This window comes from Rosa chinensis, chromosome 5 (genome assembly GCF_002994745.2).
Source record: "Rosa chinensis cultivar Old Blush chromosome 5, RchiOBHm-V2, whole genome shotgun sequence".
Classification (NCBI taxonomy): Eukaryota; Viridiplantae; Streptophyta; class Magnoliopsida; order Rosales; family Rosaceae; genus Rosa; species Rosa chinensis.
The window spans coordinates 36,922,895-36,980,648 of NC_037092.1; the positions used below are offsets into that span (position 1 = coordinate 36,922,895).

The 57,754-nt window shown below is 38.3% G+C and overlaps 7 protein-coding genes, 1 long non-coding RNA gene and 1 pseudogene across 27 annotated transcripts in view; 2 read left to right on the forward strand and 7 right to left on the reverse strand.

Annotated features, from left to right (window-relative positions):
* LOC112202048 overlaps window positions 1-2,128 on the forward strand; it is a 5,317-nt gene extending 3,189 nt beyond the window's left edge. For 5 of the 13 annotated variants that reach the window (XR_005810666.1, XR_005810669.1, XR_005810675.1 and 2 more), the window contains 6 exons: window positions 68-165; window positions 285-330; window positions 672-847; window positions 1,074-1,271; window positions 1,501-1,591; window positions 1,775-2,128. This is a non-coding gene — a long non-coding RNA (uncharacterized LOC112202048). Of the gene's footprint in view, window positions 1-67; window positions 166-284; window positions 331-671; window positions 848-1,070; window positions 1,389-1,500; window positions 1,592-1,774 lie in introns of all 13 variants that reach the window. The other 8 variants (XR_005810677.1, XR_005810670.1, XR_005810673.1 and 5 more) reach the window with 8 other exon arrangements.
* A 1,616-nt stretch (window positions 2,129-3,744) lies between these two features.
* Window positions 3,745-9,518, reverse strand: LOC112164741 (transcription initiation factor TFIID subunit 6b). Of its 8 annotated transcripts, none has more exons than XR_005810663.1 (9): window positions 9,327-9,518; window positions 9,055-9,216; window positions 8,383-8,515; window positions 8,060-8,186; window positions 7,861-7,972; window positions 6,989-7,062; window positions 5,415-6,713; window positions 4,740-5,337; window positions 3,746-4,655 (listed from the first exon to the last, which is right to left on the reverse strand). XR_005810663.1 is itself a non-coding variant. In XM_040519452.1 (5 exons), the coding sequence occupies exons 2-5, from the start codon at window positions 9,108-9,110 to the stop codon at window positions 7,864-7,866; spliced, it is 378 nt and encodes a 125-aa protein (XP_040375386.1). In that variant the 5' UTR covers window positions 9,111-9,216; window positions 9,327-9,518; the 3' UTR covers window positions 7,632-7,863. The 8 variants fall into 8 exon arrangements, 3 of the variants coding, with proteins under 3 accessions (XP_040375385.1, XP_040375386.1, XP_040375387.1); XR_002922482.2 differs by having other exon boundaries at window positions 3,755-4,655; window positions 4,740-5,531; window positions 6,568-6,713; XR_005810664.1 differs by having other exon boundaries at window positions 3,745-4,655; window positions 4,740-6,713; window positions 7,861-7,925.
* Window positions 9,519-12,330: 2,812 nt separating this feature from the next.
* On the reverse strand, window positions 12,331-13,514 carry LOC112203748. The gene is made up of 5 exons (XM_024344670.2): window positions 13,362-13,514; window positions 13,148-13,273; window positions 12,935-13,050; window positions 12,734-12,849; window positions 12,331-12,568 (listed from the first exon to the last, which is right to left on the reverse strand). Exons 1-5 carry the CDS (start codon window positions 13,509-13,511, stop codon window positions 12,360-12,362), a joined length of 717 nt encoding a protein of 238 aa, XP_024200438.2. The 5' UTR covers window positions 13,512-13,514; the 3' UTR covers window positions 12,331-12,359.
* Window positions 13,515-25,909: 12,395 nt separating this feature from the next.
* Window positions 25,910-28,572, forward strand: LOC112164740 (probable cytokinin riboside 5'-monophosphate phosphoribohydrolase LOGL10). The gene is made up of 4 exons (XM_024301033.2): window positions 25,910-26,369; window positions 27,093-27,221; window positions 27,398-27,582; window positions 27,665-28,572. Exons 1-4 carry the CDS (start codon window positions 26,130-26,132, stop codon window positions 28,029-28,031), a joined length of 921 nt encoding a protein of 306 aa, XP_024156801.1. The 5' UTR covers window positions 25,910-26,129; the 3' UTR covers window positions 28,032-28,572.
* Window positions 28,573-28,865: 293 nt separating this feature from the next.
* On the reverse strand, window positions 28,866-43,415 carry LOC112203750 (annotated as a pseudogene).
* On the reverse strand, window positions 29,104-38,399 carry LOC112203749 (receptor kinase-like protein Xa21). The gene is made up of 5 exons (XM_024344671.1): window positions 38,306-38,399; window positions 37,871-38,014; window positions 29,850-30,007; window positions 29,409-29,649; window positions 29,104-29,324 (listed from the first exon to the last, which is right to left on the reverse strand). Exons 1-5 carry the CDS (start codon window positions 38,397-38,399, stop codon window positions 29,104-29,106), a joined length of 858 nt encoding a protein of 285 aa, XP_024200439.1.
* Window positions 43,416-44,788: 1,373 nt separating the features above from the next.
* Window positions 44,789-45,902, reverse strand: LOC121049200. The gene is made up of 5 exons (XM_040505847.1): window positions 45,613-45,902; window positions 45,403-45,512; window positions 45,188-45,313; window positions 44,975-45,090; window positions 44,789-44,858 (listed from the first exon to the last, which is right to left on the reverse strand). The coding sequence occupies exons 1-5, from the start codon at window positions 45,695-45,697 to the stop codon at window positions 44,789-44,791; spliced, it is 507 nt and encodes a 168-aa protein (XP_040361781.1). The 5' UTR covers window positions 45,698-45,902.
* A 1,131-nt stretch (window positions 45,903-47,033) lies between these two features.
* On the reverse strand, window positions 47,034-47,758 carry LOC121049080. The gene is made up of 3 exons (XM_040505561.1): window positions 47,643-47,758; window positions 47,442-47,557; window positions 47,034-47,263 (listed from the first exon to the last, which is right to left on the reverse strand). Exons 1-3 carry the CDS (start codon window positions 47,654-47,656, stop codon window positions 47,058-47,060), a joined length of 336 nt encoding a protein of 111 aa, XP_040361495.1. The 5' UTR covers window positions 47,657-47,758; the 3' UTR covers window positions 47,034-47,057.
* Window positions 47,759-52,392: 4,634 nt separating this feature from the next.
* Window positions 52,393-56,618, reverse strand: LOC121049201 (abscisic acid receptor PYL4-like). Its single transcript, XM_040505848.1, has 3 exons — window positions 56,543-56,618; window positions 56,136-56,379; window positions 52,393-52,453 (listed from the first exon to the last, which is right to left on the reverse strand). The coding sequence occupies exons 1-3, from the start codon at window positions 56,616-56,618 to the stop codon at window positions 52,393-52,395; spliced, it is 381 nt and encodes a 126-aa protein (XP_040361782.1).
* Between the last annotated feature and the right edge of the window lie 1,136 nt (window positions 56,619-57,754).

Here is a 57,754-nt window from a genome sequence, read left to right on the forward strand (position 1 = left end):
TTGATAAAGGTTGGATTTCTTTTTTATTAGACCTAATAAAACGTATTTTCTTATTCGCCCAACACAGAGAAAGGGATGAGACGAAACAAAAAGAGAGAGAGACAAGAGAACAGGCAAGAACGAAAAGAAGGAGAAGAGAGAGACGGGAAGCTTTTGCTTAGATCGGTAAGATTTTGGTTTAGTAGAGTCAATACCAACATACTTTAAACTGATTTCCTTGAATTAGTTATTTGTATGCAGTTTTCTAGCTATCCTAATCGGTCTTTCTTTTGCTTTGTATCCAGTACTTTTTACGTTTTGAACAGCTCCAGTTTTTAACAAGAAGATCGGGTCAGTTTACTTTATTACTGCTAGGCATATCCATGTTTTATTAGTCACTATCTATCTGATTTACATAACAATTTGCTGTCTTTGTATTTGGATCAAATAAAGCCTACAAAAATCGAAAAGGCAAATTACTTTGTTGGCTTGGGACAATAATAGGGAATGAATCATATTAGTTATCATTTTTTTTTTCTTGATATTATTAGGATAGACACGGTAGGCCATTTATCCCGAGTATTGCTTCCTGCTTTTCTGATTTATCACTTTTTTTCGCAGCTGCCATGTAACTTTTGGTCTCTGGTTTTTCTTCTTTTTACTGAGACCTGTCTTCATTTATTTGTGTGCAGCTACTTCGTCTATGTAATTTTGCTGATGGAGATCTTCAACATCAGTGGTAACTCATTTCATATAAGAACATGTTGTAGACAATGTCTATTGGAAGCATGTTGTGCACCGCATTGTAGCATGTAAGGTTGTACTGCATGGACATGCTGAGTTTGAGGCAAGTGATGTTATCGTAAAGGTTAGTTTAAATATTTGATGCAGAGAGGAAAACAGAAATTCTTCAAAATTTTTGAATTTCAGGCTCTTTTTTTTCCCCGTCAAAATTTTGAATTTCAGGTGCTTTACTACATATTTCACTTTACCAATGTGTAGTGGTTTTCAAGAGGAAACATAGCTAAATGCTTTTTAAATTCATTTTCAGCTTCTCCTGTAATTCCGATTTTTTCTTTCTTTCATGTTAGTAGGTTATTTGTTTGGAACAAATAAACACTACAAACTGAAAGCACACTGGAAGATCACATGATGATCGTTACTGATGTTGGACTCCTGAACAGAATAAGGACAAGTCAATGAGTAAAATAGAGGCAATGTTTGAAGCCGAACTTGAGAGGTTAGGGCTAAACAGCAGTACTTCTACTTTGGAGCGAAGATTAACTTGAGAGGTACAAAGCCTATGCTGATCATTGCAATGTTAAGTTTAAGCAGCACAAGTAATTGGTATGTTTTACTTGAAACGTAAAGTAGTGAAAAAAACCCTCATTTTTGTTCTGGTTTACTTGGTATGTTTATCTTCCTTTTTCCTCAATTCCAATAGCTCTGTTCTGTAACATTTCATATGATTATAGGCATCAAATAATTGTGTTCATCATGAGCTGATTGAATTTGTTGCAGCTTCCAAACAGTGTTCATCAAGTTTCTGAAGATTACATTTGGGAAAACTCTAATACTTTACAGGCCAGTGTTTACATCAGAGGAAGTCAAGGTAAGAAAAAATATTGGAAAAGAGATGAAATTTCATTTGTGGTTTGATCCCTCCCAAATATATGTGATGCTTTATTTCAGTATAACCACATGTTCATAATGCATGCTATTGTACACATACAACTTCGATTTATGGTGTCCTACCGTCCTCACTATATACCATCAAAGCTTTGATTTCTCTCAGTTTTGGCAGCCATAACATCAACAACTAGAACTTGCCTGGTGGCTCCAAATGATGACAGAACACTAAGCCTAGACGCTTTACAGAAGAATGCACCAATTGTGAAGAACAGATTGCTGCTGTTAGATTTGTAGCACCATCAAGGTGGAAGCAGCTTCTCAGGATTATGCTCATGTCAAAGCGTCCTAAAATCCCACCTTCTGGCCCAAGCCACAGGACCAACAAGACACCTAATTCCTCAAGAGATTACTAAACACTTCTGTTATTTGTATACAGAGAACAGCATTTCCAACTGAATTCTGGTTGAAATTTTTTGGCTCGCGGGTACGCTTTCTAGTATATTTCTATATAAATCTACACCATGTTTTCTTCTGGTCAGTAGACCAGGCCTGCCTAGATATATTATTCAAAATCGAAACAACCTGTCCAATAACATAGCGTTGGGTATTGTTCTATAAAACTGCGTAGTCCGGAGACGTCATCTCATTGAGTAGGGCAAAACAAGGTGAACATTACTTTGCAGAATATATGATAATAATAACACCGCTCTAAATTAACAGTGAACAAAAAAACCATAAAGTGTTCAAGCATAATTAAAACAATAATTAAGGACATCATAAAGCTTTGGGGTCTCATGTCAGAACCTGCTCTCTCCAGCCAGAAGCAACATGCTAAAATGTACTCTTACAGGTAGCTGCGCCCTTGGTTCTAGTGCAAGCCGCTTGGTAGCTGCGCATCAGTTCCAAGTCGAGGAAGCTCAGAAGCTTTACCCTCAGAATCTAATTCTGGTCCAGGATGCTTACTATTATCAGACTGCAACATATTAGCATTTGGACACTGAGAAGTCCAGTGCTCACCAGACTTATGACATGTCCTACAGATCTTAAGTGGAGGTGGAGGACTCCTACTAACAACATTTGGACACTCATCACCCCAGTGCTCGCCGTACTTACGGCATCTATTACAAACCTTGAGGGAAGGATGCCCGTCATAGATTTCAAAGTGGCTACATTGGCCATCATTGAGAAGATGACAAAACGGACAATGCACTCTTGCTGTCATCAGTGCCAATTTAGCAGCTTCAAATCTTGGACACTCATGTTTGTAGTTGCCACAAATGTGCGGCTCAATATGTTCCTTTTCAGAATCATCCTTTAAATCATAACTCCAGAGCTCGCCAAACAAACCATCTGATGATTCCTTCAGACCTTTTTGCCTCCTGACCTCGGTTTTGCTCAAGTCGTGCTCCCCATCGTATTTCAATGGTTCCAAGTGCGTTTCAGTATCCCCCATCAGCATATCCCGAGAATTAAGCATGAGTTGAGGTACTTCATCACCAGAAACAGAGTTCATACCAGAGTTCATGTCGATTCCAGCTATCCCCTATATGCTTCTGCGCTTATGTTTTAGGGCTTAGATATATCGTGTGTGGTGTGTGTGTATATATATATACGAAAATGTTCTGAAGAGGACGTCCGCAACCCAGAAAAAGTGCGGATGTCGCTCCTCCGGCCTCTATCGAGCGGCGATGGCGCGGCGCGGCTTGCATGAGGGACGCCGGGGGTCGTGTGGAGGGGTATGCGGTGCGGTGGAGTCACCGGCGACGGTTCTGCTGTGCTGCATAGAACCTGCAACTGCAGGTGAGGTGGCTGCCCAGAAACCGGCAAGCCCGACCTCCTCCGACCTCGAACGCCGCCCAGAAGAGGTCTGGGACGCCTCCGGCCTCCCTCCGGCCAGCCCCGCGCCGCCGTCGTAGCCTGGAACCCTCCTGCTGCGTCGACGTCCGCACTTTAGCGAAGTGCAGACGTCCGCTTCAGAACCCGCCTATATATATATATATATATATATATATATATATATATATATATATATATAAAGTCCAAATTCAAATCCAAATTCGAATGGGACTGGAACAGCTAGTTTTGTAAGCTGAAATGTAAGCCTAATAGGAATAGGAAAAAGGATAAAAAAAAGAAGAAAAGTATAGGTTGCAGACTATTCTTCAAAATTTTTCATTCGGCCAAGCACCAACCTGACGTGGCGAAGTGATTATGTCTAACCTTTTGTGGAACGATTATCCGACCGTCGTGACAACCCAACACAGCCAGCGAATCTCGATCCGATCTTTCTGGAGACTCACGGTATGCTTTTCATCTTTGTTTTTAGGGTTCGTGCGGGAAACTATCTAAATTGTTTTGAGGAGATTTTCTGGGGGATTTAGTTTTATGCCTATGTTTTTGAGAAATCTATATAACGGATAAAGTATTTGTTCCATTTTCATAAATATCAATAGGGTATTTGGTATTCATTCAACAAGTATCATTAGCACTACAACTTTGCATCCATCTCATTAGCACGACAACTTTGCATCCATCCTGCTAATCAGTTAAAAACTGTAAACTTAGGTAAAGCTGATATGGAGACAATCTAGACCTTTAGATCACTTCGAGCATCATGATTTTATGAATTTTAAATAACTTTACAACCCTACGATTTTAGAGGATTCGGATCCTTGAAGACTCGACACCTCCTCTAACGTCCTTCAAAAACTTGATCTTGATTTTCTTAAGCGTGGCGAGAGCCACTTGCATATTTACTCTCTCTTCTGGTGAGTCTGCTGAACAAGCAACAGCTAGTCTCATAACAGATGATAAACATTCCCTCTTGCTCACAAAATCATGATCCTCCTCTATTCCAAGTAAAGTAGCATCCACAACTTTAACTACCGCCCCTGCATCTAATGAATTTGCAACCCATAGCTTTAAACTCATTTCCCCAGCGAAGATCTCATCAATTGGCTTCCTTCTTGTGAATGTCTACATCACTACAATACCAAAACTATACACATCCCCTCTTCTGGTTACCATTCCTTCCATTCCATACTCTACACATAAGTGAAAACAAAATACATTAATTAGGGACGAAATATATATATTGAAAGATTAGCTAGTAAAATTACTGTAATTACCTGGAGCCATATAACCGATTGTGGCAAGGGTCATGGTTCGAGTCATAGAATCTCCTCCACCCAAGCGTTTTGCGATGCCAAAATCAGCAACATGTGCACCCATATCATCATCTAGTAATATATTGCTGGGCTTCAAATCACAATGGACAATAGGTGTTTCATAACCATGATGAAGGTACTCCAATGCCAACGCAACATCAATCAATATATTCAACCTCTGAAGGATGTTCAAGGAAAAGTTCTGAAAATACGACCATTTGTCAAGACTACCGTTAGGCATGTAGTTCAATACGAGAGCTTTGAAATCAATCTGGCTGCAACAGCTGATGACTTTGATAAGATTCCGGTGACGAATATTGCTTAGTATTTCACATTCAGTATCAAAACTTGCGAATGCCCCTTCTAACTGTAAATTGAAAACCTTTATGGCAACCTCCATACCGTCTGACATTTGTATACTGAGCCAAAACCCCGTCTCCAAGTAAGCTGTTTTCGGTGAATCCATTTGTCGCCCTTAGAAGGACTTGGTATAAACTCTTCTCCATAGAAGTTGAGGCAAGAAGGTAGTCTCTGTTGCAGCTTTCACCTTTTTCTTTCTCTATAAGATCAATATGGAGGTCACTAGAAGCAGTGATGACAAGATCCCCGGAATAACATACTTGAAGATAGATATACCAGTTTTCCTTCTACATGCTGAAACTTGAAATAGGGATGCACCACAAATGGTTAGAAAGAAATGATTCACCAGAGAAGTTTTTGAAAGGCCCGCCTGTTGGAATTTCTCCCTAGAGTCTGTTAAAAGAAAAATTTAGATATTGGAGAGATGAGAGTGCTTCAAGAGACTTTGGAATAACTCAAGACAATTGGTTTTCAGATATATCTATGGACTCCAGGCTTAGCGAGTTGCCAAGTGAACTTGGAATTGGGCGTTCAAGACTATTATTTGCCAAGTAGAAATTGATCAAACTCTTTAGCCCCCCAGTGCTGCTTGGAATACTACCAGATAAATGGTTGTTTGATATATATATATATATATATGTGGCAACTTTCATATTACCAATACCTTCTGAGAGTGGTCCAATTAGAGAATTGGATGACAAGTCTAATTGCATGATATCTGTCAATCTCCACAAGGTAGATGGTATTATAGAAGTTAACAAATTGGGGCCTAAATAGAGACTTCTTAGTGCTTGACCTAGATTACCCAAGCATGAAGGTATTGAACCAGAGAGTTGATTAAAACCCAAGATCAATGAAACCAGGTTTTTTAGCTGACAAAGTTCGTCTGGGATGTATCCTTGCAATTTGTTTTTATGTACATACAGACCTTGGAGATTATGTAATCTTCCTACTGAGGTTGGAATGGTTCCACTCAATAGATTGTAATTCAAAGCTATGAGTGTCGAGCTGCTCAAATTGCCAATATCATTTGCAATGTAACCTCTCAAGCTGCAATTGCTTAGCTTAATGGTCTCAAGTGATGTAGAGAGATTCCTAAAGGAAATGGGAAGTGGAGCCTTTAATGGATTGCTCGGGTAAGGCTAGTATCCTCAATTTTCTAAAATTAGCCAAACAAGAGAGAAAATTCTTTCTGGAGCCGAAGTATCAATAGCTAAATTATTGTGGCCTAAGTTAAGTCGCTCAAGGTTTGTTAAGGCACAAAGCGAGCTAGGAATAAAACCAGAAAATGAGTTGCTGACCAGGTCTAAGTTTGTGATTTTAGAAGCATTAGAGATGTATTCGGGGACTCTTCCAATGAGTTTATTTGCTCCTACGAGGAGCGCTTGTAGGTTTGGAAGATCAAGGCCTATATTTGCTGGGAAGTTACCTGAGAACTGGTTGCTGTCAAGTGATATTATTGATATTGCGGACATATGGAAGATTGAGGTTGGGATGAGGCCACTGAGATTATTACCACCCAGGACAAATTCCTCTAAACATGGAAGATGACCAATCTCATTCGGTATGGTGTACCTGCATGAACAAATAATTATATGATCAGCACCCAAGTTTAGTTTTTTCACTTTCTTGGCCCTTGGCATTCTTAAATTAATATTTTATGGATTAATATTGATATTTCAAATCACTTCTGCTATATGAATCGATGGAATCTAACCGCAGTATACTAGTTGATTGGTTTCTTCATACATATTACAATGTGTTTGTAACAAAAATTAACCGGTTTTAGAGTCGGTTCAAAAATTGATTACTACAGATAGAAAATTACTCTATGTACGCTGATTATATACCTGTCAAATAGTTGGAGCCAAGGTAAATCGTCTTTATCTGAGTTAAGTTCCAAATATCTTTGGGTGTGCTCCCGCTGAAATTGTTATACCCCATCGATAATACAAGAAGATGTTTGCACCGCGACCATTTGGATGGAAGTGTAGATGTTAATATATCAAGTTAAATGAGGTAACAATCTTGGCAACCTTCATAGCTAGATGCTAAGCAAGTAAAAGATAAACCTATGTATATATGTTACATCTCTAAGCTGATTGGTCTCATGAAGTATATCTAACGGAATATCAACACACACAGAATGAGAAGCTCTCAAGAACTTAATAAAAGTTACAGTACCATTTAACCTTTAACCTGTCCCTGAAACAACAAAGACTAATCTGAACATTGGTTCCAATTAACAGATCACTATAATTATTATTGATTTGAAGCTGCTGAAATCACACCTCATTTCTCGTCAATTTTACACACACACAAAACCTACATGCACATAACTACTGGTGACGAAGCATACACAAAACGCATCTACCATGCTTTTCTGCTCTTACTATATGATGGCCTCATCTTCTGGGTGGTTTACATACAGTGTACCATAGCACATACACACATTACCCCCCCCCCCCCCCCCCCCCCCCACCCTAAATCATCCTCCAAAGACACATTATTACAAGACAAAGATCCTTTATTGCCCCATTAGAAGTCAACCTTCAGGTTCTCTTAAATACATCCTCAAATAAGATCCTTATCATCCAAAGTGCATAGATATAACACTAAATAGTGGAGACATGTCAAAATCATAACACAAAGAGTGTTATATTGGATGAACTCATAAACAGGCACGTATCTTAGCAGTTAATCAAGTTAAAGGAAGGCATACTTGTCATTGTTGTTGCAATCCTTCCATTGCACTTCCAAACAGGATGAGCTGGAGGAGACAGCAAACTGTGGAACATTTTGAGCCGGTCATGCATGCATTGGCCAGCCGCACACTATACACAGTTTAGTTAATTCCGTGTTTGATTTGATAGAAAAACCAGTAACACAACAATAAAGTTCAGATTGAATTATGAACTAACCAGCAAAGGCCCCATAGACACGCCAAGCTTCATGCCTCTTTATCTCATTCTTTTGCTTCTCAAGTATCATTTCTGGCTCAAGAAGTTGCATATACGAATCGAGATTTGGTAGTATAAGTAAGCAAACCTGTTCAAAGTCAAAAAGTGTAGCAATTGCTTAAAACAACACAAAAAGGAAAAGGTGTTTCTGCTAGGAATAGCAGAAGCCCAATCAGACAATGCAAGCAGCTACAACTAAGACTACACAAGAATGTGCTAATACATCAATAGTACAGCCTTGGTAGAAAATTCATATAATGAAAAAGCATTTTAGGAGAGAATACCACATTGGGACCAAGAGCTGCTAGCCCTTGAATTGCGCCATAATGTTGGGGTAATGCTTTGGTTGGGTCCAAGAAAGCGTGAAGCAAAGTCCTTGTCAAACGTGGCTGAAGATTATGACAAAAATGTCTAAATCTGCAAAAATACATTGCTCATGGTTAGAAACTATTCAAACGAAAACAAATTTGAAATACTTAGAATTCCAAAGGCAGGTCTCTACAATCTCCAACAAGCCCCCTCCGATGGGGGCACGTCCAACCAACTTTTACATTGGAATTCATAGGGCCCAGCACACAAAATGGTTGGAGCTCCTATACCATGTTAGAGTTAGAGCATCCAAGCTCAAACCAATTGGGAATGGGTGGAGAGGCCTCAATCTGGGAATCTATACTCTCCAATAGTAATACATATATAGTCTACTTTTATTGAATCGTGTAACGATGCATTCCTCACAATTAATACTTAATCAACACTACCTTAATAGCATTTTAGGCACATAAGCGTTTGCACTGTTAAACATTTGGATATGTCTAATTCCTATATCCAAACCTAATGCTAAACTAAAGCTAGTTCTTTCCGGTTTTTGAGACAACAACAATGTTGAACCACAACACAACACTACACAAAATTAAGAAACAAAAACTTATCATATAACCACAACAACATGGGCATACCTGCATGATCTCGCGAATCCGGTACTCGATATCTGGGGTGAGAGCAAGTGCAACATCAGGAGACAAATTGGTAATGCCAATCCGGTACTCGACCTCAATTGCTTTTTTAGGCACGTTGCTCATCCTAGGTTTTGTGGGTAATCTTTCTTTCACTCAATTAATCTTCATAGCAAGAACCCACTTAGTTAGAAGCTGAGTATGTTATTTCTAGCAATATGAATGAAAGAAAATTCCAAGAACTCATCTGGGTCAGCTTCATATGATGATATTACCTAAAGTAAGTCCGAGTTATGGATTGAGTGGTAGTGATGGAGGACTGCCGGTGACGGAGTTGCAGGCCCAGAGAAGAGACATGGTTCGGAATTTTGGGCCTACGAGGAAGGAACGAATGAACTAAATTTCCCCGTGTTTCTTTCTATTTTTACATTTCAGGAGTTGTGGGGGATCAATCTCGTATTTTTACATTAAAACAAGAAAAATGCTAGAGATCCCAAAAATTTATACCAAAATAAGATCCCAAATGACATGGCACTTGCCATATCATCACCCTATAATTTCCACATGGTATATGTTTTTTTAAAATTATATTTTCTTAAGAGAAAAAAAAAGTGTTTAGTTATTAAACAGTAGTTGCAACCAAAACTTCCTCCATTGCATCCCATTTTTAGCTAGAGAGCGAAAACTTTAGGGTTATTTTCTCCAATTTGGACAAAACCTCTGCAATCAAACTAGTATTTTCAATCCACGTACGTCCTTCCTTGGTGTGTTAAGACCCTCAAGAACCTCAACCACACCAATTATGATCATATGGTTTTAACTCAGGTCCCATCTTCTTGAAACCCGAATAATTAGATTATCATTGGAATTATTTAAAAGAAATGGAATTATATTAATATCTATGTATAAGTTTGCTTTCAAAACTCTAACGACCACGAAGCTTCTTGCCAAATCCCCCAACGTGCTAGCAACCGACCAACTCCAATAACTGTTTCTTAAGATTATACAAACAGTGTTTTGATCAAGAATCTTCACTTGAAATGGAGCTGTCTCCTTTACAATTGTGCATGTTGCCATTCAAAATATTAAAAAGCGTAGATGATTCCTTGAATTAGATCAAGTGAAATTTTTGGTGCTATCACTTTCTATAAAATGGAATTATTTAAGTATGAGGAGCTGCATTAAAAAATTGATGACAATAACTAGTGATTTTAAGAATCTGTGTTATCAGTAGTGGGATTGTTGGAATTTGATTGTTTGTGTGTAGAGTCTATTTCCTCTTCTGTTTTGCTAATATTAGGATTTTAATTCAAAAAGTATATTAGTTCCTCAAATAAATTAATTTTTATTTACACATTGGAAGTTACTAAGTTAAAAGAAATTAGGTGGCAGCTGCCACGTCATTTGGGATTCATATTTGGTATAATTTTTTGGGGTCTCTAGCGCTACTCTTAAAAGAAGGGAAAAAAATACACTTTTAATCACTCAATTTTTGCTTGATCGATAATTTGGTCACTCACATTTATAAAATTTCACTTTAGTAACTTATTTTTAACTCCGACTATCACTTTAGTCCGCCGGTGTATTTTTCTAATAAAAAAAGTCACATGACACCACACATGCCATTTTTTTAGAATTATTCTTGTCCCTTCACTTTTTACTCCTCATTTTCATCTAACCCTTCACAATTCCCTAGAAAATCTATGGCTTCCCTCTAATTTTCATCCCTTCTCTTTTCCCTTCGACCTACCATGTTAATTAGTACATATAGTATATTCATTTATGTAAGTTATCTGATGATGAGATTAAACAAGACTCTTCACCTTAGCTAGAAACAACCAGTGAAACTAATTAGCATGCAACACCATAATCACACACCAACCAGTAAAGGCATGCAACCTTTATCTCAAAGACAACCCAGCTGAGTTAGTAGAATGAAATTGTACAGTATGCTGACAAACTCAAGTAAACAACAAAAAATTCAGAGGGAGAAATTAAAAAACTGATGTGTGAGTGTGATTTTGAAAGAGCACATACAATTGCTTTAACATCTTAAGAGCATAAAACCTCCCAGTCCCGCATGCGTGGTAATTCTCCACTAATTTAAATTCACTGGGAAGAAATGGATGAGCGTGCCACAGATCAAAGCGTTCCTACAACCAATAGATTAAGAATAAAACATATGAGGATAGGTAAAGGAATGAAAACTTTTCAAAGTTTACATGATTAATTTTATAACTAGAAACCTACCAACGTTTCATCCCATCCAGTGATGAGGCACTCAGTTTCGTCATCCAAACGAACTAATTTTCTGAACACATCAAATGAAACATTGAGAACAGAAAAGGGTTTCTCTTTGTCTAGTCTCTTCTTGACATGTGTTATACACACACAAAAACAATTATTATAATCTCTTTTCTTGCATGTTAAACTTAAAACGGTGGTAATATATAGGTGCTCTTACCTCTTCCTGTACATGTTTCTGCATTGCATTAAGCGCATCAACTACTCCTGCTTTTATCTAGACTTTGTTAGGAGTTATCTTGAACGACATCTTATCAGGAGTCTCATCATTTCCTGGTACATGAAACAAGCAGAATAATAAGTACAAACTCATGGAGAACTATATTTACGTGTAAGAAAAGAAAACATAAACAAAAAGAATTGGAGACTTTACCTATAAATTCAATACTTGTGGTCCTAGAATCCCAAGCAGCAGCAACACATTCCTCACAAAAAAGGGCCAAAGTAGTTGTTCCCATAGCCAGCTCCTTTATCTCTCGCTGTCGAGAATTCTATTCTCTGTTATCCAACTTCAGTGATAAACAAACAGATGCATCAGAAAACGAAGAAGCTATATATTCATGGTGATCGAGAAAATACGGATGCATGCAATCTTTCTCATTATTGTTGTTTTCAACATATGATTAAAATCAAAATCAATGTGTTTAAGGTCGCATATATGTTTCCAGGCTTTTGAGATTTCAACTAAGAAAAACTAAAGAAGTAAAAGATATATATGATGAAAGTTTTGAAACGGTTTGTGCAAAACTACCATAAAAAAGTACGGGTGTTAATCTCCTGTCTAGAATTTCAAATTTAGATGAGGAATTACCTATATATTTTGAGAATTCTAGAAAATAGTTTACAGTTATAGCAAAACAAAAGAACTGCAACCAAGCAAAAAAAATAAAAATAAAAATAAAAATAATTGTTGTTAGGGCTCGTGCTGATAACGTGTTTAAGAATAAAGGATTCGAGAGAGATTGATGAGAGAATTGTGTATATCATTATTGAGAATAGGAGCTCTATATATAGGGATTACAAAGTATATGTTCTAATAGTATAAGGAAAAGTATTCCGAATAGGACTAGGAATTCTAGAACATTCTCTCCGATTACAATCATGGAACTAATCTTAGTTTGATTAGGCACACATAAGTCGATTTCCTTCAACACTGTTAAAGCATCGATGGAGTTATATAAAGGTACGCATCCATCCTTTAGCACGCAACAAACTGCAAGACAACACAAAAAAACACTAGTGTAAATAAGACCTTTAAAAATATGGTATTTCCGACAAACATATCGTTTAAAAAAATTGATATTATAGTTACTGATTTATATTAGATAGTTATGTTGAGTGATTAATTAGAGAGAAAGAGAATAGAGAGATGTATTACCCTTTAGGGCTCCACCAGTACATGGTTCATAAAACCCAGCGTCAAGTAAACATCGTATAGCAACATCTTCAGCTTCTCCAACACACATGTTGAGTAGAATGAAATTGCAGCGTATGCTGACAATATCAAGTAGACAACAAAAAATTCAGAGGAAGAAATTGAAAAACTGATGTGTGAGTGTGATTTTGAAAAAGCACATACAATTGCTTTAATATCTTAAGAGCATAAAACCTCCCAGTCCCGCATGCTTGGTAATTCTCCACTGATTTCAATTCAGTGGGAGGAAATGGATGAGCGTGCCACATATCAAAGCGTTCCTATAGCCAATAGATTAAGAATAAAAGATATGAGGATAGGTAAAGGAATGAAAACTTTTCAAAGTTTACATGATTAATTTTATAACTAGAAACCTACCAATGTTTCAACCCATCCAGTGATGAGGCACTCAGTTTCGTCATCCAAACGAACTAATTTTCTGAACACAACAAATGAAACATTGAGAACAGAAAAGGGTTTCTCTTTGTCTAGTCTCTTCTTGACCTGTGTTATACACACACAAAAACAATTATTATAATCTATTTTTTTGCATGTTATACTTAAAACTGTGGTAATATATAGGTGCTCTTACCTTTTCCTGTACATGTTTCTGCATTGCATTAAGCGCATCAACTACTCCTGCTTTTATCCAGACTTTGTTAGGAGTTATCTTGAACATCTTATCAGGAGTCTCATCATTTCCTGGTACATGAAACAAGCAGAATAATAAGTACAAACTCATGGAGAACTATATTTACGTGTAAGAAAAAAAAACAGAAACAAAAAGTATTGGAGACTTTACCTATAAATTCAATACTTGTGGTCCTAGAATCTCAAGCAACAACAACACATTCCTCACAAAAAAGGGCCAAAGTAGTTGTTCCCATAGCCAACTCCTTTATCTCTCGCTGTCGAGAATTCTATTCTCTGTTATCCAACTTCAGTGATAAACAAACAGATGCATCAGAAAAACGAAGAAGCTATATATTCGTGGTGATCGAGAAAATACAGATGCATGCAATCTTTCTCATTATTGTTGTTTTCAACATATGATTAAAATCAAAATCAATGTGTTTAAGGTCGCTTATATGTTTCCAGGCTTTTGAGATTTCAACTAAGAAAAACTAAAGAAGTAAAAGATATAATTATTATTAAAGAACGTCTTATAAGGATATTGTTGTTTGTAATGGACCTCTTATAAGGATAATCTTGTCACGCCCCGAATTTTGAATAAATAAATTCAAATCCGAAACGCAAAAACTCAACAATCACAAGAAGACACTTAAAATTTTTTTCAATCAAATCAAGCAACTAAACAAACTGAGCTAACAATGTCAATACCGACTCGTTCTTTAGAGTCACATATTGCATTCCGAGAGTTTACAAATTAAACTGAATAACAATTCAATAAGTAAATGCACCCACCACACTCACTACACAGCGGAAGACTAAAACCAAAGCACCATACTACGTCCAAGCTACAGCAGCAACATCACCTTAGCTTCCACGACTGTTACGCCCACCTGCACAATAAACCCTACACCATGGAATAGTACACAGGGATTGTAAACAACAAACCCAATAAGCTTTTTAAGCCCGTATGAGTAAACTCAAATAAAGTGACTCACGTCACGCATGCTTATAATTTCTCAACTCGTGAGAAGAATTAAAGCAACAATATTTAATTCCACAAAATACATGCTTTCACTATCTTAGCCTAACAAAAACAATATGCAATTATCACAACAAAAACGTCAAGTTCAAATTAAATAATAACATGCTCAATAATTTCAACCCAACTAAAAACCCACATGCTCTGTCTCTCAATTCATTTTATCTTATTTCCCACAATCTCCAATTATACAAATAACTCCCAATATTTTAAACATTTTACGTACCCACAATCTACCAGATCACCATTCCTTTGCCTCAACGGCACAACCAGGAAATCATACTCATTTCCCTCAACATAACGCGGTTGCCAAAATTATGCCATCCCAACTTATTTTCCAATTACTACAGATCACAACCCACAACTGTACCCACAATAAGAATTAAGCAAAATCAGTAATCCCTGCATAGAAACTTAGTTTAGGAGATCACATGAAAACAAACAAAAGAATTCATAGTAATCCCTGCATATAACTTAGTTCAGGAGATCACATGAAAACAAACAAAAGAATTCATAGTAATCCCTGCATATAGTTTAGTTCAGGAGATTACTTAAAAATCAAACAATACAAAATGCAGTAATCCCTGCATAGAAATTTAGTTCAGGAGATTACTTAAAAATCAATCATAGAAGAGAAAAAGAAACCAAACAATAGAAATGAAAAAGGAAATTAATTAAAGAAATCAACAACTCATGCTAAAACCAAGACTTCACCCTTCAACTCCGAATACACCATCTCACAAAATAACTCGTTTCAAAACTCGACATCGTTACCTCAATCGTAGCCCGTCACCGCCTAGGGTTATGGCATCCGATACACTCACCTTAATCGTAGCCCGTCACCCTCCCAGGGTTATGGCATCTGATACACTCAACCAATCGTAGGCCGTCATCTGCCTAAGATTAGAGCATCCGATTCCCTCAACCAATCGATTAGAGCATCCGATTCCCTCAACCAATCGTAGCCCATCATCCACCTAAGGTTAGAGCATCTGATTCCCTCAACTAATCCTAACCCATCATCCGCCTAAGATTAGAGCATCTGATTCCCTCAACTAATTGTAGCCCATCATCCGCCTAAGATTAGAGCATCCGATTCCCTCAACCAATCGATTAGAGCATCCGATTCCCTCAACCAATCGTAGCCCATCATCCACCTAAGGTTAGAGCATCCGATTCCCTCAACTAATCATAACCCATCATCCGCCTAAGATTAGAGCATCTGATTCCCTCAACTAATTGTAGCCCATCATCCGCCTAAGATTAGAGCATCAAATTCCCTCATACCGGTCACTACATCGACCCTAAATCCAAAATTCGTAACATACAGGATAGCTTTCTCACCACATGTTCAACAATTCATTATTCAATAGCTTACATGCGGAAATAAAAGCTTGAATAATAATCAATCCATTCCAATCATCTCATCACTCGATAACACGCCAATCAATACATATATTCCACGTAAATATATATATATATATATACACGTAGTCATTCATGCAGGAATGACCATTAATACCAACTATAGTTTTATAAATTATACTTCTCGAAATCATTTTATATCAAAACATTGTTTTAACTTATCCATGAACCGTTGTCGATCAAGTTCATATATTTTAAAACAAATAATTTATTTTGATAAATATGATTTTGCATGCTAACAATTAAATCTACTAAATTAAACATAACTAATTTATCGACCGAAACACCGTGAGATTTACTAACCTCCAAATCCTGCTGCATCTTCACACAAACCAAGACAAGCACAAATCGTCCAAACTCCGCTCACACAATTTTGTCAATCACCTAATCATATCAAGGTCACACTCAGTACAACACAAATCACACAATTCACAAAACACAATTACACGACGATCCAACAGTCGGATCCTCATCCGAGACAATCCAACGTCTTCGGAACACTTCTAAGATCAATAAATCAAAACTACAAGTCGATCGGACGGCCAAATCCTCACGGATCGAACATCAATCGAACCGAAAACCCTAAACTTTGAAAATTCATAACTTGCTCATACGATTTCCAAAAATTACAAACTATATGTCAAAATGCTCGTATCGACGAGTAGATCAAAATCAGGAATAGAAACTGTCCCTAGGATGGCCGGAAGCAGCCGGAAAACACCACCACAGTGGCGGCCCTGCCGCCCACCCAAAGTCAAAATTTGACAAAACATCCAACACAAAAGATCTTCATCTCAACTCCAATTATAACTTTCATAACTAGCACAAGGTTTGAATAGAAGCCATATGGCCGGAATTTACCTCGCAATCTCTGAAACTCGATGAACCCTAGAATCACAATCTTCAAAATTTGACCTCCACACTTTGAATCGTTGCAAGCTGTCTTGGGTATAGAATCTACATCTTCTGGGCTAGAAAAGCCCTCAAGGATCAAGAGCTACGGTGGCCGGAGGAGGGAGAACCCATGGGGGCGATTTTAACGTCGGCAGCTCCACTTCTCGGCCTTGTACCGCCGTGTACGGTGCTTCCCACGACGAATCACCACTACAGACGTGTAGAGGGGATTGAGGCGAGCAGGATTCCTTTTGGAAACCTCTGATTGGTGGCCGGACGGTGAAGGAATCGACCGGCGAAGGGAGAGGGCGAAACTGGCTCGGGACCGAAGAGAGAGAAAAAGTTTCCCTTTTCGGAAACTTCTGATTTTTTTCCTATTTAACCAAAATGGAAACTTTTCCAAACGTCATAACTTCTTCATATGAACTCCGATTTTCGAGTTCCGCATATCCACGAACTCGTATCGACGCGCTCTACAACTTTAATGAAGGAAGTTCTCACAGAATCTAAATGTATAAAAAGTCAAACTTCGTAACCCCCTAAAACGGGCACTTCGAATAATTATTCGTCCGAAAATAATTCCACTCCACCCTCGAACCACAAAATCGTACAAACGAACACTTTATTAATCCCAGGAAACATTTAGGAATTAATAACAAATTTTCAAGGTCTTACATTCTACCCTCCTTAAAGAAATTTCGTCCCGAAATTTAAGCACACTACCCAACAATCAGGTAAGGCTAACTCGTTCTCAAATCTAGTCCACGCTCCCCTGCAAGTAATGCTCTCCCCATGAAGCCTCCATAAGATATTGAGCAAGTCGCTTTCCCTCCATCCAAGTTGCTTTGTAATCTCGCTGGAATACAATCCGATACCAACAATGGTCGCATCAACATCCCTTCTAACTGTACCACGATCAAACACACTGATACCAGTACAATACCGAGCATCACCACACTACGACACTTTACCACCCCACTTGATGGTAAATCAATCATTTCATGAATCAAAACTCTGCAATTGCAGCACATCACACAGACAAAACAACAGTCCAAAATCCTATCCTCACAACAGTATCTACATCACTTCGCCAATCAAACAACCCCAGCATTACAAGAATTGAAAACAACAACATCATTTCAAATCATTGAATTAACAGATATATTTATCACAGTGAAACAATTCCGAATCACAAGGAAGTTGTTTCACCAAATCACGACTACACCATGGTCTCAATCACCATCGATATAAGGCATGCACAATCACTCATCAATTCCTACCATCTCATAACCAAAATCACAGTAAGGTCTACCTCAGCTAACCTACACATAAGTCATCACAAGGAATTCCACACACATAATCAGCAATACCGAAATGTCTACCTCATCAAAAATCAGAGAAGCAGCATTCCACAATCATTCCCAATACCATACCAAGAATTCAAACCACACACAAGGTCAGCATAGATACCTCGGAGTCACCTTAAACACATAATAGTATGTTGAAAAAGCTCCATTAAGACAGCACGCAATTAAACAAGATAATTATCCCCTGATAAGCACCTTCCACCCAATACCTCTGCCAATCCAACTTAGGAAGGCACAACTACACTCGATCAATACTTGTACCGACTTTACATACAAGCATAGGTCAAACGCCATGACCCCAACAGCCAAACGACTACTCTGCACAAAAGGATACGATTTTCCATGAAAACCATCCTCGACCACTCCACCAGAGTTTAATCCAGAGGTTCCAATTCCTCAAAAGACTACAACTCAAAGAAGTTACACCAAGCTCCTACACTTCACTTATAGAGCTGACCTATGCTCTGACGAATTAACGCTCTAGACGACACCTAACACTCCACAAACCCAATGACTATGTCAATATCGAAGAGTATATGAGGGGGATCCGCTGCAGATGGGCCATCACTCGAGTAGTACTGACTGTCACCAAATATGTACCTTACGCTCTGATACCAAACTGTCACGCCCCGAATTTTGAATAAATAAATTCAAATCCGAAATTCGAAAACTCAACAATCTCAAGAAGACAGTTAGAACAGAATTATGGTACTTCATTCTCATTCTCGAAGTCTGCCTCTCCAAGGTCCCTATCCAACATAACCCTTCTGCAGAAGCATTTGTCACAAAAACAATATCAGGTTAAGTTCTAATCAATTCATCATTCATTCGATTCCAAAATATATAGGATAGGTCATTGGATATAAGTTGTATACCAACAAATGCAGCAAGTCCAACTCTAATAGCCAATCTAACGAATTATTTGAAAACCATGATTTCGCAAGAGAAACTCCCAAACAGATCTTGCTTTGACAAATTCATCCAAAGATAGAAATCACACCCCTTTTTATGCTTTAAATGCTTTAGCTGATGTTGAAAATTATAGTTTGTTGCTTTTGTTTAATAAAATCCAAATGAGAGATGTATGTTTGTGTAATGGAAGTGGATATTTTGTGGCTAATAAGAATGGTGTGGTTGCTTATATTACGGGCACAATGACCCTTAAGTTTGGCTTGTAATGGGCATGATGACCCAATTTCCCCAGGGAAGCCCATTGTGAGGGCAGTTTGTTAAGATTATGAGATGCAACTGAATGGCCAGGTATGCCAAAATCCTTTCCAGTAATGTTGATTTTCATGTGATGATTGATGCTTTGATCTGGAAAATTAAATAGTTGTTTCTAAATCAATGAATTTTAGTTCGATTCTCTGCTATATAACCAAAGAAATGTACTCTCCTTCTTTCTGATGTTTCAGCTATATGATGGATTATTTGTGGTTTGAGAACTTGTTGAGCTTTTCTTTGAGTTCAGACTAAATTTCTATCCTGAACTTCTTTCAAAGTTGTTTCAAGAATAGCACATACAGATTTTTGATATAACTACAGTTATACATTTTAAACTTTACAAGAAAAATCTACTGGGCATTTATGCTCACATTTTTTCCTCTAACTTTTCAGGTGGTGGTCAGTAGATAAGTGGAGCTTTGGATGATGTAACATCTCTAGATTTTTAGCAGCTTATCTCTTGGTTGAGTTAAGCTATTAGTTTGGGCTAGTTCAGTTAAGGGACTAGATTGTGGTAAATTGTAGATTTTGTTGATAGTTTGGTATGTGTACAAAAGGGAAACTTTAAGATGTATTTACCTAGGTATGAACAACCATGTATTTCCCCTTTTCGTTTGTGTTGTAATGTATGTTATGTTGTTGTGGAGCAAGTCTAATGATCGTTTCAGCTTGTTTGCTTGTGTAATGAATTTAACTTTCTTATGAGTCTGTTACTAGATTCTTGGTTTCTTCTTGATTGAGTTATTCGTATCATTGTCTATCATCTGACCAAGAAGTAAAAAAGTGTTGCAAAGAGACGCCATATTGGCTTTTCAAATATATAGTTATATTTCTGCATAAATTTTGATTATTATTTCGAATCATCTTTCAATTTTGATTTCAACTGAGCTAGCTTTGTTTTCTTTAAAAATTTGACATTCCAAGACTTGCTCCAAACAAGTTTCATCCAAAACAAAACAAGTTTGAACCCTTAGCTCATTCCTAAAGAAAAGTTAATTAGCTAGAATTTTGTAGACACTGCCCTACAGCATAGCCCTTTTTGGTTTTTTTTTTCCCAACTTATTGGCCTCTAAATGATCTGAAATTTTGATATGTTTCTTTTCTGTTAGTTAAAAAAAGGATATGGAAAGTTTCATCTTATTCTGAAGCAAAGTGAATCTTTGGTGATTTTTCCAATTTTGGTCTGCATTTGGAAAAGTTCCAGCATTTTGAATGTATCCTCTGAATTTCTGTTAAGATTTGAACTCCCATTTGAATTATTTAACCTCTAAATTTTGTGTATATTGAACTAGACATTCAATGCTTGTTTCAAAACTGAATTCTTGTCAATTGGACTCAAAATGGATTTTTGGTGAATTTTCAAAGTTGACAATGCTGTTGGGATTGTTTTATAAAACCTGACAGTACAGCACGTTTGTGCTTATCTTTTTCCTTGCTTCCCGAACCATGAACTGCAAAAAAATTTAGTATGTTCTACCTTAAAATTTCTACTCTGACTCTACAAAATTTCAAGTTCATATCTATACAAATGGATTTTTAAAAAATTTCCAAAGCCAAGCTGTTCCTGCATTAATATTCCTGTTTAATTTGTATCTCTCTTTCATCATAATTCTGTTGAATAAATTTTCAGTTCTTTCACCTACAGTTTTCAAGTTCAGATAATATCTTTTGTTGCTTGATTAACATATAGTATTCATTTGGTTTAATGTTACTTACGTTTCTTTCTTTAAATCAAAGTCCATCCTGAACTACTTCATACTTTTAGGCTAAGATTTTATCTATATTGGTCTTATTAACATTTTAAGAAAGTGTCCATTTACCCAAATTTGAGCTACACTGACCCCACTTATCCAAACTTTTTATAAGATTTCCTAAAAAATTACATATTTTTTTGCCCTAATACCCAATTAAGTATTTTATTTTATTTTATCTTTATTTTTGAGACAATTTTGCCCTCCCTCACTTTGTCACTTAGAGAGAGAAGTCATCAGAGACTTCACCAAACTCTGGTCACCGGTCGCCGGAAACCTCATCGAGTCTCTAAAAAGGTCGTCGGGGATCTCATAGGTCACCGGAGAATATTATTGTTCCCTAAACAAAAGGTTTATTGCCCTCCAATAGAAACATTATTGCCCCCCAATAAGATGTTTATTGCGCCCCAATAGAAGCATTATTGCCCCCCAATAAAATGTTTATTGTCCCTCAATAAAGTATTTATTTTCCCAACAAAACAATTACATCAGTTAATCATTAGTAAAGTTAGTCACGAATCTACAAAATCTATCAAACATATGCTATTCTAGTGCATAACTGGAATTAAAACATCATTTTCTGCATATTTTCTCATACCAGACAGCCTGTGGTAGTGTGGCCTATTGTCTGACAAAAAAAAAAAAAAATACAGGCTATGGTCATCACCCAACATGTTGAAGCTGATGACGTGGCTCTCCTCATCCAGCACGTCCGGCGTCTCCATGCTGTTGTTGGCCGAAAGCCCTGAGATGACCTGGACCTCACGGAGGGTGCTGACGTCGCCGTCCCCAACAATGATGCAGCAGCTCTTGACGAAGTACTTGTAGGCTTGGGGGTTGTTAAAGCGTAGGATCGGACCACCGACCACTCGGTGGAGATTGGAGCAGCGATCTCCTATGTCACGGCGAAGCAACACTTGTCAGGGTCTACCCCGTGCATGTGGTAACGCGCCACCGCGTCGGGGATAGGGGCGCTCTGCTTCTTGATCGTGATGCCCTTCTGGTTCTGGTGTGAGACATCGAAATCTCCATCCCCAACACCTCGTATGTCAATTGCCGTCCATTCCTCGTCCGGTGGAGATGGTGGTAAACTCGGCATCTTCGAGGCTGACGGTGGTTGGAGAACTCGACATCTTCGAGGCTGATGGCGGTCGCTAAGTCAACTAGGCTGGGAAGGAAGGAAGGAAGAGAGAGAGAGAGAGAGAGAGAGAGAGAGAGAGAGAGAGAGAGAGAGAGAGAGAGAGAGAGAGAGAGAGAGAGAGAGAGAGAGAGAGAGAGAGAGAGAGAGAGAGAGAGAGAGAGAGAGGAGTGTAGTTTGTTAATTAAAATAGGGGTAAAACTGTCATTGATGTTTAAATTGGGTAAATGGGATTAAAAACTTTTTGGTGGAGTAAGTGGACAATTTTTAGGCTCAAATTGTGCAAATAGTCAATATCCCTTTATTCTCTTACTTGAAAACCCCTTAAGTTATTACTTGAGTTTGGGGTCTGACAGGTAGTCACTCAACTTCTTTTGGTAACTCTAAAATAAACAGGATCAAGTAAGAAAGAAGAGATATCGGTGGAGCGAGGCTCACTTAAGTACCACTAATCTCAACTTCTTAACTTAACATCACATCTACCTTGGATGAGCCTATTTGAATAAAACCTACAGACCGAAGGCAACAATAAGACTATGACAAGTGTTATTATAATCATTCTTGGAAATAAAAGAATCGAATCAAAACCGGCGACTTCTATGCCGTTTGACATTGGTAGAATCAAAAATCTACAACCTAGAGCTCGCCATTTTGATTATTCATGTTTTGTGTGATAAGCTATTCTTGCTTCCTTTCAAGCTTTGTGCAGCTATTAAATCATATGCATGGCACATTTTTGCCCAATGATCAATTGCTTCACATTGGAAACACACTTCATCATTACGGTTTACAGTTGATCTTATCGTGATTGAGGTGCAGAATGTGCACATATATTGTGGGCCCTATAATCGGGGCGGCGCCACCAATGTCAGTGGCGGGGCAATCCCTCTCTTTCCACCACATCCTCCAGGGCCACGTGTCCGCTTGATTGTTTTAGCAATTTCTTTCCTAAGTAAAGAGACTAGATGGACCAAAACGTCTGAATTGATTACCCCTAGACTTAGGGTTTCGATCGTAGCGACCTCGCTTAGGTGTGCCATTATAATCTTTTTTCACAATAAGTTGTAAAGAATCTTCTCAATCAATTTCTCATCTGTAACATTCTGATAACAGGATGACATCATAGATCTAATGTTAAGGATTTCCGAATAATACTCAAGTATTGACTTATAGTCTGTGAGGCGGAGATTTTGTCATCTCTTACGCAATTCGGAAGTTGGGAGTCTTGAATATTCCCAAAGTGCTCTTCATTCACAATCCATTGATTTCTTAATTTTCAACCATATGCTCGAGTGGTGTTCATAGTGAAGCAGAATCAAGTTTGTTCAAATTTGACATCCTGAAAAGGGAAAACAAGAACAAATTAGTTTTGGAGTGTAAAACAATTTCACGATAACAAAGTTAATTTCTTAGCATAAATCGCTACCAGGAGATTAATTTCCAGAGTTTTGGATTAGAACGAAACAATGATGTTTAATGGTCGATCGTTTTTGATACCTCCACGAACAACTTGTTTGGAGTCATAAAGGCAGGAATTTTAAGTCAAAGCAACAAGTTTATAAAAACTTACTTGTTAGGATTGCAGATGTGTTTTCGATTATGAGATAGGATTGTTTTTAAGCTTCAATCCTATTTGCATGCAGACAACCCGGAGGTGCAGGCGTGCAGTGAGCAAGTGAGGCTAGAGGTGTGTAAAGCTAGTGCAACGAGTTGGTAGGGCTAGCTGGCGTGCAGCGTTGGTCGAAGGTAGGTGAGGCTAGTATGGCAGAATGAGATTTTAGGATTTTTCTAGGGTTTTGGCCTTTTGTTTCAGGATTAGGCACTCGTGCTAATAACGTGTTGTAAAACAAAAGAATTTGGAAGAATACTTGAATACTTTCATTGATAATAAAAATCTCTTTATATAGAGGATTACATATACAATGTTTTGGAGTACAAAGAATTCTAATTAAATACAGTAGGAGATCTAAAATATTCTACCATATTACAACTAAAACAAATAATCATGTTGGAGGCAGGCACACATAACTTGAGTTTCCTTTTTTTTTTTAGAATACATAATTTGGGTTCCCTTCCACATTAATAAGATTGTGTTCAAAATTACTCTTGATTAAATTCGCAAAAGGGTGGTTCTATTCAGATTTTCATATAAAACTTTACTTGAGACACAATAAACCAAAACCCTAGCCACTTAAGACCAGAAGTCGTCTTTTTACAAGCTGCTCACGTCCGGCAGAGGCCCGATGTCTGGGCTGGCCACTGGCCTCTCCGATATTGTGCGGCTTGTTGCCGGACGGGAGTTATGATACTGGTGCTCGGCAGAACTCGGAAGGGGGTGCGATCGAATTGATGGAGTCGCTTGACATCGGTTTCCTGTGCGTTCTTTGATACTGGGTTGTTGTCACCTCTTCTAGATGCATCGGTCTTCATTGCCCCTATGGCGTCGCAAGCTCTACAACTGTCATGGCATTGGATGCTCGGGTGTTTTCAACCCGATTTGGGACGGATCTTCTGATGTTTTCCTATGTTGGTGACTTCTGGATTGTTGACGGCGTCTGGGCTTTGGTGGTGGAGGTGCGAGTACTGGTTGGCGCCTAAGGCAGCGTCCTAGAGGGGTTGTGCTGTTAATGTGCTATGACCCAATCGGAGGAGACATGACTGGGCCTGGGGTTTGGGCCACTTCTGTTCAAGTTTGGGCGTGGGCTCTCTTTGTGGGTTCCCATTGCTGGGCCGCTATTTTAATTTAGTCCTTTAGATTACAATAATTCCCTGCTTTGTTAGGGAGCTATGCTTTTAGTTTTTTTAGTGAGCGTCATCGAGTTTAGTACCACAAACTCTCAGCCTATTTACTATATAGTAGTTAATAGTCTATAGGCTCCCTTTATGAGCATGGAACCGTCAAATGATTTGATCTAATCTATGTATCATTGTGCTACTACCACAAACTCTTTATCTACCATCTACTATGTAATGGCCTTTTCTGGCCTTAGATGAATGATAGTCGCCTTATTTAGGTTTGTTCAAAAAAAAAAAAGAAAAAAAAAAAAAGAAATCAGATTTCCATATTTGTTATTTGAATCTCCTTTTATATTTTTATACATCAAATTTCCAATTTTGCCCATATTCGTTTTTCACTTCCCACCTCCCCCACCTATCTCTGAGACCTAACATGTGTGATGACTGATGATGCTATGGCCACCCCAGACTGTGGCACCTCTCTCTCTCTCTGCGATGTCATCACCAAGCTCGACATAATTGATGGAGCAAGATATTGATGGATGGGAAGATGAACTTTGATCAAATTCTCCAGGGGAAACAAAATTAGTTAGTTCGTCTTAATTATAAATTTTTGGTTAGCAACCTCCACTATAAAATCAAATTGAAATAACTGCAAAAGCCAAATGAAAGGCTGACTACTACAAGAGATTCTGATCAACTTGGCAATATTTTATGAGTAGCACGATACATATAAAGATGAGGAGAGAAAGAAAGAGAATCAGAATATGCAACGGGAAAGCAATGAGGCAGGAAAATTGATTTTTTTTTTCAATTTTACTTAGGGGTACTACCGTACTACTAACATTAAATTTTTTCAAAAAAAAAAAATGACAAATTTAAATAATTAATTTGGAGGTATGACTAAAACTACCATTCGAAAAAAAAAAAAAGTAGACCGAACTCACCGGAGGCCGAAGACAGCAGCACACTTGTAATATTTGGTCGGAGTGGTCCATGTCACAAGATTCCCCTTTTATCTGTCACAAGATTCCAAATGATTGCATCAGACTGAGTTTCACAGTTGCTCAATTTGAGAGAGTATACAGTATTCGTGTTTTCGTTCTCTTTTTCGTTTCCTGAACGAAATGCTGTTAGTTTGAGTTGAGCAGACATGCCCACTCCGCCAGTAGCTCAGTTCTCAACGCGTTTAGAAGATTTGAGGATGGCGTTTTCGGTGTTGGGACCATTGGGTTCTCGTGTTTTTGTAAGAACTTCTCATCAGAGACCTTTAACGATTCAATCGGTCAGAGAAAGAGGGAGGCGCAACATTAGTTTCAAGCTCTCAAGGTCAAGGGTTATGTCAATCAAGTCTGAATTAGTTGATTTTGATGAGAGAACAAGCCCGATTGAGGTATGTTCTTAGTTTTCATCTGTATGTGCTATTTGGTTTTGGGTTGCTGAAGATTATTAGTTTTTACATTGGTTTGTGTTAAGATTTCGATTTTCTACTGAGGACAATAGAAATTAGTCCACTTTGTTATCATGTTCAACTATTGATGGAGTCCCACATTGAAAATTTGAAGTAGACAGGACAAATGTAGTGAGTTTCCAATAAATGCAGCAGGAAGAACTGTTTTTGCTAGATATATTGATATTCGATACCGTTTAAGTTGAGATTTTCTTCAGTTTAATATACAACATACATCAATTCACTTGTATGATCAAATTAAAATGCAAAAGCAATTAGAGATAGAATGATTGAATTAATTTCAGTTTTCAGTCTATGAGTTTTAATTAGCAGAGAATATGGTGTTTGAGCCATTCCTGGCTTCCTGCTGTTGCTGACTTCTGGACTTTTACCTCTCTTTCTCTCTCTCTGTGTTCTGGGTAATGGTGCAAGACTATTGTAGGCTTAACTGTTCTTTAAATATATGTGTATGCTTAGCTAAGGACGATTTGATCTTTTATATAGTTTTATTTCAGCATATCATGTACCCATTTGTTACTAATTTCACGATAGGAATATTGCCGACTGGCGACTGCTATGATTGCTCTGTTTCAACAGAATAACTACTAGTTATTGGAATACAATTTTGAAGGGCTTGTTTGCTTAGGTTTTGTTTATTGTTGAAAGGTCAGGAAAGAGATAGAACGATGCTATGAACTGATACACAGACTTGGGAGAGGGATCGTGTATTTGGGATCTTCAAGGATGGGACCTGATCATTCACATTATTTGCAAGTACTTGAGTTGGGTAGAGAGGTGAGTCAGAGTTGTTTTGTGCTGCCTTGCTTGCACACGATCATACAAAAAGTATTTCTGTATAGGCGCTACCGCAGGGCACACATAGTAACTTTAAAACATGAAATGGGTTCTGGAATTAAGTTCTGAATAGCCAATTAATGAGATTTACTTAATCCAAACATCATACTGAGCAGATTGCAAACCTTTTGGAATGTACTTCATGGACGGGGGCTGGTCCAGGGCTAATGGATGCTGCTACTAAAGGTGCTTTGCAAGCAGGAAAATCAATTGGTGGATTTAAGATTGGCAAAGAAGCTGGCGAATGGACAGCGTCGAATTACCATCCTTACCTACCTTCAGAAGTTTATTTAACATGCAGGTAAGATATACTTATTTGCTAGAAAGATTATCAATGTAGTTTCAAAATCCTGAAAAATTTAAGAAATGCTTTAAACTTGCAGGTTTTTCTCTGCTAGAAAACATGGGCTGGTAGATGCTGCAGTTAGAAGCAGTAGTGCTGATAGGACCGCAGTTGTTGCTCTCCCTGGTGGGATTGGTACTCTAGATGAAATTTTTGAGATATTAGCACTAATTCAGCTACAACGGATTGGATCAGAGCTTCCAGTTCCATTCTTGTTGATGAACTATGACTCGTTCTACTCAAAGCTACTGGACTTTCTTGATGATTGTGAGGATTGGGGTACTCTCTCCAAGGGAGAGGTTTCATCTCTCTGGAAGGTTTGTGATAGCAACTCAGAGGCTCTATCTTATTTGTCAGAGTTTTATAACCTACATGCTAGAGACAAAGGTAACCATGAGAAAGAATAGCTTAGTGCAAGCTGAACGATTTCTTGATAACATTTGGAGTTGATGAAGTGGTTGTCCGTATTTCCCATTAGTGTATCTGCAATATATGATAATGGTGCGAAAGCCTGTTGAGAACTTGACAACACTTAGAAAAACACTGAATATTGTTCGTTATGGACTGAACTTCATTTTGGAATCATATTCAAGCACTAACATCAAAAGGTAAGGGGATTTGCTTGAAAGGTTGAGGAAGAGACTAGGAAAGCTTCTGGCATTTATGGAAACTCTCAGAAGACGGTCATGAATGATCATGGAACGTTTGATGCTGAGGTCCCCGCCATTAGACTCGCAGTATAGCCCGTGATTGAGTGAGCGAAGTTTTGGGGGTGTAGCAGTTCCGTTGCAGTTATCCCAACTATGTAATTCTCTATACTGGGATATGTCTATATGCATGTATGATTGATTATTCTTGCATTGGAAGAACTGCCATTAATTATCGATGAATTGGATTAAGCATTATCGTATAAACTGGTCAGAAACTACGATTTTGATTCTGATCATACAACCAAGGACTACGCACAATGTGATCCTGGTTTGCACAAACTGGTCCATAAATTGGACCTATAATACTGGAAATATAGGTTTAACTCTTTGTTCATATGAATTTAGATACTGTAATAAATAAAGTATTTGTTCCATTTTCATAAATATCAATAGAGTATTTGGTATTCATTCAACAAGTATCATTAGCACTACAACTTTGCATCCAATCTAGCACGACAACTTTGCATCCATCCTGCTAATCAGTTAAAAACTGTAAACTTAGGTAAAGCTGATATGGAGACAATCTAGACCTTTAGATCACTTCGAGCATCATGATTTTATGAATTTTAAATAACTTTACAACCCTACGATTTTAGAGGATTCGGATCCTTGAAGAAGAGGGCTGTTCGACACCTCCTCTAACGTCCTTCAAAAACTTGATCTTGATTTTCTTAAGCGTGGCGAGAGCCTCTTGCATATTTACTCTCTCTTCTGGTGAGTCTGCTGAACAAGCAACAGCTAGTCTCATAACAGATGATAAACATTCCCTCTAGCTCACAAAATCATGATCCTCCTCTATTCCAAGTAAAGTAGCATCCACAACTTTAACTACCGCCCCTGCATCTAATGAATTTGCAACCCATAGCTTTAAACTCATTTCCCCAGCGAAGATCTCATCAATTGGCTTCCTTCTTGTGAATGTCTCCATCACTACAATACCAAAACTATACACATCCCCTCTTCTGGTTACCATTCCTTCCATTCCATACTCTACACATAAGTGAAAACAAAATAAATTAATTAGGGACGAAATATATATATTGAAAGATTAGCTAGTAAAATTACTGGAATTACCTGGAGCCATATAACCGATTGTGGCAAGGGTCATGGTTCGAGTCATAGAATCTCCTCCACCCAAGCGTTTTGCGATGCCAAAATCAGCAACATGTGCACCCATATCATCATCTAGTAATATATTGCTGGGCTTCAAATCACAATGGATAATAGGTGTTTCATAACCATGATAAAGGCACTCCAATGCCGACGCAACATCAATCAATATATTCAACCTCTGAAGGACGTTCAAGGAAAAGTTCTGAAAATACAACCATTTGTCAAGATTCCCGTTAGGCATGCAGTTCAATAGGAGAGCTTTGAAATCAATCTGGCTGCAACAGCTAATGACTTTGATAAGATTCCGGTGACGAATATTGCTTAGCATTTCACATTCAGTATCAAAACTTGCGAATGCCCCTTCTAACTGTAAATTGAAAACCTTTAGGGCAACCTCCATACCGTCTGACATTTGTATACTGAGCCAAAACCCCGTCTCCAAGTAAGCTGTTTTCGGTGAATCCATTTGTCGCCGTTAGAAGGACTTGGTATGAAACTCTTCTCCATAGAAGTTGAGGCAAGAAGGTAGTCTCTGTTGCAGCTTTCACCTTTTTCTTTCTCTATAAGATCAATATGGAGGTCACTAGAAGCAGTGCTGACAAGATCCCCGGAATAACATACTTGAAGATAGATATACCAGTTTTCCTTCTACATGCTGAAACTTGAAATAGGGATGCACCACAAATGGTTAGAAAGAAATGATTCACCAGAGAAGTTTTTGAAAGGCCCGCCTGTTGGAATTTCTCCCTGGAGTCTGTTAAAAGAAAAATTTAGATATTGGAGAGATGAGAGTGCTTCAAGAGACTTTGGAATAACTCAAGACAATTGGTTTTCGGATATATCTATGGACTCCAGGCTTAGCGAGTTGCCAAGTGAACTTGGAATTGGGCGTTCAAGACTATTATTTGCCAAGTAGAAATTGATCAAACTCTTTAGCCCCCCAATGCTGCTTGGAATACTACCAGATAAATGGTTGTTTGATATATATATGTGGCAACTTTCATATTACCAATACCTTCTGAGTGTGGTCCAATTAGAGAATTGGATGACAAGTCTAATTGCATGATATCTGTCAATCTCCACAAGGTAGATGGTATTATAGAAGTTAACAAATTGGGGCCTAAATAGAGACTCTTAGTTCTTGGCCTAGATTACCCAAGCATGAAGGTATTGAATCAGAGAGTTGATTAAAACCCAAGATCAATGAAACTGTTTAAGTATAATGTATTTGAGAGAGATTGATGAGAGAGATGTGTTCTTATTATTGAGAATAGGAGCCCTATATATAGGGATTACAAAGTGCTAGTTCTAATGTTACAAGGAATACCAATCCGTGTAGGATTGGGAAATCTAGAACCTTCTCTCCTATTGCTACTCCTAGTTTGATAAGGCACACTAAATCGATATTCCTTCAACACTCCCCCTTGTGCCGCTTCAAACTTGGTGGTGACGCTTCATCCGTTGCCTCGTTAAAAACCTTGCCAGGTAACAAAAACCCTGTGGGATAAAAATAACCCTGGTCGAAGGACAAAAAGAGCACAACACGTCCTTCACTCTTCGAGATCGAACATGTAGACATCATAACTCCCCCTGATGTCGATATCTCCCCCTGATTGCTATAATCGTGGGAGTTTGGATAACTTTCTCAATCCGATGCTCTTCACATGTTTCTCGAAGGTGGATTTAGGTAACGACTTAGTGAATAAGTCCGCTACATTATCCTCTGATCGGATTTGATTCACTTCAATCTTTAGGAGTGATTGTTGTTGCTGATTATAAAAGAACTTAGGCGATATATGCTTGGTGTTGTCGCCCTTGATGAAACCTAACTTCATTTATTCAATACAAGCTGCATTATCCTCATAAATGCATGTAGGTTCATTTGTGGTAGACTTCAAACCACAACTTCCTTGAATGTGTCGAATTACGGACCTTAGCCATACACATTCACGTACAGCTTCATGTAGAGCAATAATCTCTGCATGATTTGAGGAAGTAGCAACAAGGGTCTGTTTTGTAGACCTCCAAGATATCGCAGTGCTTCCCATGGTAAAGACATAACCAGTTTGGGAGCGACCTTTGTGAGGGTCAGAGAGGTACCCTGCATCAGCAAAACCCATCAAGACATCATTGTCGTTTTGATGGAGGGAGATAGGAGAATGCCGGCCACCATGAGCGGTGGCGGCGCCGGCGGCGGCAACATGGCCGGCGGCCATTCCATGGACGGGGGCGTTTTGCCTCTTGGGGTCCAATCCCAATTTTCCGTCATTCCTTTTCTCTCTGTAGGGATAGAATAGGCCCATATCAATCGTACCTCTTAGGTATCGAAAGATTGTCTTTATACCAATCCAATGGCGGCGTGTTGGCGCAGAGCTATGTCGAGTTAACAAGTTCACTGCGAATGAGATATCCGGTCTTGTGCATTGAGCTAAGTACAATAATGCGCCTATTGCACTCAAATAGGGCATTTCGGCCTCTAATGGTTCTTCGTCCTCATCCCTTGGACGAAACGGATCTTTTCCGGGCTCAAGACTACGGCCGATCATGGGAGTACTCGTAGGCTTTGCTTTATCTTCATTAAAGCGCCTTAGGATTTTCTGAGTATATGCAGACTGATGGGTCAAGATTCCATCACTACGGTGCTCGAGTTCTAAACCGAGACAAAACCGTGTTTTCCCAAGATCTTTCATCTCAAATTCGGATTTCAAGTATTTAGCAGTTACCTTCAACTCATCTAGAGTTCCAATTAGGTTCATGTCATCGACATAAACTGCTACGATTGCAAATCCGGAACTTGTTCTTTTAATGAACACGCATGGGCATATTTCATTGTTAATATATCCCTTCCCAATCAAGTAGTCACTTAGACGGTTATACCACATCCGTCCGGATTGTTTTAATCCATATAGTGAGCGTTTTAATCTTATTGAAAACGCGCTCCGTGGTTTAGAGCCACTTGATTTGGGTAATTGAAGTCCATCTGGAACCTTCATATATATCTCTGAATCTAGATCCCCATAGAGATATGCTGTAACCACATCCATAAGCTGCATGTCAAGTTTTTCGGAAACTACCAAACTGACAAGGTAGCGGAACGTTATAACGTCCATTACGGGAGAATATGTCTCCTCGTAGTCAATTCCAGGGCGTTGTGAGAAACCTTGCGCCACAAGGCGGGCTTTGTATCTAACAACCTCGTTTTTCTCATTACGCTTTCTAACAAAGACCCATTTATGGCCAACAGGCTTTACACTTGGGGGTGTCTGCGTTACAGGCCCAAATACCTGTCTCTTTGTTAGTGAATCCAATTCAACCTGGATTGCATCTTTCCATTTAGGCCAATCCGCTCTTTGTTGACATTCTTCAACAGAGCAAGGTTCGATATCATCATATTCTATAATTCCTTTTGCAATATGATATGCAAATGCATCATCAATCGCCATAGAATTTCTATCCATCATCTCATGTACACTAGTGTAATTTATGGAGATCTCTCTATTCTCTGGAGTTGGTTCTGACATTGGAGCGTCCCCCAATGATGTCTCTTGGACATAACCATAATCCGGAATATTCTCATGAGATGGATTATTTACATCGATGATTAATGGATTATTTTGTGCCGAACTCGCTTTCTTTCTTGGGCGAGAATCCATCGAACCTATGGGCCTCCCGCGCTTCTTGGCGGGAGCCGTGGGCCTAGCCACAACGTCACCATCATTGAGAGATGGGACGTTGGCGCCATGCTCATGCATTCTTGAGTTGGCGTCATGTCCTCTACTTTTAGGGACATCAATCCTTGCAGGCACGTTTGCAGCAGGTATGTGTGATCTCGTCACTTTAGCGATATCAGAAAACGCATCAGGCATCGAATCTGCTACGTTCTGAAGATCGAGAATTCTCCGCACTTCAATTTCTGACTGTGCGGTTCGGGGATCAAGATGAGACAGAGTGGGGACAGACCACGACAATTCCTGTCGTTCCTGTTGAACATTGATGTTCTTATCTCCCCCTAACGACGGGAAGACTGTCTCATCAAAGTGACAATCCGCAAATCTAGCGGTAAAGAGATCGCCTGTCAAGGGTTCTATGTAGCGGATAATCGTTGGAGAATCATATCCAACATAAAGGCCTAATCGTCTTTGAGGACCCATTTTGGTGCGCTGTGGCGGCGCAATAGGCACATAGACTGCACACCCAAATATGCGTAAGTGTGAGACATCAGGCTCATACCCAGTAACCATCTGGGACGCAGAGAAGGGTTGAGTGGCAGTGGGCCTCAGACGAATAAGCACAGCTGCATGCAATATTGCATAGCCCCAAGCAGAAATAGGGAGATTGGTGCGCATCACCAATGCTCGAGCAACCATTTGTAGTCGTTTAATGGTGGCTTCTGCGAGACCATTTTGGGTATGAACATGAGGAACAGGATGTTCAACATCAATCCCAATGGACATGCAATAATCATCAAAAGTCTTTGATGTAAACTCCCCAGCATTGTCTAATCTTATAGACTTAATGGGATGATCAGGGTGGTGAGCCCGTAACTTAATTATTTGTGCTAGGAGTTTAGCAAATGCAGCGTTCCTTGTGGACAATAGCATGACATGTGACCAGCGTGTCGATGCATCAACCAACACCATAAAATATCTAAATGGTCCGCATGGTGGTTGAATAGGTCCACAAATATCACATTGGATTCTTTGCAAGAATGGTATATTTTCTTTGGTGTCCTTTGCATAGGATGGTCTCGATCCTAACTTTGCTAAAGAGCAGGCTTTGCAGAACGAATGATGGGCTTTGGAAACAACCAATGAGGATTTTGGTTGAGCCATGAAGTCACAATGGACTTTAGAAGTCGAAATTTGAGTCAGAGGAGCAGAGGTGGCGTCAAAGCCACCCTTGAGCCGCAGGGGGATGGCGGCGCCGGCTAGTGGTGGCCAGACTTGAAGGGGGAAGGCACCGTGAGGCGCAGGTGCTCCTCCTTGATCCAAATTTCGAGTTTTACTTCCTTTCGTTCTGAAAAAGGGATGTCCGGGTGAAGTCTTTAATATACGGATCATCATGTCACGACCTGGGTGTCCCAAACGGTCGTGCCAAAGCCTATACGTGTCGGAATCCCATAAATCATCTCTCATGACATGGTTGGATTCAATGACTCGAATAGTGGTTGCATACAACCCACTAGAGCGACACATAAGTTTCTCTAATACTCGTTTATGTCCGTAGTCATTAGAGGTGATGCAAAGGAACTCTTGTCCATTCTCACAATGTGTTTCCACATGAAAACCATTGGCTCTTATATCTTTGAAATAATAAAGTTCGAAAAACATGTCTACGACATGAGATAAAATAAATCGATACTTTATTAATAATATCCAATGATGACACCAAAGTTTCGTGACCATAATCTAATCCAATATAAAAATCAAATCGTAGACAAATCGTAGTCACTCTATCCGTTCGGCAATTTCAATTTAGTTGTGACCAGGTAAGGTAAGGCGAGATTTTGGTGGAGCGTTGCTCACTTTTAAAACCGTTCTCTCAGATCAAACCTTGCCTAGACATCACAAGTACTCTTGAGTACGCTTAGAGGGAAAGAGTTAATACAATAAGTCATTTTATTGATATAAGACATAATTGCCATGACATAATTCTTGGAAAAATAAAAGACTATAAATAAAAATCTGTGGTATTTTGTCTTCATCGCCAGATTTAAAGTCTTTGTGAACTCGAAGTCTTGATCACCATGATGCGACTACCTTCGTAGGTACATTGCAAATTCAGGTCCATTGATCAGACGTTCCATATCAGAAATAGACACCATAAAGAGGATTCTCACTTGATTGAGGCGCATTGGCGCAATATGCATAGTCCCTAGGACTGGTGGCGTTGGAAAGTGGTGCCCATGGCCAACGTTGGCTCCATGGTTTCCAACCCTATTTCCCTCAAAATCACGCCTCCTACGGTCGTGGGATTGTCGCCTTGAGCGATTACCTTCTTGAGCATTTCGATCGTATGGATCATGACGTCGATGGCGACTTTCTCTAGCCATAGGACGATGCTCTTGATAGCTATCTTGAAGCCTATCAAATCTTCTTTTCACAAGTTCATTGCCATGTCTTTCAGTAGTGACCATAGCTTCAATAAGCTGTTGAAAACTTGTGATTCGCCTTGCATTTACATGAGTCCGGAATAAGTCAGAGGACCTCATAGCATAGACGGGGAAGGTATTGAGAGTTTTCTCAATCAATTGGTCTTCTGTGATTGTTTTTCCACAGAGACGCATCATTGCTTTGATGCTGAGAGCTTCCGAATAAAATTGCATGACAGTGTCAAATTCATAGAAGCGAAGATCGTTCCATTCTGCTTCTGTATTCGGAAGAATGGAGTCACGAACATTGCCATATCGTTCGCGAAGCGCATGCCAAAGCTTTATGGCGCTATCCTCATTTATGAACTCAAACTGGAGGTCACTATCCATGTGACGTTTCATAAAGGCAAGTGCCTTGGAATTATCTTTCTCAGTTTGATGGTCTGGAGCTGTTTCTATAAGACAAAGCTCTTGGATTGTATGCAATAAATCACGGGCAATGAGGTGGATCTCGACATCAGTGACCCAAATTAAGTACCTTTTGCCTGCATAATCCAATGGAACAAAATCGAGTTTGTTTGTGTTTGACATCCTGAAAGATGAAACAAAAACAAGTTAGTTTCGGAGTCAATGCTTCCACGAAAACTAAATAAGATTTCCGAGCTATGCTACCAAGAAATCGATTTCCAAGAATAATTGGATTAGACCGAAACAATGATGTTTAAATGGTCAAAATTTATGCTCACGAACGCTCTTAGTCCGTAGCTTACGAACGCTCTTAGTTCGTTAAATCGATGCTTACGGACGCTCTTAGTCCGAAGTCTTACGAACGCTCTTAGTTCGTTAATTGCGTGAATCCCCACGATTCCGCTTTTCTCAAAAATCGAACCCACGTTATAAGAAAGGTGGGATGTAGAAGAAGGGAGGTTTTCAAGTCCCCGAGAAAAGAAGAAGAAATATAAATTCTGAAATTATAGGAACTTCAAAACTTACTCTTTTGAATACTTACTTGTATTTGGATCACGCGCGTGTCGATGCAGGCGTGATGGAGCGAAGCAATCCGAGTAGATTCTGTTCTGAACAGCTTGTACCTCGATTGGTGTACAGATCTCAATATGACTCCGATAAGGCTGAAATTCGGAGGTTAGATAGAAGAGACAGAGACGAACAACTTTGATGAAGAAAGTTTTTCGATCTGAGCTTCCGAACTAGACGTTTCGAGGCTTGCAAGAAGACGGATGTGCACAGGAACGGGAAAAAGATGCAGTGGGTGTGCGTTGGCTTGTTTGCGCAGCAGGGATGCTTCAGTGGCAGCAGGCTGGAACGCAGGGCTGCAGGGAGGGGGCAGCAGGGGCTGCTGTGCAAGGTTGCAAGCGCACGGGCGCTCGGGCTGCAGCGAAGGCTCGGCTAGGTCGGGCTAGGGGCTGATTTGTGAATGAGTTTTGGTTTTCTGTTTTGTGGTTAGAGTCGTGCTGATAACGCGTTTAAGTATAATGTATTTGAGAGAGATTGATGAGAGAGATGTGTTCTTATTATTGAGAATAGGAGCCCTATATATAGGGATTACAAAGTGCTAGTTCTAATGTTACAAGAAATACCAATCCGTGTAGGATTGGGAAATCTAGAACCTTCTCTCCTATTGCTACTCCTAGTTTGATAAGGCACACTAAATCGATATTCCTTCAACAGACACCAGGTTTTTTAGCTGACAAAGTTCGTCTGGGATGTATCCTTGCAATTTGTTTTTATGTACACAGACCTTGGAGATTATGTAATCTTCCTACTGAGGTTGGAATGGTTCCACTCAATAGATTGTAGTCCAAAGCTATGAGTGTCGAGCTGCTCAAATTGCCAATATCATTTGCAATGTAACCTCTCAAGCTGCAATTGCTTAGCTTAATGGTCTCAAGTGATGTAGAGAGATTCCTAAAGGAAATGGGAAGTGGAGCCTTTAATGGATTGCTCGGGTAAGGCTAGTATCCTCAATTTTCTAAAATTAGCCAAACAAGAGAGAGAATTCTTTCTGGAGCCGAAGTATCAATAGCTAAATTATTGTGGCCCAAGTTAAGTCGCTCAAGGTTTGTTAAGGCACAAAGCGAGCTAGGAATAAAACCAGAAAATGAGTTGCTGACCAGGTCTAAGTTTGTGATTTTAGAAGCATTAGAGATGTATTCGGGGACTCTTCCAATGAGTTTATTTGCTCCTACGAGGAGCGCTTGTAGGTTTGGAAGATCAAGGCCTATATTTGCTGGGAACTGAATGCTTTGTATTGCTAAAAATATATTGTTGATATTGTGGACATATTGAACTGAATGCTTTGTATTGTTCCTACCTGAGAACTGGTTGCTGTCAAGTGATATTGTTGATATTGTGGACATATTGAAGATTGAGGTTGGGATGAGGCCACTGAGATTATTACCACCCAGGACAAATTCCTCTAAACATGGAAGATGACCAATCTCATTTGGTATGGTACCTGCATGAACAAATAATTATATGATCAGCACCCAAGTTTAGTTTTTTCACTTTCTTGGCCCTTGGCATTCTTAAATTAATATTTTATGGATTAATATTGATGTTTCAAATCACTTCTGCTATATGAATCGATGGAATCTAACCGCAGTATACTAGTTGATTGGTTTCTTCATACATATTACAATGTGTTTGTAACTTTGTATACTCGTAACAAAAATTAACCGGTTTTAGAGTCGGTTCAAAAATTGATTACTACAGATAGAAAATTACTATATGTACGCTGATTATATACCTGTCAAATAGTTGGAGCCAAGGTAAATCGTCTTTATCTGAGTTAAGTTCCAAATATCTTTGGGTGTGCTCCCGCTGAAATTGTTATACCCCATCGATAATACAAGAAGATGTTTGCACCGCGACCATTTGGATGGAAGTTGGCCGTCAAAATTGCTTTTAGACAAATACAAACCTTGATGGTTCAGAAGATGTTGGCACATATTGTCTGGAACACTACCATTCAAATTGTTTGTAGATAGAGCCAGAAGATTCAGAGAAGACATGTTGAACACAGCCAGGGGAACATGCCCTTCAAGGGCATTAAATAGCACACTCAACTTCTCCAACTGATTCAGAGTGCCAATCTCTTTTGGAATTTCTGAAAAAGTTAATCGACATATATACTAAAATCATCTGCAAGTACTATTTCCCATAACTCTTTTGAAATTATTACCTTTGCATGGTGTTCATTGGTAATGCTCCAACCATACCATCATGAGCTAATTTTTTGAGTGGTGGTTGCAGCATCAAGTTGTCGTTGCTTGCTTTGCGTTTATCTTGATTGAAAGGAAAAACGTTAAGCACAAGATTAATATGGGAAAGTGTAGATGTTAATATATCAAGTTAAATGAGGTAACAATCTTGGCAACCTTCATAGCTAGATGCTAAGCAAGCAAAAGGTAAACCTATGCATATATGTTACATCTCTAAGCTGATTGGTCTCATGAAGTATATCTAACGGAACATCAACGTCTATGCATGTGAACACAGAATGAGAAGCTCTCAAGAACTTAATAAAAGTTACAGTACCATTTCACCTTTAACCTGTCCCTGAAACAACAAAGACTAATCTGAACATTGGTTCCAATTAACAGGACACTATAATTATTATTGATTTGAAGCTGCTGAAATCACACCTCATTTCTCGTCAATTCTACATACACACAAAACCTACATGCACATAACTACTGGTGACGAAGCATATACAAAACGAATCTACCATGCTTTTCTGCTCTTACTATATGATGGCCTCATCTTCTGGGTGGTTTACATACAGTGTACCCTAGCACATACACACATTACCCCTCCCCGCCCTAAATCATCCTCCAAATACACATTATTACAAGACGAAGATCCTTTATTGCCCCATTAGAAGTCAACCTTCAGGTTCTCTTAAATACATCCTCAAATAAGATCCTTATCATCCAAAGTGCATAGATATAACACTAAATAGTGGAGACATGTCAAAATCATAACACAAAGAGTGTTATACTGGATGAACACTCTTAGCAGTTAATCAAGTTAAAGGAAGGCATACTTGTCATTGTTGTTGCAATCCTTCCATTGCACTTCCAAACAGGATGAGCTGGAGGAGACAGCAAACCGTGGAACATCTTGAGCTGGTCATGCATGCATTGGCCAGCCGCACGCTATAAACAGTTTAGTTAATTCCATGTTTGATTTGATAGAAAAACCATTAACACAACAATAAAGTTCAGATTGAATTATGAACTAACCAGCAAAGGCCCCATAGACATGCCAAGCTTCATGCCTCTTTATCTCATTCTTTTGCTTCTCAAGTATCATTTCTGGCTCAAGAAGTTGCATATACGAATCGAGATTTGGTAGTATAAGAAAGCGAACCTGTTCAAAGTCAAAAAGTGTAGCAATTGCTTAACACAACACAAAAAGGAAAAGGTGTTTCTGCTAGGAATAGCAGAAGCCCACTCAGACAATGCAAGCAGCTACAAGTAAGACTACACAAGAATGTGCTAATACATCAATAGTACAGCCTTGGTAGAAAATTCATCTAATAAAAAAGCATTTTAGGAGAGAATACCACATTGGGACCAAGAGCTGCTAGCCCTTGAATTGCGCCATAATGTTGGGGTAATGCTTTGGTTAGGTCCAAGAAAGCGTGAAGCAAGGTCCTTGTCAAACGTGGCTGAAGATTATGACAAAAATGTCTAAATCTGCAAAAATACATTGCTCATGGTTAGAAACTATTCAAACGAAAACAAATTTGAAATACTTAGAATTCCAAAGGCGGGTCTCTACAATCTCCAACATGCCCCCTCCGATAGGGGCACGTCCAACCAACTTTTACATTGGAATTCATAGGGCCCAGCACACAAATGGCTGGAGCTCCTATACCATGTTAGAGCTAGAGCATCCAAGCTCAAACCAATTGGGAATGGGTGGGGAGGCCTCAATCTGGGAATCTATACTCTCCAATAGTAATACATACATATAGTCTACCTTAACACACACACATCAGAATCTCATTAGTTTGAAGTCTTGTTCTCATTCCATGTAAAAAATTGCAAGGGAAGATTGATTGGAGTGTCAGACTATGCTTTCTTAAAATTGGTCGCAGATCAGGTTTGTGTGAACATCGTTCTTGGTTTATTGAAACGAGCCCGACTATAATGTACATTTGTAATGTATTTCCATGTATAAATCAATTAAAAGATCATGATATATGCCCACCTTTACCTTAAATGTTTCTAAATTGACCTTCCGACAATAAAGAGAAGATTTGCCAGTGCAGAATGGATGAATGAAACATGATTAATTAAATTGAAACTAATGATCATACTTCTTTGGAGCACACTTATCTACCTCAATAACTTGCAAATGTATTTGCAGAACAGTGTTTCATATGATTTTGTCTCAAACAAAGAAATAAACTTAACAAAAAGAGAATCTTCACCTTTTGCAGATTGAAGAAACCAGGTTGGCAGTAAGGTTTCTAAGTTCCCAGTGATTGTCAGTATATCTATTCCCTAGTCTTTTTGCAACAAGGCAGGTAATAACAGAAGGCATCAATTGGTGTAGCTGGAAGAAATTACCAAATTACATGGATACAAATTCACTTGAAATTAAGCATATAAATTTCAAATACATAAACCGGTCATTATTGATGAAATTTGGCCATATTCCTTGTACTTCAAAAGTTCAGGTTTTATGTCCCCCACCCCCCCCGGTTGCAAAATTCTACTATTAATATAATAATGGAACCGGGCGTGTGGGGCTGGGTTCCAAACCCCCTTCGAAAAAGAAAAGAAAAAAAGTTGATAAAAGGGAGTGCTTACATAAGGTTCAACATGTATGTGAGGATTTTGAAGAAGGCTCCGGACAAGACGCATTAAAGCAACTAGGAGGAGAAAATTATTCAAATTGCATGTAACCCGAGATGATCGCAGGAAAACACTGCCACAAATAAGTAACATATAGTAATGAGTCCAATTTGGAGTTATCATCTCAGGATTACCTCATCAGCAACAAGCACGTAAAGTAAGGAACCAACGGATGGAGCCCTGAATCTGTTGCCAAGCTCACTAATGCTTCTTCAAAAAGGGTTGAGCTAGACTTTTGATTGAGCCCTATGATCTTCTCAAAGTAAAGCTGCAGAAACCACAGAGAAATTATGGCACTAAATTGTTATTTTCTGAAAAAGCCATACAGAACATGGAAAGAGAGATACCTGAAGTTCCCTTGATAGTAAATGCTTAATGGGCAATTTAACGACTACAGGAAGTCCATCTTCCTTGTATTCAGATTTTTGGACATCAGAGTATACAGCAAGCGCTAAGAAGAAAACCAGCATACCAATCCAAATTAGAAGTTTAAAGTATAAAGAACATTAAAGTATAAAGAACATAAAACTTCAGAGGGCAACACAAATATTACATCATCACTGATCAGAGAAGCATGTGACTAAACAGGTTTTATGTATATATGCAAATGATAATTCATGGTATGATGCCTGCCTCAGCATGGTAGACTCGGATAATAATTTGGTAAAAGATCAAATCCCTCATTTAGCCAAGAAACCTTGCACCTAAGTTTAGGCAGGATACCTTCACTGGAGCATTTTCTGGAATTGCAGGTTGAAAACCTTCGATTGCCAGCCAGTGAGCAGTAACGGATACATCAAATGGTGCTTTTGGCAAAGGTGCCTCAATCACCTGTATGTATCATGCGATACGTATAATGTGAGAAGTTAAGAAAATTGTTAAAATTAGCATGGAAAATCATGTTAAAAGTTGTCAATAAGTACTTACATCTTTAAATTCAACATCCTTGTCATCTATGCAGAACAAATCCCTATGTCCAGCAGCTCTCTTGAATCCCAAAGGATCTCCAGAACCAAAGCCATATATTGGCTAAGGCAGGTAGAAGACGAGCAAACTATTATTCTTTTTATGAGATAGTATGATGTGAGCCTAGATAAATAGACCAGAAACTGAAAGTAAACCCTAAACCATAAACACTGCAAGGGAAGTTGCATCTGAATAACAACACAGCTTACCTCCACATTTCTTAATTTAAGCGCGCGATCCACATCATCGGTTGTCAAAACAGTCTGTGTGTCACATGCATTTGATGGCCTCCTGCATTTTAAGATTCAAATACTTTCACCAATTGCTACTTTTATTGAATCGTGTAACGATGCATTCCTCACAAACTCCTCACAATTAATACTTAATCAACACTACCTTAATAGCATTTTAGGCACATAAGCGTTTGCACTGTTAAACATTTGGATATGTCTAATTCCTATATCCAAACCTAATGCTAAACTAAAGCTAGTTCTTTCCGGTTTTTGAGACAACAACAATGTTGAACCAAAACACAACACTTCACAAAATTAAGAAACAAAAACTTATCATATAACCACAACAACATGGGCATACCTGCATGATCTCGCGAATCCGGTACTCGATATCTGGGGTGAGAGCAAGTGCAACATCAGGAGACAAATTGGTAATGCCAATGCTCTGTGCTACGACCTCAATTGCTTCTTTAGGCACGTTGCTCATTCTAGGTTTTGTGGGTGATCTTTCTTTCACTCAATTAATCTTCATAAGCAAGAACCCACTTAGTTAGAAGCTGAGTATGTTATTTCTAGCAATATGAATGAAAGAAAATTCCAAGAACTCATCTGGGTCAGCTTCATATGATGATATTACCTAAAGTAAGTCCGAGTTATGGATTGAGTGGTAGTGATGGAGGACTGCCGGTGACGGAGTTGCAGGCCCAGAGAAGAGACATGGTTCGGAATTTTGGGCCTACGAGGAAGGAACGAATGAACTAAATTTCCCCGTGTTTCTTTCAATCTCGTATTTTTACATTAAAAGAAGCAAAATGCTAGAGATCCCAAAAATTTATACCAAAATAAGATCCCAAGTTCCCAACATGGCACTTGCCATATCATCACCCTATAATTTCTAAATTATATTTTCTTAAGAGAAAAAAAAAGTGTTTAGTTATTAAACAGTAGTTGCAACCAAAACTTCCTCCATTGCATCCCATTTTTAGCTAGAGAGCGAAAACTTTAGGGTTATTTTCTTCAATTTGGACAAAACCTTTGGAATCAAACTAGTATTTTCAATCCACGTACGTACTTCCTTGGTGTGTGAAGACCCTCAAGAACCTCAACCACACCAATTATGATCATATGGTTTTAACTCAGGTCTCATCTTCTTGAAACCCCAATAATTAGATTATCATTGGAATTATTTAAAAGAAATGGAATTATATTAATATCTATGTATAAGTTTGCTTTCAAAACTCTAACGACCACGAAGCTTCTTGCCAAATCCCCCAACGTGCTAGCAACCGACCAACTCCAATAACTGTTTCTTAAGATTATACAGTGTTTTGATCAAGAATCTTCACTTGAAATGGAGCTGTCTCCTTTACAATTGTGCATGTTGCCATTCAAAATATTAAAAAGCTTAGATGATTCCTTGAATTAGATCAAGTGAAATTTTTGGTGCTATCACTTTCTATTAAATGGAATTATTTAAGTATGAGGAGCTGCATTAAAAAATTGATGACAATAACTTGTGATTTTAAGAATCTGTGTTATCAGTAGTGGGATTGTTGGAATTTGATTGTTTGTGTGTAGAGTTTATTTCCTCTTCTGTTTTGCTAATATTAGGATTTTAATTCAAAAAGTATATTAGTTCCTCAAATAAATTAATTTTTATTTACACATTGGAAGTTACTAAGTTAAAAGAAATTAGGTGGCAGTTGCCACGTCATTTGGGATTCATATTTGGTGTAATTTTTTGGGGTCTCTAGCGCTACTCTTAAAAGAAGGGAAAAAAAATACACTTTTAATCACTCAATTTTCGCTTGATCGATACTTTGGTCACTCACATTTATAAAATTTCACTTTAGTCACTTATCTTTAACTCCGACTATCACTTTAGTCCGCCGGTGTATTTTTCTGATAAAAAAAGTCACATGACACCACACATGCCATTTTTTTAGAATTATTCTTGTCCCTTCACTTTTTACTCCTCATTTTCCTCTAACCCTTCACAATTCCCTAGAAAATCTATGGCTTCCCTCTAATTTTCATCCCTTCTCCTTTCCCTTCGACCTGCCATGTTAATTAGTATATATAGTATATTCATTTATGTAAGTTATCTGATGATGAGATTAAACAAGACTCTTCACCTTAGCTAGAAACAACCAATGAAACTAATTAGCATGCAACACCATAATCACACACCAACCAGTAAAGGCATGCAACCTTTATCTCAAAGACAACCCAGCTGAGTTAGTAGAATGAAATTGTAGCGTATGCTGACAAACTCAAGTAGACAACAAAAAATTCAGAGGGAGAAATTAAAAAACTGATGTGTGAGTGTGATTTTGAAAGAGCACATACAATTGCTTTAACATCTTAAGAGTATAAAACCTCCCAGTCCCGCATGCTTGGTAATTCTCCACTGATTTCAATTCACTGGGAAGAAATGAATGAGCGTGCCACAGATCAAAGCGTTCCTACAACCAATAGATTAAGAATAAAAGATATAAGGATAGGTAAAGGAATGAAAACTTTTCAAAGTTTACATGATTAATTTTATCACTAGAAATGTACCAATGTTTCATCCCATCCAGTGATGAGGCACTCAGTTTCGTCATCCACACGAACTAATTTCATGAACACATCAAATGAAACATTGAGAACAGAAAAGGGTTTCTCTTTGTCTAGTCTCTTCTTGACCTGTGTTATATACACACAAAACAATTATTATACTCTCTTTTTTTGCAAGTTGAACTTAGAACAATGGTAATATATAGGCGTTCTTATACCTTTTCCTGTACATGTTTCTGCATTGCATTAAGCGCATCAACTACTCCTGCTTTTATACAGACTTTGTTAGGAGTTATCTTGAACATTTTATCAGGAGTCTCATCATTTCCTGGTACATGAAACAAGCAGAATAATAGGTACAAACTCATGGAGAACTATATTTATATGTAAGAAAAGAAAACAAAAACAAAAAGAATTGGAGGCTTTACTTATAAATTCAATACTTGTGGTCCAAGAATCCCAAGCAGCAACAACACATTCCTCACAAAAAAGGGCCAAAGTAGTTGTTCCCATAGCCAACTCCTTTATCTCTCGCTGTCGAGAATTCTATTCTCTATTATCCAACTTCAGTGATAAACAAACAGATGCATCAGAAAACGAAGAAGCTATATATTCATGGTGATCAAAAAAATTACGGATGCATGTAATCTTTCTCATTATTGTTGTTTTCAACATATGATTAAAATCAAAATCAATGTGTTTAAGGTCGCTTATGTGTTTCCAGGCTTTTGAGATTTCAACTAAGAAAAACTAAAGAAGTAAAAGATATATATGATGAAAGTTTTGAAACGGTTTGTGCAAAACTAACATAAAAAAGTACGGGTGTTAATCTCCTGTCTAGAATTTCAAATTTAGAGGAGGAATTACCTATATATTTTGCGAATTCTAGAAAATAGTTTACAGTTATAGCAAAACAAAAGAACTGCAACCAAGCAAAAAAAATAAAATAAAAATAATTGTTGTTAGGGCTCGTGCTGATAACGTGTTTAAGAATAAAGGATTCGAGAGAGATTGATGAGAGAATTGTGTATATCATTATTAAGAATAGGAGCTCTATATATAGGGATTACAAAGTATATATTCTAATAGCACAAGGAAAAGTATTCCGATTAGGACTAGGAATTCTAGAACATTCTCTCCGATTACAATCATGGAACTAATCCTAGTTTGATTAGCACACATAAGTCGATTTCCTTCAACAGTGTTAAAGCATCGATGGAGTTATATAAAGGTATGCATCCATCCTTTAGCACGCAACAAACTGCAAGACAGCACAAAAAAACACTAGTGTAAATAAGACCTTTAAAAATATGGTATTTCCGACATACATATCGTTTAAAAAAAAATTGATATTATAGTTACTGATTTATATTGGATAGTTATGTTGAGTGATTAATTAGAAAGAAAGAGAATAGAGAGATGTATTACCCTTTAGGGCTCCACCAGTACATGGTTCATAAAACCCAGCTTCAAGTAAACATCGTATAGCAACCTCTTCAGCTTCTCCAACACACATGTTGAGTAGAATGAAATTGCAGCGTATGCTGACAAAATCAAGTAGACAACAAAAAATTCAGAGGAAGAAATTAAAAAACTGATGTGTGAGTGTGATTTTGAAAGAGCACATACAATTGCTTTAACATCTTAAGAGCATAAAACCTCTCAGTCCCGCATGCTTGGTAATTCTCCACTGATTTCAATTCAGTGGGAGGAAATGGATGAGCATGTCACAGATCAAAGCGTTCCTACAGCCAAAAGATTAAGAATAAAAGATATGAGGATAGGTAAAGGAATGAAAACTTTTCAAAGTTTACATGTACCAATGTTTCATCCCATCCAGTGATGAGGCACTCAGTTTCGTCATCCAAACGAACTAATTTCTGAACACATCAAATGAAACATTGAGAACAAGGAAAAGTATTCCGAATAGGACTAGGAATTCTAGAACATTCTCTCCGATTACAATCATGGAACTAATCCTAGTTTGATTAGGCACACATAAGTCGATTTCCTTCAACACTGTTAAAGCATCGATGGAGTTATATAAAGGTATGCATCCATCCTTTAGCACGCAACAAACTGCAAGACAACACAAAAAAACACTAGTGTAAATAAGACCTTTAAAAATATGGTATTTCCGACATACATATCGTTTAAAAACAATTAATATTATAGTTACTGATTTATATTAGATAGTTATGTTGAGAGAGAGAGAGAGAGAGAGAGAGAGAGAGAGAGAGAGAGAGAGATGTATTACCCTTTAGGGCTCCACCAGTACATGGTTCATAAAACCCAGCTTCAAGTAAACATCGTATAGCAACCTCTTCAGCTTCTCCAACACACATGTTGAGTAGAATGAAATTGCAGCGTATGCTGACAAAATCAAGTAGACAACAAAAAATTCAGATGGAGAAATTAAAAAACTGATGTGTGAGTGTAATTTTGAAAGAGCACATACAATTGCTTTAACATCTTAAGAGCATAAAACCTCCTAGTCCCGCATGCTTGGTAATTCTCCACTGATTTCAATTCAGTGGGAGGAAATGGATGAGCGTGCTACAGATCAAAGCGTTCCTACAACCAATAGATTAAGAATAAAAGATATGAAGATAGGGTACCAATGTTTCATCTCATCCAGTGATGAGGCACTCAATTTCGTCATCCAAACGAACTAATTTTCTGAACACATCAAATGAAACATTGAGAATAGAAAAGGGTTTCTCTTTGTCTAGTCTCTTCTTGACCTGTGTTATACACACACAAAAACAATTATTATAATATCTTTTTTTGCATGTTAAGCTTAAAACTGTGGTAATATATAGGTGCTCTTACCTTTTCCTGTACATGTTTCTGCATTGCATTAAGCGCATCAACTACTCCTGCTTTTATCCAGACTTTGTTAGGAGTTATCTTGAACATCTTATCAGGAGTCTCATCATTTCCTGGTACATGAAACAAGCAGAATAATAAGTACAAACTCATGGAGAACTATATTTACGTGTAAAAAAAAGAAAACAGAAACAAAAAGTATTGGAGACTTTACCTATAAATTCAATACTTGTGGTCCTAGAATCTCAAGCAACAACAACACATTCCTCACAAAAAAGGGCCAAAGTAGTTGTTCCCATAGCCAACTCCTTTATCTCTCGCTGTCGAGAATTCTGTTCTCTGTTATCCAACTTCAGTGATAAACAAACAGATGCATCAGAAAAACGAAGAAGCTATATATTCGTGGTGATCGAGAAAATACGGATGCATGCAATCTTTCTCATTATTGTTGTTTTCAACATATGATTAAAATCAAAATCAATGTGTTTAAGGTCGCTTATATGTTTACAGGCTTTTGAGATTTCAACTAAGAAAAACTAAAGAAGTAAAAGATATAATTATTATTAAAGGACCTCTTATAAGGATATTCTTGTCACGCCCTGAATTTTGAATAAATAAATTCAAATCCGAAACGCGGAAACTCAACAATCACAAGAAGACACTTAAAAAAAATTTCAATCAAATCAAGCAACTAAACAAACTGAGCTAACAATGTCAATACCGACTCGTTCTTTAGAGTCACATATTGCATTCCGAGAGTTTACAAATTAAACTGAATAACAATTCAATAAGTAAATGCACCCACCACACTCACTACACAGCGGAAGACTAAAACCAAAGCACCATACTACGTCCAAGCTACAACAGCAACATCACCTTAGCTTCCACGACTGTTACGCCCACCTGCACAATAAACCCTACACCATGGAATAGTACACAGGGATTGTAAACAACAAACCCAATAAGCTTTTTAAGCCCGTATGAGTAAACTCAAATAAAGTGACTCACGTCACGCATGCTTATAATTTCTCAACTCGTGAGAAGAATTAAAGCAACAATATTTAATTCCACAAAATACATGCTTTCACTATCTTAGCCTAACAAAAACAATATGCAATTATCACAACAAAAACGTCAAGTTCAAATTAAATAATAACATGCTCAATAATTTCAACCCAACTAAAAACCCACATGCTCTGTCTCTCAATTCATTTTATCTTATTTCCCACAATCTCCAATTATACAAATAACTCCCAATATTTTAAACATTTTACGTACCCACAATCTACCAGATCACCATTCCTTTGCCTCAACGGCACAACCAGGAAATCATACTCATTTCCCTCAACATAACGCGGTTGCCAAAATTATGCCATCCCAACTTATTTTCCAATTACTACAGATCACAACCCACAACTGTACCCACAATAAGAATTAAGCAAAATCAGTAATCCCTGCATAGAAACTTAGTTTAGGAGATCACATGAAAACAAACAAAAGAATTCATAGTAATCCCTGCATATAACTTAGTTCAGGAGATCACATGAAAACAAACAAAAGAATTCATAGTAATCCCTGCATATAGTTTAGTTCAGGAGATTACTTAAAAATCAAACAATACAAAATGCAGTAATCCCTGCATAGAAATTTAGTTCAGGAGATTACTTAAAAATCAATCATAGAAGAGAAAAAGAAACCAAACAATAGAAATGAAAAGGAAATTAATTAAAGAAATCAACAACTCATGCTAAAACCAAGACTTCACCCTTCAACTCCGAATACACCATCTCACAAAATAACTCGTTTCAAAACTCGACATCGTTACCTCAATCGTAGCCCGTCACCGCCTAGGGTTATGGCATCCGATACACTCACCTCAATCGTAGTCCGTCACCGCCCAGGGTTATGGCATACGATACACTCAACCAATCGTAGGCCGTCATCCGCCTAAGATTAGAGCATCCGATTCCCTCAACCAATCGTAGCCCATCATCCGCCTAAGGTTAGAGCATCTGATTCCCTTAACTAATTGTAGCCCATCATCCGCCTAAGATTAGAGCATCCAATTCCCTCATACCGGTCACTACGTCGACCCTAAATCCAAAATTCGTAACATACATGATAGCTTTCTCACCACATGTTCAACAATTCATTATTCAACATCTTACATGTGGAAATAAAAGCTTGAATAATAATCAATCCATTCTAATTATCTCATCACTCGATAACACGCCAATCAATATATATATATTCCACGTAAATATATATATATATATATATATACACGTAGTCATTCATGCAGGAATGACCACCAATACCAACTACAGTTTTATAAATTATACTTCTCGAAATCATTTTATATCAAAACATTGTTTTAACTTACCCATGAACCGTTGTCGATCAAGTTCATATATTTTAAAACAAATAATTTATTTTGATAAATATGATTTTGCATGCTAACAATTAAATCTACTAAATTAAACATAACTAATTTATCGACCGAAACACCGTGAGATTTACTCACCTCCAAATCCTGCTACGTCTTCACACAAACCAAGACAAGCACAAATCGTCCAAACTCTGCTCACACAATTTTGTCAATCACCTAATCACATCAAGGTCACACTCAATACAACACAAATCACACAATTCACAAAACACAATTACACGACGATCCAACAGTCAGATCCTCATCCGAGACCATCCAACGTCTTCGAAACACTTCTACGATCAATAAATCAAAACTATAAGTCGATCGGACGGCCAAATCCTCACGGATCGAACATCGATCGAATCGAAAACCCTAAACTTTGAAAATTCATAACTTGCTCATACGATTTCCAAAAATTACAAACTATATATCAAAATGCTCGTATCGACGAGTAGATCAAAATCAGGAACAGAAACTGTCCCTGGGGTGGCCGGAAGCAGCCGGAAAACACCACCACAATGGCGGCGCCGCCGCCCACCCAAAGTCAAAATTTGACAAAACATCCAACACAAAAGATCTTCATCTCAACTCAAATTATAACTTTCATAACTAGCACAAGGTTTGAATCGAAGCCATATGGCCGGAATTTACCTCGCAATCTCTGAAACTCGATGAACCCTAGAATCATAATCTTCAAAATTCGACGTCCACACTTTGAATCATTGCAAGCTGTCTTGGGTATAGAATCTACATCTTCTGGGCTAGAAAAGCCCTCAAGGATCAAGAGCTATGGTGGCCGGAGGAGGGAGAACCCACGGGGGCGATTTCAAAGACGGCAGCTCCACTTCTCGGCCTTGTACAGCCGTGTACGGTGCTTCCCAAGACGAATCACCACTACAGACGTGTAGAGGGGACTGAGGCGAGCATGATTCCCTTTGGAAACGCGCTGATTGGTGGCCGGACTGTGAAGAAATCAACCGGCGAAGGGAGAGGGCGAAACTGGGCTCGGGACCGAAGAGAGAGAAAAAGTTTCCCTTTTCGGAAACTTCTGATTTTTTTCCTATTTAACCAAAATGGAAACTTTTCCAAAGGTCATAACTTCTTCATACGAACTCCGATTTTCGCGTTCCGCATATCCACGAACTCGTATCGACGCGCTCTACAACTTTAGTGAAGGAAGTTCTCATAGAATCTAAACGTATAAAAAGTCAAACTTCGTAACCCCCTAAAACGAGCACTTCGAATAATTATTCGTCCGAAAATAATTCCACTCCACCCTCGAACCACGAAATCGTACAAACGAACACTTTATTAATCCCAGGAAACATTTAGGAATTAATAACAAATTTTCGAGGTCTTACATTCTACGCTCCTTAAAGAAATTTCGTCTCGAAATTTAAGCACACTACCCAACAATCAGGTAAGGCTAACTCGTTCTCAAATCTAGTCCACGCTCCCCTGCAAGTAATGCTCTCCCCATGAAGCCTCCACAAGATATTGAGCAAGTCGCTTTCCCTCGATCCAAGTTGCTTTGTAATCTCGCTGGAATACAAGCCGATACCAACAATGGTCGCATCAACATCCCTTCCAACTGTACCACGATCAAACACATTGATACCGGTACAATACCGAGCATCACCACACTACGACACTTTACCACCCCACTTGTTGGTAAATCAATCATTTCATGAATCAAAACTCTGCAATTGCAGCACATCACACAGACAAAATAACAGTCCAGAATCCTATCCTCACAATAGTATCTACATCACTTCGCCAATCATACAACCCCAGCATTACAAGAATTGAAAACAACAACATCATTTCAAATCACTCAATCAACAGATATATTTGTCACAGTGAAACAATTCCAAATCACAAGGAAGTTTTTTCACCAAATCACGACTACACCATGGTCTCAATCACCATCAATATAAGGCATGCACAATCACTCATCAATTCCTACCATCTCATAACCAAAATCACAGTAAGGTCTAGCCTCAGCTAACCTACACATAAGTCATCACAAAGCATTCCACACACATAATCAGCAATACTGAAATGTCTACCTCATCAAAAATCAGAGAAGTAGCATTCCACAATCATTCCCAATACCATACCAAGAATTCAAACCACAGACAAGGTCAGCATAGATACCTCGGAGTCACCTTAAACACATAATAGTATGTTGAAAAAGCTCCACTCAGACAGCAAGCAATTAAACAAGATAATTATCCCCTGATAAGCACCTTCCACCCAATACCTCTGCCAATCCAACTTAGGAAGGCACAACTACACTCGATCAAATACTTGTACCGACTTTACATACAAGCATAGGTCAAATGCCATGACCCTAACAGCCAAACGACTACTCTGCACAAAAGGATACGATTTTCCATGAAAACCATCCTCGACCACTCCACCAGAGTTTAATCTAGAGGTTCCCATTCCTCAAAAGACTACAACTCAAACAAGTTACACCAAGCTCCTACACTTTACTTATAGAGCCGACCTATGCTCTGACGACTTAACGCTCTAGACGACACCTAACACTCCACATACCCAATGACTATGTCAATACCGAAGAGTATATGATGGGGATCCGCTGCAGACGGGCCATCACTCGAGTAGTACTGACTGTCACCAAATATGTACCTTACGCTCTGATACCAAACTGTCACGCCCTGAATTTTGAATAAATAAATTCAAATCCGAAACGCGAAAACTCAACAATCACAAGAAGACACTTAGAACAGAATTATGATACTTCATTCTCATTCTCAAAGGCTGCCTCTCTAAGGTCCCTATCCAACATAACCCTTCTACAGAAGCATTTGTCACAAAAACAATATCAGGTTAAGTTCTAATCAATTCATCATTCATTCAATTCCAAAATATATATAGGATAGGTCATTGGATATAAGTTGTATACCAACAAATGCAGCAAGTCCAACTTCAATAGCCAATCTAACGAATTATTTGAAAACCATGATTTCGCAAGAGAAACTCCCAAACAAATCTTGCTTTGACAAATTCATCCAAAGATAGAAATCACACCCCTTTTTATGCTTTAAATGCTTTAGCTGATGTTGAAAATTATAGTTTTGTTGCTCTTGTTTAATGAAATCCAAATGAGAGATGTATGTTTGTGTAATGGAAGTGGATATTTTGAGGCTAATAAGAATGGTGTGGTAGCTTATATTACGGGCACAATGACCCTTAAGTTTGGGTTGTAATGGGCATGATGACCCAATTTCCCCAGGGAAGCCCATTGTGAGGGCAGTTTGTTAAGATTATGAGATGCAAGTGAATGGCCAGGTATGCCAAAATCCTTTCCAGTAATGTTGATTTTCATGTGATGATTGATGCTTTGATCTAGAAAATTAAATAGTTGTTTCTAAATCAATGAATTTTAGTTCGATTCTCTGCTATATTACCAAAGAAACGTACTCTCCTTCTTTCTGATGTTTCAGCTATATGATGGATTATTTGTGGTTTGAGAACTTGTTGAGCTTTTCTTTGAGTTCAGACTAAATTTCTATCCTGAACTTCTTTCAAAGTTGTTTCAAGAATAGCACATACAGATTTTTGATATAACTACAATTATACATTTTAAACTTTACAAGAAAAATCTACTGGGCATTTATGCTCACACTTTTTCCTCTAACTTTTCAGGTGGTGGTCAGTAGATAAGTGGAGCTTTGGGTGATGTAAGATCTCTAGATTTTTGGCAGCTTATCTCTTGGTTGAGTTAAGCTATTAGTTTGGGCTAGTTCAGTTGAGGGACTAGATCGTGGTAAATTGTAGATTTTGTTGATAGTTTGGTATGTGTACAAAAGGGAAACTTTAAGATGTATTTACCTAGGTATGAACAACCATGTATTTCCCCTTTTCGTTTGTGTTGTAATGCATGTTATGTTGTTGTGGAGCAAGTCTAATGATCGTTTCAGCTTTTTTGCTTGTGTAATGAATTTAACTTTCTTATGAGTCTGTTACTAGATTCTTGGTTTCTTCTTGATTGAGTTATTCGTATCATTGTCTATCATCTGACAAGAAGTAAGAAAGTGTTGCAAAGAGACGCCATATTGGCTTTTCAAATCTATAGTTATATTTCTGCATAAATTTTGATTATTATTTCGAATCATCTTTCAATTTTGATTTCAACTGAGCTAGCTTTGTTTTCTTTAAAAATTTGACATTCCAAGACTTGCTCCAAACAAGTTTTATCCAAAACAAAACAAGTTTGAACCCTTAGCTCTTTCCCAAAGAAAAGTTAATTAGCTAGAATTTTGTAGAAACTGCCCTGCAGCATAGCCCTTTTTGGTATTTCTTTTTCCCAACTTATTGGCCTCTAAATGATCTGAAATTTTGATATGTTTCTTTTCTGTTAGTTAAAAAACAAATATGGAAAGTTTCATCTTATTCTGAAGCAAAGTGAATCTTTGGTGATTTTTCCAATTTTGGTCTGCATTTGGAAAAGTTCCAGCATTTTGAATGTATCCTCTGAATTTCTGTTGAGATTTGGACTCCCATTTGAATCATTTAACCTCTAAATTTTGTGTATATTGAACTAGACATTCAATGCTTCTTTCAAAACTGAATTCTTGTCAATTGGACTTAAAATGGATTTTTGGTGAATTTTCAAAGTTGACAATGCTGTTGGGATTGTTTTATAAAACCTGACAGTACAGCCAGTTTGTGCTTATCTTTTTCCATGTTTCCCGAACCATGAATTGCAAAAAAATTTAGTATGTTCTACCTTAAAATTTCTACTCTGACTCTACAAAATTTCAAGTTCATATCTATACCAATGGATTTTTTAAAAATTTCCAAAGCTAAGCTGTTCCTGCATTAATATTCCTATTTAATTTGTATCTCTCTTTCATCATAATTCTGTTGTATAAATTTTCAGTTCTTTCACCTACAGTTTTCAAGTTCAGATAATATCTTTTGTTGCTTGATTAACATATAGTATTCATTTGGTTTAATGTTACTTACTTTTCTTTCTTTAAATCAAAGTCCATCCTGAACTACTTCATACTTTTAGGCTAAGATTTTATCTATATTGGTCTTATTAACATTTTAGGAAAGTGTCCATTTACCCACTTATTCAAACTTTTTATAAGATTTCCTAATAAATTACATATTTTTTTGCCCTAATACCCAATTAAGTATTTTATTTTATTTTATCTTTATTTTTGAGACAATTTTGCCCTCCCTCTCTTTGTCACTTAGAGAGAGAAGTCATCAGAGACTTCACCAAACTTTGGTCACCGGTCTCCGGAAACCTCATCGGGTGTCTCTAAAAAGATCGTTGGGGATCTCATAGGTCACCGGAGAATATTATTGTTCCCTAAACAAAAGGTTTATTGCCCTTCAATAGAAACATTATTGCCCCCCAATAGAAACATTATTGCCCCCCAATAAGATGTTTATTGCGCCCCAATAGAAGCATTATTGCCCCCCAATAAAATGTTTATTGTCCCTCAATAAAGTGTTTATTTTCCCAACAAAACAATTACATCAGTTAATCATTAGTAAAGTTAGTCACGAATCTACAAAATCTATCAAACATATGCTATTCTAGTGCATAATTACTAGAAATTAAAACATCATTTTCTGCATATTTTCTCATACCAGACAGCCTGTGGCAGTGTTGCCTATTGTCTGACCCAAAAAAAAAAAAAATACAGGCTATGGTCATCACCCAACATGTTGAAGCTGATGACGTGGCTCTCCTCGTCCAGCACGTCCAGCCTCTCCATGCTGTTGTTGGCCGAAAGCCCTGAGATGACCTGGACCTCACGGAGGGTGCTGACGTCGCCGTCCCCAACGATGATGCAGCAGCTCTTGACGAAGTACTTGTAGGCTTGGGGGTTGTTGAAGCGTCGGATCGGACCACCGACCACACGGTAGAGACTGGAGCAGCGATCTCCTGTGTCATGGCGAAGTGACACTTGTCAGGGTCCACCCCGTGCGTGTGGTAACGCGCCACCTCGTCGGGGATAGGGGTGCGCTGCTTCTTGATCATTATGCCCTTCTGGTTCTGGTGCGAGACACCGAAATCTTCATCCCCAACCACCTCATATGTCAATTGCTGTCCATTCCTCGTCCGGTGGAGATGGTGGTAAACTCGGCATCTTCGAGGCTAACGGTGGTTGGAGAACTCGGCATCTTCGAGGCTGCTGGCGGTCGTTGAGTCGACTAGGCTGGGAAGGAAGGAAGGAAGAGAGAGAGAGAGAGAGAGAGAGAGAGAGAGAGAGAGAGAGAGAGAGAGAGAGAGAGAGAGGAGTGTTGTTTGTTAAATAAAATAGGGGTAAAACTGTCATTGATGTTTAAATTGGGTAAATGGGATTAAAAACTTTTTGGTGGAGTAAGTGGACAATTTTTAGGCTCAAATTGTGCAAATAGTCAATATCCCTTTATTCTCTTACTTGAGAACCCCTTAAGTTATTACTTGAGTTTGGGGTCTGACAGGTAGTCACTCAACTTCTTTTGGTAACTCTAAAATAAACAGGATCAAGTAAGAAAGAAGAGATATCGGTGGAGCGAGGCTCACTTAAGTACCACTAATCTCAACTTCTTAACTTAACATCACATCTACCTTGGATGAGCCTATTTGAAAAAAAACCTACAGACCGAAGGCAACAATAAGACTATGACAAGTGTTATTATAATCATTCTTGGAAATAAAAGAATCGAATAAAAACCGGCGACTTCTATGCCGTTTGACATTGGTAGAATAAAAAATCTACAACCTAGAGCTCGCCATTTTGATTATTCATGTTTTGTGTGATAAGCTATTCTTGCTTCCTTTCAAGCTTTGTGCAGCTATTAAATCATATGCATGGCACATTTTTGCCCAATGATCAATTGCTTCACATTGGAAACACACTTCATCATTACGGTTTACAGTTGATCTTATCGTGATTGAGGTGCAGAATGTGCGCATATATTGTGGGCCCTATAATTGGGGCGGCGCCACCATTGTCAGTGGTGGGGCAATCCCTCTCTTTCCACCACATCCTCCAGGGCCACGTGTCCGCTTGATTGTTTTAGCAATTTCCTTCCTAAGTAAAGAGACTAGATGGACCAAAACGTCTGAATTGATTACCCCTAGACTTAGGGTTTTGATCGTAGCGACCTCCCTTAGGTGTGCCATTATAATCTTTTTTCACAATAAGGTGTAGAGAATCTTCTCAATCAATTTCTCATCTGTAACATTCTGATAACAGGATGACATCATAGATCTAATGTTAAGGATTTCCGAATAATACTCAAGTATTGACTTATAGTCTGTGAGGCGGAGA

What these genes read in the sequence shown, in the direction of transcription:
- LOC112203749 (XM_024344671.1), bottom strand. Translation starts at nt 38,399, where the DNA reads ATGGGGTATAACAATTTCAGCGGGAGCACACCCAAAGATATTTGGAAC. An exon ending in TGGCTCCAACTATTTGACAG is followed by an intron (nt 38,015 to 38,305) that starts GTATATAATCAG and finishes TTGTTCATGCAG; the next exon opens with GTACCATACCAAATGAGATT. An exon ending in AATCGGTTATATGGCTCCAG is followed by an intron (nt 29,325 to 29,408) that starts GTAATTCCAGTA and finishes ACTTATGTGTAG; the next exon opens with AGTATGGAATGGAAGGAATG.
- LOC112164741 (XM_040519451.1), bottom strand. Translation starts at nt 5,244, where the DNA reads ATGGATTCACCGAAAACAGCTTACTTGGAGACGGGGTTTTGGCTCAGT. An exon ending in AATCGGTTATATGGCTCCAG is followed by an intron (nt 4,656 to 4,739) that starts GTAATTACAGTA and finishes ACTTATGTGTAG; the next exon opens with AGTATGGAATGGAAGGAATG.
- LOC121049080 (XM_040505561.1), bottom strand. An exon ending in TACTGGTGGAGCCCTAAAGG is followed by an intron (nt 47,264 to 47,441) that starts GTAATACATCTC and finishes GTTGTCTTGCAG; the next exon opens with TTTGTTGCGTGCTAAAGGAT.
- LOC121049200 (XM_040505847.1), bottom strand. Translation starts at nt 45,697, where the DNA reads ATGGGAACAACTACTTTGGCCCTTTTTTGTGAGGAATGTGTTGTTGCT. An exon ending in CACAAGTATTGAATTTATAA is followed by an intron (nt 45,513 to 45,612) that starts GTAAAGCCTCCA and finishes TTCATGTACCAG; the next exon opens with GAAATGATGAGACTCCTGAT. An exon ending in AGAAACATGTACAGGAAAAG is followed by an intron (nt 45,314 to 45,402) that starts GTATAAGAACGC and finishes TATATAACACAG; the next exon opens with GTCAAGAAGAGACTAGACAA.
- LOC121049201 (XM_040505848.1), bottom strand. Translation starts at nt 56,618, where the DNA reads ATGCCGAGTTCTCCAACCACCGTTAGCCTCGAAGATGCCGAGTTTACC. An exon ending in CACCGGACGAGGAATGGACA is followed by an intron (nt 56,380 to 56,542) that starts GCAATTGACATA and finishes GCCATGACACAG; the next exon opens with GAGATCGCTGCTCCAGTCTC. An exon ending in TTGGGTGATGACCATAGCCT is followed by an intron (nt 52,454 to 56,135) that starts GTATTTTTTTTT and finishes ACTTATGTGTAG; the next exon opens with GTTAGCTGAGGCTAGACCTT.
- LOC112164740 (XM_024301033.2), top strand. Translation starts at nt 26,130, where the DNA reads ATGCCCACTCCGCCAGTAGCTCAGTTCTCAACGCGTTTAGAAGATTTG. An exon ending in TACTTGAGTTGGGTAGAGAG is followed by an intron (nt 27,222 to 27,397) that starts GTGAGTCAGAGT and finishes CATACTGAGCAG; the next exon opens with ATTGCAAACCTTTTGGAATG. An exon ending in GAAGTTTATTTAACATGCAG is followed by an intron (nt 27,583 to 27,664) that starts GTAAGATATACT and finishes TTAAACTTGCAG; the next exon opens with GTTTTTCTCTGCTAGAAAAC.
- LOC112203748 (XM_024344670.2), bottom strand. Translation starts at nt 13,511, where the DNA reads ATGAGTTTGTACTTATTATTCTGCTTGTTTCATGTACCAGGAAATGAT. An exon ending in CTGGATGGGTTGAAACATTG is followed by an intron (nt 13,051 to 13,147) that starts GTAGGTTTCTAG and finishes TATTGGCTATAG; the next exon opens with GAACGCTTTGATATGTGGCA. An exon ending in CTTAAGATATTAAAGCAATT is followed by an intron (nt 12,850 to 12,934) that starts GTATGTGCTTTT and finishes TGATATTGTCAG; the next exon opens with CATACGCTGCAATTTCATTC.